The sequence below is a fragment of the Galendromus occidentalis genome, unplaced genomic scaffold (assembly GCF_000255335.2).
Source record: "Galendromus occidentalis unplaced genomic scaffold, Mocc_1.1 scf7180000077495, whole genome shotgun sequence".
NCBI lineage: Eukaryota > Metazoa > Arthropoda > Arachnida > Mesostigmata > Phytoseiidae > Galendromus > Galendromus occidentalis.
In genome coordinates, this window is record NW_003805483.1 from 159,535 (window position 1) to 224,468 (window position 64,934).

Sequence of the window (64,934 nt, forward strand, 5' to 3'; positions counted from 1 at the left end):
GTGAATCGTATATACAGTATATATCGTAATGATTGATAATGGTCCGGGAATAAGGTAGAACTCGGACCGTGAAATGATTTGTTGTCGATGTGCCTGCCGTTTCAGGCACGACGACTGCCGAACAAAATAATTCCTTTGGTGGCACCTTTGTCAGAGGAGAACGGCACGCTCGGGTGCTTCCTCATCACATTGTGTCTCCTTGCGTCTTCACCGTTTTCCCAGCGCGTCCGGAATTCTTTGACACCGCTATTTACAAGAAATGTGAAGAAACTATGTCGCGTCACTGAACAATTTCCTATCGTCGATAGTTATCAGCCTTGACTTCTGCCCACAGGCCCGGAAAGTTTAACAACTGTAACTTGAAAGATTTCTTCTGGGAAACACGGCATGGCGTTTTTTCCTCCTTTGAAAAAATAATTTGCCACCCAACGACCAGCTCTTTCTCACGGAAGGCGTTAAGAGCTCCGAGCGGACTGAGGAACTGATATGTTGCGGTTCGCCGAAAGGGCCGTATCCTCAGTATCAGAGAGACTTCCAGAGGAGGGGGGAGAAGGTTTTCCAGGCCGAACGATCCGAATGACTCTATGTTCGGTGGTGATTCTGTCGTTGGCTGTCGAAACGGGGGTCGAATGCAATCTTCGACCTCACTCCGACCGAGCCGGCTTCAACCTGAGAGGTTCGATTGTTTATGCGTTCGTTTCTTCTTTTCGTCAGTCGAGCAACGTCAAGCGGCGAACAGCGTATCTCCGCTGGAAGCCGCTTTCAGATTAACCTGGCTGCCAAGCAAGTTGCCCGTTTGCCGTCGCTTCAAGTTAACGTTCTGTAGTTGGTGCCGCCATTGCTGCATGTAGAAGTGCGACCGAAGTGACTGCAACGGCAGGGCTTGCGTCGGCCCATATCGGTGCCGATCGATGGTGTTGGCAGAGCGCAAACGAAAGAACGTAGGGACGGACGAAATAGCAAACAAATGATGGAGCGTCGACTGGGTCATCACCTCCCCCAACGTAGCGACCCTCGACCTCGGGTGGCGTTCATTCGGAAAGAAAAACTAGCGTCTCCCATTCCGACTTCGTCGTCGCTGTCGTCGTCAGTCAGCCAAGCGGTCAGTCAGTCCGTCCCCCGTCAGACAAACTGACAGACAGCCATTCGGACGTCGATTCGCGTATTCATGCACTGTCAGCACTCCAGATACTGCGAATGCGGCTGCCGCCGGTCGTTATCATGAATGGTGTCTTCGGACAACAGCAGAAGCAAACCGTATGGAAAACGGTCATGTGTTCAAATTTTCCACGATGATCACCGTTAAAATGCTTAGCATGATGTTCAATGGTTCCCTCGCCGGCGACGGGACGATAAGCTCATCGCTTGCCGATATCATCGCAGCCAATACATGGAAAGCTAGCGATGGCCAGTGGCAGCTCCCGCAAGCATTTGTCACAGAGCGGGGGCTTATTGTACAATAATTTCACCGAGGTTGAATCCGAAGGGGTCGCCGGTTGAATCTAAAACAAATCGACCCGGCGGCCGACCGGCCGGCTTGCCAAGCCACTGAAAGCGAAAGCTTGGCCACGCGACCGCTACCGTGATCATTGTTGCGGTTGTTCTTTTCTTTATATCGTTATTGTTGTATCATGTGGCGTTGATGGTTTTGGGATGATGAAGACAATGATGATCATGATGATAGCAATAATGACAGCGCAACGTTCACAGAAAACAAACCTTGACATTTCGGACACTCGTGCTTGATCAACAGAAACCGGCATAGAGACGACTGCTGATCGAAGTCGACGAATGAAACTACCGATCGAGTAATCGTGAGCTTCGTCAAGACCGATTGATTGACCGACCGACTGACTGACCGGTGAATTGACAGTTTTCTGGAGCTTTTCCCGAGTCACTCCTAGAAACAGTTCTAGATGAGGTACTCGTCGTCGTCGAACAAGCGACGTCGACGAGTACCTCATATAACGAACTGTGCGTCGACGAGGCGGTCAGACAACAGGAACGCGCGCTTGAACGAAAACTGGGAAGCCTTGACATCAGCCAGACTGGATGTCTGCTCGACCGCCCTGCTCTGCGGCGGATCGGATAAATGTTACCGACAGATTACGTAATTCGACCCGTCGGCTGTCAACTTTTCAGTTTGCCACCTCCGACTCCGCGCAGGCCAATGGATTGAAGCTAAAAAAAATCAACAAACAACAAACGAGCCGGCCGACCGAGAAGCTTGAGTCAAGCGACCACAGAAGTCGACCGGGTCGATTCGGACCGCACAGTAGCTAAAGAATACTGACAGCTCGAATGGACCAGGACGACTTCGCGCTGCGGCTCCGGACGCGGTTTGGTACCCGCTGCATACGATATGAATCTGTCGTCGGAATCGTCCTGAGACCCCTCTTATGCACGATGGAAGCCGGTAGGATCAGGACAGAACTGATTTCGAACGAAAAGTCGCCCACGTGAGCATGCGGAAAAGCACGACGTCGGCTGATTCTCCAGTCCTGACACTCGACCCTCAGCGATTATCTCGGAGTCGGAGCCCGCGCTTGGCGGAAGACTCGATGGGACTGGATCGGCCCGCACGTGATACGATAGAATCGAGAGAGAAAAATCGAAGCGTATTCGCTTTCTCTACGAGCTGATGATTTCTGAGGAACGACTGGGCGACTAGGAAACTGCAACCGTGCACTACCGCCTCGGGGTAGACCCGCTGAAAGCATGTTCCAGCCTGGTGAAAGCTATCTGCCACATTGTACGTTATATGGCTTCCTCTTAATATATAATGTTTTCTTCCTATTTTTCTCTTCGCTTACTGGCGGCGGTGGTGTTGGCGGATACCTACCGATAAGCAGCAAGCGGATAAACCGCGGTTGAAGGCTTTAAATGCGACCTATTGCAACATTCGTCTTTCGGTGCTCCATCCGCAGTCTGCAATTTTACGTATGAATGATAAATCTCAGTCAGATCAAAGCTATGATTCAAGTGAGCACCCGAAACGGTTATCGAGCGATTGTCGTCGCCGAAGATGGCACTCGAATGACGATGATTCGAGCGAAAGCCTTCACGGACGAGGTATTTTCTCCCCTCTATGCATAAAAGTTCGTCTTTGTGATTGAGTGAGTGAGAGTGTGTGTGTGAGTGTGTGTGTTTTCTTCGGATGGAAAGGTCGACGCGTTTGTAAGCGGTTCTGTAAGAGTTGCGTTACAGCAATGTCGTGGGTGTGTGGGTTCATTTTACCACTCAATTAGCGGCAGAGTCTTCTTGTAATCTTCGATGGTGTCGAACGTCGTACGCGAGCCGTCGTAACGGACCGTTTCGACTTTGCCATCTCCTTCTCGCTCGGGACCGCTTTCGATGAGCGTTATTAGCGCCTTTGACGAGGTCGGGTTGAGCATGTATCTTCGATGGAGCGTGATGAGGTCGGCTTTCGTCAGAACTTCGGCGCTGATAGCTTCGATCTCCGTTCGGTTGAAGAGCAGATTTCCGTCGATGATTTCTGCGGTGAACCTGGAAACAACAAACGACTTTGTTGTACCGCTGAGTATTCAAGTCGCTCCCGTGCGTCCCACGGCATCCGTCAAGTAGCAACTGTCAGATGGTGAAATATTTCAAGTGATTCCTAACACATATTAAAATTGACGCATCCTGTGTCGTTCGCGTCAATGGGCGAGCGGGCGGATCACCCGCGACTCCATGAATTGGTTGGGAAACTCACTACCGATGTGGTGGTGGCATATGATGATGAGCGTCAAGCCACCCAGATTGGAAAAGAATCGCTCAGAAACTTGCGCAACGAGCTTTGGGGAATCTGCATTCATGTTTTTCATTTGTCGCTCGCTCAGAAACCTTTTCTCCCTCGCTTTGCTGTTTGCAGAAACGAGACCGCGTCAACATTTTTTTTTCTGATATTCTACATTTTCGCTCATCATGCGGGTAGTCTCTTCGACGAGATCAGGTGCCAACTCTGAGTGAACGCCGCTGACTATTCGCGGATCGTTTCTCACGGTGCCGTCGTGGGTGTACTTTGATGCATGAGATGATGCGCGAACGTTCCTCCGCGGGCGCATTTCACGTCTCCATCAGCCAAAAACGACGTGCCTTCATTCTATGCGAGCCAGAAAATAAGATACCCAATCAGGATATACTATCGGCGAAAGTGAATTCCCAATTTGGAGTGTGTTCGCTTTCGATTGTGGGAGACATGTTTACGCAAAATGCATTAGCATTGGAAGCAACAAAACCCGCATGATATGGTACCCGAGATCGAAATGATTACTCCACGTGTGGACGGGTCCGAGAGAGCGGGAACCGGGGATCCTGCCGGGGAACGGAGAATTTTTCAAACCGCTCCGGATAACATGTCGTCTGAAGACGTCGAACTGAGCTCCTGGAACGTTCCCTCGCTCCAGGGCCCGGAGAGCGACGGATCAAATTCAGAATCCGTATCTGTCAGGCCGCGTGCTCCATTTCCCCGCTCGCTTCCGAACCAAATACGAATCAGAAATTCCCGCAGGGGACGCAACATCAGACGGAGCTCTATTCGGGTCTGGCGGTGCAGCAGCTCCCACATTTCTGGTTTTCCCCCTTCTCCCAGTGATTGGAGTCGTGAACTTGCAGCAGCACTCTGTCTGTCCGTCTGTCAGGCGCCTATATCTCGACCCAGATTTAGCATCCCACAACAACCGTGAAGCTGGGCGCGCGTCCGGATATGGAAAAACTTCTTTTGCGGTCGAATTTTCACTTTTTGTGAATAGTGCGTGATAAGGAGCACGATGTGGCGCATCGACCGACTCCTGGCTCGGAGCCCCCCAATGGTCAGGAGACGGACGGAGAGTCCAACGATTGGAGAGGTATGCGCGTCACCTGCAGATCCGCAGTGATCCCTTTTCCTGTGTTAGAGAACTTCAAATCGTGCGTGAAGTCGCTCTTCGGAATCTGACAGCGAGCCGTCCCTTCTGTACAGAAGCCGAGGATTGATTCCGTTCTCGTCGCCTGAGTGATGGGGAGGTTCTCTCCGCTGAGATCGATTGAAGCTCCGGTATTCAAGCTTCCCGCGGCAGGCTCCCTCTGGACGTTCTGCCTCTCACGGGGGAAGGGGGAAGGAAATTCTTGCCTCTCAAGATGCCACATTCAGGGTAGGGATCCGGTTCCCCAGAGTCAAGGGGGAGAAAAACTTTGCAGCGTCAGTTTTCCATCCGACAACGACTTGGCGTGTCATCTGGAAAATTTTGATGCAGAGCCCCAATCTCCGGTAAGGACCCTGCGAGCCACGGTAGGAGCGAAATGGCCCAAGACTGTACTTCAGCGTCCCGAAAGGCCATCATTGGTATCCCCTGTGGTTCTCACTCTTGAGATCCCTCGATCATTGGCATCGAGCACGGGGCTTAGTGAAGGACTTCGTCGTGAGCAGAAAACTCGACCCCACGGTTTCGCAAAAGCTAACAACTTCTATGCAGGCCACATTGTGAATAGACACTCAAATGACTGGTATTCGACCCCACATCATCGCTGGCGAGTCAAAGAGCACCGCATGACAATTTTTGACGATTTAAGCTGAGCGGGTTGTTGGCAGGAGTTGCGGGGAAGCATCGACAACGGGCGAACGGGGGAAAAAATCGACGTTTGTCTTTCAGGTCATCATTCTAGACCGCGACGCGGCTGTCGGCGTCATTCGGGTGTGATCCACACGAGAAAAAAATGGAAGAAAGAGAAGAATGAAATGAACGGAGAAATCTACAGGAGGGAGTCAGCGACAGCCCGCAAACAAACAGACGGGTTCTGCGGAACGAGCGAGCCGCTTCGAACTCCTCCCATGCATTACAACTGAATCGGGAATGCTACGGGAGCGAGCGAGCGAGACGGAGAGAGATTCGTCTCAAATGAGACAAGTATGCGATTATCTCGGCAAACGACGATGACGACAGACTCTCACAAAGCATCCGTGTCATTTGATGCGTCGCCACCTACTCTTTTTCTCCATGCTGATCGACAGCGCAAATTCCACACTGGCGAAATGTGCGTCGAGATGTGAGCTGTTAAATCGGCGAATCATGGGATAAGTGAGTTTTTTTCTCACTCAAGAAGGATGGATTTACTCACCGGTCGCCAGACTCGTAGACATTTTTTGGCTTGGTTCTCTTCTTTGTCACAAGAGCGGTGAGATGTTGCTGGAAGGTCTCTTCACTCATGTCTGTGAGGAAAGTCGTAACGTGTCGTTTTACGAAATCCTGAATCCGACTTTCCACGAAACTCGTGTTGGAACCCGACTCGACGTAAACCGCGACACCTGAAACGGAAGCGAGCGAACGCTTGATCGGAGTGAGCTGCGTCCGGATACGGAATACGGAAACCTTCGGCGTCTGTCAAGGTGCAAGGTTTTGCGATATTTGAGCGTATGCGTACGGAACGATTGTTCTGTGTACGGAAGAGATGTGGCAGTACCGCAGTACTGGTACAAGAATTGGCTGACAGTGAGGTGTCGCCACAGTGTCTTTTGTGTTTCCGCCTCGATGACTTCGGCAGCGGATACTTTATCGGGCGTTGTTGACATTGCTGCGTGACGAGAACGCGGGCTCGCTGTAGACACTATTATGACACGGCGTCAGTGTGTGTGTATGTGTGCGAATCCATGTGATTGTGTATGTTCGCTTGTACAATGTCTTCTTTTGACACTCGTTCATTGCGAAAAATTTTCCTGCACGATCCGTTTCCGTGAGGACAGACACTCCCTCATATCCCAGGCGGGGTCACCAACGATGCTCAGGGAAACAATCGAATGGATCACATGTCTGTGTGGAAGTTCCCTCAATCCGCCGCTTCTTTCGCCAACGGCAGCTGGAGTGCTTTCGAGCACACCGTATGAAATCGAGATCGACATCTCATCTTGTCACGAGCTGCCGGCCGATCGCAGCCGGTATCTTTGGAAGTGTGATCGAAGAAAATTGTTGTAAAATCAATCCGACCCGCTTACCGTGAGTTTTGCTGCGCCGCTCGTGAACGACGCCAACCGAGTATCCCAACTGTTGGCGTCCTCTCAGAACGTTCGAGGTTTCTGCAGCGATGGCGTTGACGAATAGTTCTGTCAGAACTAAATTTCTTGTCTGTTCGCGACGTCCAATCTCGTAGTAGACGTAGACTGAATTTAATGTTTGCTCATCGAAGTGCTCCCTCAGACGATTAATGGTGCCTCGCTTCATGGAGTGCTCTGCTAGGGATTTGAGATCGTCCAGACGGGCTTCGCTCACTGGAAGGAATAGTCGTTCAGGTGAAAACCTTCCCTGAATATACGTCATTATGATGATGACGATGATGATATGACGAAGTGAAAAGCCCGTGGGCGCTTCTCCTCCGTACCGAATCTTGTTTGTAAACAAAGTAACAGGTTGATACGAGAGATATCGAGATAACGGGTCGCGATCGAAAGTTACATCTGCGGCCTTGATTAGGCTGATTATGCGCTACATGGGAGGGCGTTCGAATCACGAGCGTCGATTCTGGAGCAGAGCCGAGTAATCGCAAGAGGTTGAATTAGAGCGACCCCATGAAACTAGGTCTCTATTGGCATCGCTTGACTTCGGCTGAATAAACACCTAATGAGACGCGGTTTGTCCCCTTGTAGGCTTTGCTTCGTACGACCTTTTACGGTGGCGCCGAGTGCTTGCGTCCGCCAGAGATTCTAAATACCGGCAACGTTTTTTTTTCGTGCGCCAAATCTGACGATGATGAGACAGCCGATTAGATTACTTCGGATGAAAATGAGATTTCCATGCCAGCGCCGGTAGTGAGGCATGACGGTTCAGTAGAAGAAAGCCTGCGTGTCTTGGAACACGCCGCCGCTGCTGCTGCCTGCTTGTGACAAACAACTTATCGAGTTGTATGGCCTCGCAAAGCGAAAATCACTAATTTCCCCGCTGACGTTGACTCAGCCGTTTCGAATTAGATGGATCGAGTTTGAGAATCGATGGTTACCGTCGGACCCTTCGGCCATGAGAACACGTACCCACCATCACCGGAAACGAAAAAAATCCAAAATACTCACCGCTTAGAAGCTCTTTGGTTGCATTGAGGACACTGTAAGCATCGCTTTGGACAATGTTGCCATACACGTAAACTTCGGCTGCCAGTTTCCGCCGGATCCGATTCAAAAGGTCCCGAGCCTCGGGCAGAGTACATCGGATCATGGCGGTTTCACGCTCGCGCCACCGACGGCTCAACTCGTGGTAGATCAGACGACCCCGGATGAAACTGTGGAGGCTCGAGCTAGAACGCTCCGACTCCTTGAGGTTCTTTAGCCAGGATTTCTTCGATAGCGTGAAACACTCTTCGGTCAGTTGGAAAGTCATGAAATTCTTGAGCACGAGGTTCGCCAACTCAGGGAGTCTCTCGTTGTACCCCTGAACTGTGATTCGGAATCCTCCGATGTCGCTCTGGAAGTAGGCTGTCAGACCACCGATAGCGGGTCCGTAGGCCTCTTCCTCGATACTTCTCTTGAAACAGTCCTCAACCAAGGACACACCCATGCGGCTTCGATCTTCACGGATAGCATTCGTTCGGAGATAGATTTCGGCTTTCGATCGCGGCGAGTTGAACGACGTGTCCTGGAAATACCACAAGCGCACCCGGTCGTCGTCAACGAGCAGCTTCGGCACCGCGTGCCAGTCTTCGTCTTTTTCGTGGATGCTGAAGTTGTGAGGGATCCAATTGTTTTTCGGCGGGTAGAAATAGCCGTTCTGGCCCTCAGTCGACGTTTTCCAATCGTCCAAGCTGCTCTGGGACAGGTCTTCGATCGAGAACTCAGTGCTGTACAGTGGTTCCAACCTATCAGTCGAGCCGTTGAAGCGCGCCGACGAAATCATCAGACGCATATTATTGGGATTCAGCTTGTGTAGGATTTCGTCGATCCAGTGGGGTTCGTAATCCAATAGGAGGTACGGGGCGGAGGCCAGATCCGAAAGATTGTATTTCTCCATAACTTGCACTTGCGTGATGAGAGAGAAGGACGACGTGAACCGGTAATCGATCTTGAGGATCTCGTCCAACTCTTGCAGGTAGTGATCGGGTAGGGGGTGAGTTTTGAGGAAATTAATGTACGAGAAAAAATGACTCACAACATCCTGCCAGTGATTGAAACCGCTATCCGTGAGATCGAACGACGTGGTGAAAATGCAGAAACCTCGGATGCACTTCGTCTGTGAAGAACTGCTGCGCATCCATCCTTTGGTGATTAGGTACCGGTGAAGACCGCCCTTGTCCTTGTGCTCGAGGAGTGTTTTAAGAGGGTAAAGCTGTTTACTTATGTCATGCATGGGGAACGAGAGACTCAGCGAATGGCCTTCGGTGTCGGACATTCTCTTGATGAGTTTACGGTTGCTCCGCTTGAACGGATGGTAGTCCCAGTTGGCAGGAGGTATGCCCTTGTCCTGAACGTCGGCGAAGTTGCTGACAGCCATCCGTTTGAGTTCACTCAGAGGCTGTTTACCGTGCAAGCCGAGATTCATGATTCCGGCCGAATAGTACTTGTGGAAGAATTTGGTCGCCTCCCGTGCCAGGGTCGAGTTCATTTTCGTTGCTCCTTCGTCGAGCGTTTTCTGATTTCCTACACTGAACTTATGGTAGTCATGGGTCTGATCCGAAGTCAACTTATCGATTTGGAGATTTCTCCAATAGTCGGTTTTCAATCCTCGGCGGTACTCCGTGTCCACTGCATGAACTTCACGTTTCGACGAGGACTGTTGAATCAACGGTTGCTTGAACATATCACTGAGGATCTCAACGGCTCCCTCGAGGTAATCCGCCTCCACGGAGAAATAATAGCACGTCGAGTCGTCTTTGGTAAAGCCGTTGTAGTTTCCACCGTGTCCGTACACGAACGTTTTCAGCGCGCCTTCCGAGGGGTATTTCTTGCTGCCCATGAAGAGCATGTGCTCGGTGAAGTGCGCGAGCCCCTGGATCTCTTCGGGATCGGTCATCGACCCGACCATCACACAGATCATCGCGACTCCGGTCGGAGTCTCGGGATTCGACGAGAGCAGAACTTTCATGCCGTTCCGTAGATGCAATCCCATGTAGTCACTACGGTCAGCGATCGATTTCCTCGTAATCGGAACCGTGAGAACGACGTCGTCGCTGTGGAGAGCACTCAGCGCGGCATAGATGATTAACGGGAGGAGGGCGCCCGCCGCCAGGAGAACGGCCCAGTGCAGGGGTCGAATCGAGCGACTCCCCGTGGCGCTCATGGCCTTGTGGGCCAATCGGGTGGCTGTCTCGGTTTCAGCCACAACATGGGAACCTCGTGAAGTTCCTCGTCTTGGCCCGCCGTCGTCCATCGCGACGGTTACTCAGCTGATGCCGGTCTAGCTGTTGCGGTGCGAACGCCACAGCGCGCTGAACCAAGGCTGAGGCAAGAGTAGTAGGATTCACGCTTTCTTCCAGAGAGCGGGGGAGGAGAGGAACTCACAGGAAGGAAGCGCACAACTAAACATTACCACCACGCGCCGTGTCGCCAACAACAACGACTTGGAGTTCGCAACGCTATTTCGATGTCCGAATGAAGCGATTCGTCATTGGAGATGCTGACACAGAATATTATTTAGAACGGCCCTTTCTGGGGATCCGTGCTAGAGGACGCATCCGAGGGCTGGCTCGGCGCCGGGTCGCTCGACACTCACCAGACGTACCGTGGAATCGATGGTTTGTAATTTGCCCTCAATCGATCCGCCCCATGTCTCGTGAACGGCCGACTAGACGGACGCTCTGCCGACTGGCCCCTCCGGCGACGAAGAAACTGGGTTAAGTGAACTCCGACGGATTGCCACTGCCCCGTACGTACAGTAGACCCTCCGGGGGCGGGGAGGTACGGCCCACGTTGAGTTTACACAACGCTCTCTCCCGGAAGCTCTAGAACCCAATCCGCGAGCCTAGGATGAACTTCGCCCGTAAAACCCGATTGGGAGACGGCTGGCTCACTTTCCGAACTTGGGAGATTCGATTACGGGCGATTGTTCGAGCATGTTTCGAGCACCTTCTCTTCTGAACGTGCATTTAACGGTGCCGTGAACGGCAGCCGCACATAGCGACCTGGGAAGATGCCGCTCAGACGGCCGTTGGAGTCAGCGAAGATTAGCGTCCGTAGAGGCTCCGGCTCGAACTCTCGGCTCTCTCAGAGGAGCATGAGTGCGTCTCGATCTCACCTGGAGGCATCGGCTCGCGGAATCAACGTACGCTTTTTCCGCCATGGTCTGGGGGATTGAGGCTTTGGAAAAAGTCGAATGAAGCCTGTGCCCAGAAAAAACATCGTCGGTGCGCTTTCAGGCTGGACTAAAGTACGGACTGATAGAGGATGATCGAATATATACTCGCCGCTACCGTTCTGTTTTTCACCCTTCCACGGAACGCAGTCGATATCCTACGCATATAGAAGATGACGCAGGAGCAGATTCGCATCTTCTGCTCCGCGACGCTCTCGCTATCGCTGGCGCTGCGCGAGTTATCGCGGATCAGGATCAATGAAACTCCGATGCGGGAGGAAAAAGAGCGAAGAGGATCGTAGTCCAAATCGAGAAAAACAAGCGACCGATAGTTCTTATCTATGGGCAAACCGTCCAACATGAATCCTCAGGATCAGGACAAATGCCTTCGATCGGTCCCGGACGGACCCCAGCCGGAGCCGAGGGATTTTCTTGAACCCGACCGGAGTCCAGATCTGAGGAGTGATCGTGGCTAATGTAGTTTGGCATTTAACATTTGATTCTACATTAAGTGGCTGGTCGTTGAGCATTGTGCGTGTGCGTTTCTTTGCGTGCATGTGTGTAAGTGTATATATACTTTTTGTTATTTCATTGATTTCAGCTTTTCTCTATTTATTCCTGATAGCTCTGGCAATTTCGGTGCGACCATTAGTCAGGTCATAAGATCAACTGTTTATGTAATATGCCTGCTTGTCCGAACGCCCGTCCGCCCGCCTGTCCGTCGTCCGTCTGCCACTTTGTTGTTGGTCATACCTGATTGTATATTTTGGTCCAATAGTTCCGCGGGCTGGCCGGCCGGCCGGAGGGACGCTCGACGGGCAGGCAGGCAGGCGGACAGTAGACTGGCGAAAAGCAAAAGATCCCCACGCATGGCGGAGGGAGGCAGTAACGGCCGATGAATGGAGTCAAATGGCATGGCATTTTTTCCAAGGGGGCAGCCAAGTATCGTTCAGGGAGATGACGAAAACAATCCCGATTCTAATTCACTGCAATTTATTCTTTTTCCTCCATACCGTATCCCATGCATGGCGCGGCGCGTGCCCGATTCGGATAACGGGGACCCGAGTCGAGAAAAGATTAACTTCCACGTTTTCGTCCTACCGAAGGATCTCGGGTCCCAGTGATGGCGAACACGATACTTTCACTCAATGGGAACAATCCGAAAAGAAGGTTTCCTATTGTCTGTCGAAATTCCCAGAAATTAGCAGTTTTCCCAGATCCCGCCATTTCACGATCCGATGGCTTCCATATCGGAACTTTCCCCTTCATCGTTTCTCTAAGGGCCACGCAGGATAATGCCGCAGCTCACGTGTCATATTTTTTTTCTACGACGAACTCACTCATGAAGCCGCTCGTTAATGTAGTTTCTTTTCTGTTTGCGGAAAGCAGTTGCAACCCATAGTTCTGTAGCGCGTAATTTACGGCTTGCGCAACACCTTTCACTTCAGCTGGATATGGTCTTCAAAGGGTCATAACCAGTCATTGTCGCCGCCGCCGCTGGTTAGCGGTTGTATCACGAACGGTAAAATGAACGGCTGGACGGATGGATGGACGAGTGAATTGAAAGTGACTGTCGTCGTCGACAGCACAGCTTCTTACGACCGTTACGAATTCTGGCTGTATCCGATCCCGAAAGCAGCTCTCGGAAGCAAGCGGTCGCCCGGAACGTCATCGAGTTCGGGGTAAATGCCAAACCAAGCGCCTCATATGCCGCGAAGACGAGCCCCCAGCGCACACCATGGATTCGGTCTGGGACGAGGGTGAAATACGGCACGCAAAGCGCACGCAAGCGCAATCTCCGTTCGAGGCACGGACTTGGGGACGGATCTATCGTGAACAAGAATTCGTATCCACTATCTCTCTGATACACACGAGGAGTGAGCGTGACGGTGTGCGAGTTCCGTAATGAGCGAGAGTTTGTTGAGAAAGCTTTAGAATAACAGTTTATTGTCGTCAATCACTCGCGAGCAATGTCTGTTCCCAATGATTATCCTCGGGAGATCGTCCTCGACACCGTATCTCATTGAACTCTCCATCGAAAAATCTTCGGTCGACATCTTTCTTTTCGTGACACCGTAAGGCTAATCGTTTCGGTCTTCAAATCACAGATTTCCTCGGCCGGAAAGACCGGCTGCCAGTGCCGGTGGCCGGTTGTTGTCTCAGATCTGCGATAGTGCAACCACAGCATGGCGAGAATAAGTGGTATTAAAACCTTTTTTTTCTGCAAGTCTTCAGCGAGCCACGGACCTTGCAGGAGTACAAAGCTCGCTAACGAAACGATGATGTCTAACCCATGGCGTAATTCCAAATGAGCTTTGGGAAGGCCTAACGTATGACTTTCTCTTTCATCCGGGTGCCATTCCGTTTTCTGGTGAACTGGGACTGTCCACGAATCGTTGACAGGGTGAATTATATCCACGGTTCGGGAAACCGCAGATCGGTTCTTTGGCTGACTGAGAGACACTTGCACATGGTACGCCAGAAGCTCGCGCTGAGAATATATTCACAGATGATTCCAGAAAGTACAGGGAGGAACGAGTGCGCTAAATCACGACTACGTGCGAGAGATTCGACTTGCTGATGCCGGCAGATCTTGTTCCGGAATCTCTTTCCAAGCAGATCTCGCTCGATAAATCTCGTGAACTCGAATTAAGAACGTATAAAATGAGATTTGAATCGTTACGTAGAGGAGAGCGAGCAACGGAGGCCGGCTGAGATCATTGGGTCTGATGATCGCCGTTCGTTCTTTCGTTCGTTCGTTCCTCAGTCAACACACTTTCGGGAGATGTTGGCGAAAATTATAAGTCATCAAAAAATCACCGCCGAACTCCGAGCCGCTAGAATGCTACAAGACAGACAGCTTAATTCGACTTGGATTCGGTACCTGGCACATGTGTGTTTGGTGTGTTTGTGAGAGACTCGGTGAAGTTGCCTCAGCCAAACTATGTATCTCGTGTTTGCTGTGTTTGCGTTCTGAGACCTTTGTGACCTACCGTCTTCGTTGTCGCTGGCGTCGCGTGGTCTTTTCGTTTATTGCAAGAACGAGCTTTTCCAACACATCATTTCACTTAGCCATCTTCGGTTTTCCAATTCATCTCTCAGTGTTCCGGGAAAAGATTTGTGCAATGATAACTTCACGTTAGTCATAAACTTTCCGTCCGCCGACTTCGATGCAGCGGTGCAGAGTTGTAGGTAGGAGGAGAAATCGCTTGTCGCCGTCGTCCGATGCAATTTTATTGGAAACCATCACCGGGATGAAGCTCTCGGATCCTGCACCAACGGGCTAAAGGAAAACATCCGCGAGCATGTAGACGTTCTGTGGGACAGCCCGATTCTAGGAGATCACTCTCCCGGAAGATTTTCATCGCAGCGGAAAATGGTCCCCATCGGTCCGTCGGATTCCGTGCGTTTAAGGGGGTTACGGGGCGGGGGTAGCGCAGATTCGAGCTCATGGTCCTCCTCTGATCTCCGATTGATCGATACGATTTCAGGTAACGGTTCCGGACCGCTCGAGTTGGAATGCACCGTAAAGCGGGTCTCTTTTACCGTGCTTAATATCGACAACCTCAGCTATGTATGCGAATTCGGGGACTCTACATCTGCTCCGCTCCTGGAAACTGTGACCTTCCGGATCGAGCTTGCAGTTCACAGAACAATTGATCATAATTATTATCTGACGTGGACCCTGTCCTCTGGTCCGAGCCGAAGCGATTTGTTGGAACTTTCATTAGCTGCTCTGGACGGAGTTCAAAATATTTTAGACCTCGAGAGAGCTTCGTTTGAGCAGCCGTTCATTTCGACATTCAGTCTGCGACCACTTTGCACGATTGATGGTCATTACGTCACTGTGAACGAACCGCCTCGTTTATCCCATTCTTAGTTCTTCTGCGCTATTCCGAATGTAGACACCTACTCTCATAATTTGGATCCTTGAGCAAAAAGCCTGATTATCATTGCGACTTCAGTAAAATCCCGGATTGTCCATGAGATGGGCCCGTCGAATACTGCTCGCATCAGCGCCCATCAGCTGCCGATTTAATCTGTTAGCTGTATCTTCTGAGAACTTCGTTCGCCTGATTCTGACCATCGTTCGGCGATTTTGTTTCTTTCCTCCATTTTGCATGATCCGACCAGACGAGTCGAGCGCCTGAGTATGCATGAGCACCAATTGAAATTCACACCCTATCCTAGCTCGATGAGCGCGTCGGGACTCCTCAATGAATCGTCTGATGAATCGATCACTGTTCCGGATAAATTGGCTTTTCTGGATGGATGTTCACAGGGCAGGATTCGACGAATGAATATCCAAATCCACTTTTTGCGGAAGTTCCGCGCAATGATGTGAGCGAGCGAGGGAGCAGTAATTCTGTTCCTATTCCGTAGCTCACCCCTTTTCTCCTGCCTCGCTTTCTCTGATTCTCTCAGGAAGTGAAAACAGCCGTGACCTCCTTTCCCACGTCGGAACCAAGACTCAGAATTCATAGTTTGCTCTTAGTTCATTTTCTGGCTCTTCCCAAACGAACAATGGGAACGACATGCAATAAATTCGATTGCGATCTTGGTCTGGAGAGATCAACCGCTCAGTAGCGGTAGACCATCTGAGAAACGACCAGGTCGCTCGGGAATTCTGTTCTTAACGGCTGTAAATCCGATCACGTTCCCAGTAGGGAGTAATATGAATGGTGCAATTCTTTGCTTGCATGGCTTACTTACTTAGTGGCGTCAAGTCACACATCGTGACTCTTGTAATTACGTCTCCGAGGCGGAAAGACGTCTATCCAAATCTGCTCCGTCTGCGCAAGCATCACCAACTCGTACGCGAGCATGCTGAGTTCGATTCTGCGACGTCGAGGTCTTGATTTCGAATATATGTATATCCCTGAAGAACTTCGAATAATTGCGATGTGCATCTGAACACATACTTTCTGATCTGCACCACCGCAGATGAGGAACCATGAGAGTCAGCCGATGGCGGTCTATGGAATAAGTTTTCGGAGCCCCGGAAGCTGATTGAGATTCAGACCGTAGCCCACACTCCGAGAGCAGGACCGAGATCCCGGTCGAACACAATCGATCGATTCCGTCGAATACTTCCGCGTGCTGGTTGAGAGCCTGCTCCTTTTTCGTTGTCCTAGCCCATGCATGAACCTACTTCCACGCTCGAACCTCCTCTCTCCCGTTTCGACGTTGCAGCACTGCTTGCTCGTTCTCTTCAATCAGCGAAAGGAACAAGCACGTATGTCCGGTCGTATGTCGATTCTGTGTGCTTTCGAAAGACTCTTCTGCCATGCCGATGATGCCTTCTTCTGACCGACCATGTGCTCGTTGTTGGAACAACATAGGGCTGGATATGTTTCAATGCAAATGTCTTGGTACACTCATTCTCGGGATGAGAAAAATTGGTCAAGGCTCCTTCTTAAGCAGAGGAGACACCAGAAACCTTGCAGTCAAACATGGCAGACCCTCGCTGCTCGCCGTCGGTCATACTTGGCCGCCGTTGGTAGACATCCAGTCGCTGTTGTGGACGTCGCTCGTCTTGCGGTCGGCAACGTAGTTCAACTCGCCAACAATGGTGTGACCTGACTGATTTCGCAACCGTAATTATTTTGACAGATGGCGTCCAAACCCTTCCTTCAGGCACAACCGAAAACGCCTATAAGAAACGTCCTCTTTTTCTGTAAACCCTCGATCGGGATAGCGAGCTCAACACTTGGGCTTAAATTGAAAGGATCTGTGGGAAGCTATTGTGTCCCCGATGTGTTTCGCAGTATCGGTATTGTTTGTATCGGTCGAGCTGTTCACACACCTCATGGAAGAATTTTCACCGATCCGAATGCGACAAATGATCCTATTCACCACACCTGGTCAAAGAATTCATCTGGAACTTTTATTCCAATGAGAAGCGGAGTTCGCTCACGGAGGAAGATCAATGTTGATACATGCCATGTGTTGATACATGCATTCTCGACGACCCGCCCCGGAATTTGATTTTTTCCCATAGCAGGCAAGGAATGAACGCTGGGAAAGCTCTCGAACAATTAGTTTCTGTGATTGCTGCCGTGTCTTCCGGTCGTCCCGGGAATTCCTCGCTGCTCATTTTCTAGTGAACATTGATTCCCTAAATTCTCTGGATTCATTCTTCATTCGGTTTTGGTCTGAAAGAGTAGCTGTGCGCTGTGCTGATCTGGAGGATCTCAAACGATCCTTCGGAAGTGATTTCTGATGAAATGGCATAGCCGGTGAGAGTCCCCTCAAAACTTCGAACCTCATCCAGAAGTGGAGTGATGTCAGGAACGTGCGTTGTGTCTCCCGGGGAAAAAACGCTGGTTCCATGCTTCACTGCGAGTCTCTGTCTCATGCCGGTCCGATGCGCATACAGCATCAATGGCGTCGAGTATAATGTTTCCGGGAAATCACATATTGAGGAATGAGCCGAGGACTAAGTCATGATGAGCAATACGACTGACCAGAAAGAGCAAAAACTTGCGGCGATTCTGATGAATTCGCACCCGTCCCGGAGCAGCGGTCAGCTCGGGGTCCGAACCCGCAAAAGGTCGACCTTCACGAAACTTTTTACATCCATTTAACAATGGCAAAGTGTCTTCGATATGCGGAGACTGAAATTCGAATGACCACTTACCAGAGCCGACAAAAACAAAATAATGAAAGGTTGCTTCCAGATAAATAAAAAACGCTGCTGAGCATTTTCAGAGTTTCTAAAACCACGGAGCTTTTCTTCAGGAATGAAATGCCGCCGTCCTCATCTGAATGTTATGAGCCGAATGCGTCGATGGCGCTCACAATCGAACGTCCTTAAACCCCAGGGTCCTCGCTGTCATAAAAATCACCTAAGTAGGCTTTACAAAGATGGCAGCAGCCAATCATCGTAACATCGTTCATTGAGCGTACTTTGAGTCGAAGGGAAACAAACTTCCACCGGGGGCAGACTATTTTCTTCATAAGGGAGAGGAACTCTGTCCAGCCATCAAACTCCCCGAAGACCAGGACCTGTTTCACCGTTGCCTGAGAGGAAAATCACAAGTCTGACCTTGGTCATCGCAAACTGAAGAATGAAATCTCGGTTGGAGAGTTGAGTTTCCGAGGCAGTTCTTGATACACCCGTCCTCCGTTTGCATGATGCGTGTTCTGAGAGAGCTTTCTATACTGGAGCGCATATATTATAGCTCTCGAATCGATTTTATATAGCTCTCGGAAATCTAGTCCCGCTTCCTCGTCACAGTCGATAGTCTACATTGATTCGATTCTCGATACAAATGGTCATAGACTTGTCTGATACAATATCGAATAAGAGAGTCCAAGCTAGTCTGAAAGAGCTAGACAGAGGTCCTGAAGCCCTCAGGAGAGGTGGAATGGTATGGATCGCAGCCACCGATCCTCCGGTGGACGAATACCATCGATCCTTAGAATCGGCACTGCATGCGATGGGCCGCAAGCTCCCTGATGAGAGGCAGATCCGCGTGTTCTACTGCCTTCTATGCTCCTCTGCAGTTTAGATGCGGATTCCTCATTCAGTGAATTCTCGGGGCGGCACGCTGCGCTCCTTGCTAAACACAATTGAAGATTGCTTTCTTCGGTAACAAGTATCCTGGGAGCACCTGGGCGATTATATAATATTTTTTAAGCGGTATGGAGGTCTTCCAGCGTTCTGGGGGTCTGATAGAACTCCCGGACGCGGCTTTCAATAAGCAAGGATCGGAGGCAGAGCTCCCAGTCGTGGGTACCTCTTTCTGTCACCACTCATCCGAACACTTTCCACGACACGGATTTGAAAGTCTTCGAGAGAATTCTAAAGTGTGCATGACTTCCGACTCACGTAACAATCGACAATCTGGGGTGCGATCCGTATCGCTTCTCGGGCCACGACCGTGGCATTCGATGGTGCAGCTGAAGTCTACGAGTCCGTATTACCGCTGCAGAGGGACGGATCATTCGATCGACCCTATGTTCGCAATACCTATCTTTCCCCACGGAGATCTGTATCAAGCCTTGCCTTATCGGACTCGATAATTAGCGGAAAGCCCTCTTATGGATGAATTCCGCGCATTCTCCAGTGACGTGGTCCCTGAACGTCAGCAGTGTTCATATCGAGTTTGTATTCATAGAGCGCAGAGCACGAATTCACGCGGAATTCATGCCGACCGAGTCCCCGGGCGGGAAACTGCTGTCTACGTCTCAATTCGCAGGCACAGTCTCCAGAGAAGACCACGTTCTGGATTTACTGGAGGCATAGTCAGGGGTCAGATCCGGACTCAGCGACTTCTCGTGTGAGGAGCCGTCGGTTTCCGATGTCTGGACCGGGCGGCAAGCTCGAATCCAACATGACAGGTATAGCGGAAGGCCGAGGTTTCACGCATCTGAGGAACTCGAAGAGGATCGTCGGGGAAGGTCAGGGAGTCGCTCCCAGTTGGTGGCCACGAATGGAAAACACAGCGTGAGTCCCGAAAAACCATCATTTATGATTTGACGCTCGCAGTTTATGACCGTATAAATAGTCTTTATATATTGATTCCAGTCACATTCAATTCTCTTGATGTATCCCGATATCTCGTCGGCTCAATCATACGATTCCATAACCGTTCTCACCAACCATGCTCGCCTTTTCCATTCGTATATCTTGCGGATCTCTCACATTCACTGGGTCTGCTTGGCTCGAAAAATCCTCGAATATCAATCGAGGAACGACGACTGTCATTTATACATTATTAACCGTCCTGCCATTGTCCTAAAGATGATTTACGCATAACACCGCCTCTGGGTTTCGTAGTCCTGCTTGCTCTCGGAGGCTGTAGGCGTTTCATAGTCGTTTCAGGGCGCGCTTCTTCTCTTTCAAGACTTTCATTTGCTTTTTACTGACGTCGGCGTTCGAGTTCGAAGCTACCAAGGGGGTAACCGTGCTGTGGAACCTCTTCGAAGTCGTGGCCTGAGAAGTGTCACAGGCCGTGGGTTCTGTAACGGAGAGGAATCACGAATTAGACATAATTCCGTTCCCGAGGGAGACCGATCTTGATAGGAACAAATCAATCATTATTGAGTGGGTTCCAGAAGGATGACTCTCTCACCTGGATGTTCAGATTTCTGGGTTGGCTGCGCATGTATGGCTGTCATCATCTTCGCTCGTTTCTCGTATTCCGTGTAGTGGTCGAGCAGGAGTCGACCAGCCTCCTCGTTCAGGGCGGATTCGGCGTTTGGTACGATGAGAAGGCATTTTATGGTGAGGAAAATCCTCAACAACCCCGTGTCCGGAGTCCAATCTTTTTTGAGCGTGTTCACACAAATCTGACCCGAGTCTGGGGCGACGTTCGGGTGGAATATTCTAGTGAGGAAATATCCCTTGGGAGGGGTGCATGGGTGATCCTTCGACAGCACCAACCGTAGCCTGAATTCCTAGAAGCGAAACGTCGGTACCTTAGACTAGACAATCGCTCGATGGAGGCTCGAATTATACGGAAATTATGATGAAATGATATATCTCGGTCGATGGTGTGAGACTATTCGCTCGCTTCTTCGGCGAAGCTGAGCGTGACTTAGGAACATACTCCTCCGGAAAAAGGTGTGCCCTGCGGTCCCTCGAGTGTCGCTTGTATGTCGGTGACGTCGGCGTCATTCAAGTGCAGCTTCAACCCTTCCGGTGGAGATCTGGTGAGATCCATGAGTTCTTTACGAACGGCCCGGATAACTTGAGGGGCGAGATTTTCGACATTCGATGTCTGAAAAATAAACGATCAGTCAATCCAGAACTTCCTCGGCTCGGACGAGGGAACGAAACATTCCGACTGTATTCGATAGTTTGAGAATTTCACGCGATCCTTCGCACAGACGTAGCGCTCCGACGGGAAGCGTCGTAACAACCGCAGAGATCAGACCCCTATCGAATATTTTCTGTGTCTAACACCCGCGTCTATGAGATATCCGTTTCGTGGTGTGGTAATACCGACGGAAATGCGCATGATGGTCCTCGCTCAGTCGCCGCGCGCCCTCGAGATTCTCTGAGCTCCGGGGAGTGTCCGGATTGCCGGGAACGCGATCCCCCGGCGGCGACCCGTCGTGGATAAATAAAGCACGATTCAAAACACAACAGCGTCAAAGCCAGCTGACAGAAAATTCGGGATTCTCGGGAAACCGTCCAATGCCGATCGGGAGATCATCTTGCTTGCTCGACATCCAATTCATGCGCGATAAGAGTTGCGGAGCAGAAATTGGATGCGGAGAAAAATTCTCCGCGGCTCGCAACGGTCTCTCGTAGCTCTCAAACCTAGCCGAGAAATGTCGGTTGGATCTTTCTCGGTGAAAGGCGTTCCGGGAGGCCGTCGAACAAATCGCCTCCGAGCCGATCTAACTGAATGTTTCGGATCCCTATTCTGGACCTACCTGAGCCATTTCTCCCCGGAAACCCTCCGAACAGGAGTCCAAATCGGGCCTCACTTCTCCGATGGTGGGGCCTAAAGAAGACACTCACTTCCGTCGCTTGAGGAAAGAGGCGCCAAAATTCAAACCGTGAGCGATCAGCTGGTCGTTCTCTCGCCAGCCCGCATGAGTCGATGCACAGCTTCCAGAGCCAAGGGATTCTCTGGATCTCACTCGGCGCGATTCAGACGCTCTCCGGAATAACCACCAGGGCCCTCGGGAAGATCCCGCGAGAAGATACCGGTGATTGATCCGAGCAATCGCCCGAAAATCACAGATTTCCGTATCAGAGGATGAGAGCCCCCACCGCGCAGCCGAGCCTCAAGCCCAAGAATCTGCCCTCGAGCCCCAAATCTAATCCGCATCAACTTCCGTCCCGGTAAAGCGTTTCAGCTACTTGCTCTGGGTCTCAGATCCCGATCCCGTGGAGAGCTCCGAGCTATTTTAGTGATGTTCCTGAGCCCGCGCGCGGCCTTCTAGATCTCGTTGCTATCTCGGTGATACGGCCGGTGATCAAAGCCGGAGAGAGATCGGCGCAACTCAAATACGTAATCAGCTGCGGAGAGACCGAAAGAGCCGGCAGCAGCCGAGAGGAAGACCAACTGCTCCCTAAGATCCCTTTTCAGGAAGCCTCCCGGAGCTGGCATCTGCCGAACTCACGTCGAACTTGGCGAAGGTAAGTTTCTCGGTTTGCGGAAAAGACGGCAGAATAAAAACTTGGATAGCGAGCGCAATGCCGACTGACATTGGCGCGGGGAACTTGTCAGTAAGAAGATAAATAAACAGTGACCTCTTCAACGGTGCTCTTCCCGACGATGGAACCATTCGCCACAGTTTATCTGTGCAAGTCATGCTCTGATATTGAGTGGCGTGCCAGGAAGAAGACGGTCGCAGCAGTATTCGAACTGATTCTCGGTCCCAAATTTGATTCTAGAGTTCCGAAATTTTGGGTAGATGATTTCTCGTTGTCGAGGATCCGGAGACGATAGGTGAGGTTCGAATCCGCTCCGGGAGTGAAGGGACATTAGTTTTGGGCGCAGTGACTACATGTCGACTGCGATGTCGTGACATGATGGCTCGAAACGTCCTATTAAAACTCGAGGGAAACTTTCCCAGTCGGTGCTCTCGTCGTCGGAATAGAACTCTAACTTCTTCCTTTTCTCCACAGATGTTTTGTCTGTTACGTTTGAAGCCCTCATCAGTGATCAGTCGAGCAATGTCCACAGGATCGTCGGAGGACGTCCTCCTCCAACTCCGGAATGGTAAAGGAATCATTACCATGAACAGACCGAAAGCTTTGAATGCTCTCTCGTTGCCGATGATCCGTGTGATTGAGCCTGTGGTTCGGAAATGGCATAAGGAGGACCTGGCCAAACTCGTCTTGCTCAAAGCCTGTGATGGCAAAGCTTTCTGTGCTGGTGGTGACGTGAAGGCAATCGCGGCTGTGAAGGGGAACAACGATGCGTTCTTCCGTGAGGAATACGTTCTCGACTATCTATTGGCTAAGATGAAACCTCCGTTGGTCCCTCTGATCGACGGTATCGTCATGGGTGGAGGATGTGGAATATCGTTCCATAGCCCGTTCCAGGTCGTGAGCGAAAAAGCTCTCTTCGCGATGCCAGAGACGGCGATTGGACTTTTCCCGGACGTCGGCGGATGTCACTTCTTGAGCCGTCTCGAACACAATCTCGGAGTTTTCCTGGGATTGACTGGAAACCGTCTACGTGGAGAGGATCTTGTCCACGCTGGACTGGTCAGCCACTTCGCTCCATCGACCAAATTCCCCGAACTCGAAGAAGAAATTCTAGCCCTCGAAGACTGCTCGCAAGAATCGATCGAGAAGATTCTGGACAAATATCAACCGACCCTGGGCAAGTTCTCCCTAGAGCCCCATCTGAGAGAAATCGAGGAATGCTTCTCGCCGGACACCGTGGAGGCGATTTTCGAGAAGTTAAAATCTCGCGGTGGCGAGTTTTGTGGGAAACAGCTAGAGCTGCTGAATAAGATGTCCCCACTCTCCCTGAAAGTGACTTTGAAAGCCATACGAGAAGCTAAATCCATGGATCTGAAACAAGTTCTCGAGATGGATATGCGTCTAGGCAAAAGATTCCTAGATGATCATGATTTCTACGAGGGCGTGAATGCACTGCTGGTGAGGAAGTCGAACGACCCGAAATGGAGGCCTGCCTCATTGGAAGAATGCACCCCGGAGCTTGTCGACAAGTACTTCCTGAAGCTTCCAGCATCCGAAGAGCTCCAGCTCGTCGTTTAGTTGCGTCTGATCTTTAAGGGGATCTCTGTGATCCTCGTGCTGTTACTCGTTGTGAAAGAGGAAATCTTCACCTTATGTACAATGGAAAATGCATCGTCGGAGAACGGAAGTGTTAATTAAAGTGACTCGAAAGTGACACCTATGGATTTTCAAAGCGACGCTTGAATTCATTGCCTCCCGCCGCTGGAATGGGCCGAAGTTGTTCGGCTGATTCGGACTCTCCGACTGGGTCTCGGAACGCATGAATTTCGATTTCGGATCTCAATTCGCTCCTCCTGTACTTGTAGCGAACGATGAACTACTATCCGCGCTACCGAGGTAGGATTCGTGTTTTGGCGCCTCTCCGTCTCGTCTAAAGGCTTCCGCGTGGCTTCGACGTCTCGAGTTTGCGTGTCTGTGTCTCGGAGCTTGCTCAAGAAATTTTTAATTCCTCGGCTTCTTTTGAAGTGCAACGATTGCCCACCGTGAGACAGGTTCGTGCGACGACAGAGAGGATCACCAATGACTTTGAGCGTCACAGAGCTTCAGACAGCCCTATAAGGGCTGCCGGCGTACTTGATAGAGGTTCGGAAATGGCTGACAACTCGCCGAGCGACTGGTTCGGCTTTCAAGCACCATTGCTCCGGGTTCCTTGAAATGAATCCTTCTGGCGGTAAAAGCAGCTCGCCTAGCGGAGGATCGTTCTGATCTGATCAGGAGTCGATGCCGAGGCGCTAGGGGATTCCTTAAAATTCGTCACGCGAATACGATACAGCAACTTCGGAACGTGTCGGTCGATCAACGACGGAGCGCAGACATTACGACGAGTCGCGTCGACGACCAACCCATAACAGAGGATATTCGATATTTCAGTCGGAATTCGGAATGGATCTGGACTCGTCGACTCCGTTGCACGATGAGGAAATTTTGAATGAATTGAAATCCGAGATAATTGACGAATCTCTCCTGGATGACACGCAAGACACGCAGGAAACAGAAGTCTCTCTTAACGAAACGAACGAGGATCAAGTCGACGACGATTCCACAGTATTCTGTATCCTCTGCGACGCCGAGGTGCGCGGCAAGTGGGCCTACAAGAAGCACATAACCAAACACCAATGGGATGCGCAGCGGGGTCAGGATCCCACCGACGAAATTTTCACGCCCTACAGAGACACCACCGAAGACGTTCCAGTGAATTTCAAGCTAAGCTGCGCGGTGTGCACCTTCACGAGCAACGTACCTCGAGAGCTCGAAAGACACTATCACACACACGTAATCGGGTACAAGTGTCTATTATGTGATTTCACAACGTTGCATAGAACTCGGCTCGCGGCCCACTACCCAACCCACAAGCGGGAGAAGGCTCGGTTGGAGTGCCATATCTGCAATGCGACTCTATCGTCGACCAGTGCGTTGAAAAAACACATAGCGCGTCATTCGGAGGGGACGATCTGCTGCAAACTATGCGACTATAAGACTTATGACCGTTTCCTGCTGCGGGAACACATGGCCACGAAACACAACGAAGTCATGAAGAAGTTCAAGTGCGAGCACTGCGACGAAGAGTTCGGGACCTTCCGAAGATTTTTCCAGCATCGCCAGGAGGCTCATAAGGGCTTCATCTACAAACGGCAAGTCGATCCGAAGTATTGCGACAAGTGCGACTTCCAAACGACGAAAGTCAAGGAAATGAACGTGCACAAACTCATGCACCAAGGCCTAGTAGAGATCTTCAACAACGGGAGGTACCACTGTAAAATTCAAGGCTGTACCGAAGCGTTCAATAGCGCCACTAAATATGAATTGCATTTCACCAAAGTGCATGACAAAGTCAACCTATACGGGTTGGCGACAGAGCGCGTGCACAGCTGTCCCATTGAGGGGTGTACGTTCAGCACGGTCAAAGAATCCCATCTCAAACTACATATGCATGTCCACCGGACGGCTCCGAAGACTCCGACGGAGACACAGGAGAAGAAGAAACGCGCTCAGGGAAATTGTCCGATATGTCTTGCAAAGTTTAGCGATAAATACAAAGTTCGGAGTCATATGGAAACTGTACATAGCAACGAGAAGCCCTTCGTCTGTCAGTTCTGTTGCTATAAGACAGCGTATAAGTACAACATGCGCATCCATATGAAGAAACTACACAAGATGATCTACAATGTAAAAACCGACACCTGCGAGCCCATCGAAACCGAGGCTTTCCAGGTCGCTGGTCCGTCTTTCCAGGAATATCATCAACATCAAGAATATGAGTCGGGCTCTGAATACGAACCCGAGTGGGAATGAGAGAAGCACCGCGTCTTGTTCACGAGTAGTTTCGTGAACGAGTCGAGAGATGTAATATAATCTGTTTCCTATCGAATCACTCCCGAATCGTGTACACTCATCATTAATTAAAGTCGAATCATCGTTGAAGTTTGCTCGAAATGCGGTGTCTTTCCTTAACCAGGGACCTCATGGGCTCATGGGCGTCCAAGTGTGTGAGACGTCACGCCGAGAAGGTTCTTCGAGCAGGAACAGAGCCTCGCGCCAATGCCGCTGGGATGAAGTCAACAGCTTTGAGTCGAGACGAGGAAGTGTTCCACGATTCGCCGAGAACTTCCTGGGATCAATGTTTTCGCTCCTCGGTCCAGACTCTCGTCGGTGAGCCGGACTGGCTGGAACGCGTTGCTTTGTTTATGCGAGGAAGTATTATAGAAAATTTGAGATGCGGGGCTCATCTGTTCTCTCCCTGTTTCCTTGACGCTCGGCGATTTCATCAAAACAGCAGGGAGTGAATCATCAGGACCTTACCGCAGATGCTGCTCCACCGATCGGAATCGTCCCCGATCAAATATTGATCGATACGAAACTTCCCCGAGCAGCCAAATCTTGAGTCTGAAGTAGTCGGAAGAGAGTATGTATATTCGGCCTATGAGCTGTGAAGGAGACCCTCAGACACATAGCTTTCTCTAGACGGATCCGGGAGTGTCAATCTTTCAGACGCGAGATGAGCCTTGGAGAAAAACGAACGGATAGACATTCTCGCATGCCGTCAATTCATTCAATAGAGACAGTCGAGTTCCAGCGTCGAGACAGAGGCTCTTTATTCGACTTCCTCCTCCGATGTATGTGACGCGCCCGCGGTTAGCAAACAGGCCTCGTATACATAACAGAAATCAGGGTCATTTTTGACGTGTCGATTATTATTATTCAATAAATATCCCGCTCCATGAGGAAGAGGGGCGTGAAAAAAATCAAAGGATACCGCAATGAAGATACCAGTGATCGTCGCGATATCACAATCAAAGCTCAACTTTCTTCGGTTGATATTTGCTGGTTTTTCTGACAACACCCGCATCGATGAGACTGTACGCTGTATCGACTATTGAAGTTTCAATCGGTCGGGGTTGAATTTTCAGGATAGTTTTCATTTTCTCATTCGAGTACTTGAAAACTTTATCCAGCCGTGGCATCAGCATCGCCACTGTGGCGTCTATCCAGGAAATGAACCACAGTCCAAAGTTCGGTGCTTTCCTCTGTGGGCATCTGTATCCCATCGAGCCGAATTCCTTGTGGAGAATTTTGGAAACTTCCTGCATCCACAGAGTCTCTGTACAGACGCAGATGCGCTCACCAGCCGCTTCCTTGACTGTGAGCGATTTTACGTGAGCTTCAGCCACATCCCGGACATCGCAGAACGCAAAGGTAACCCCGGGCACCATTGGGCTACTTCCGTCGATGAGCCGCTTCAGAGACATAACGGAAGTACCGAAATCGGTACCTACGATCGGTCCGATTACGAGCGCGGGAAGAATGGTCACCAATTCCATCTTCGAGGCGTTTTCGGGGGATTTTATGAATTCCCATGCAGCTTTTTCCGCGAGCGTCTTGCTGCGCTCGTATGGTCCGAGCGTCGGCGATTCCAGATCGGCCCATTCTGTCTCGTTATAAACCGTGACGTTATCCGTTTCCAGATGTCCATGAATAGAGGCTATGGAGCTCGTTAGCGCCACACGAGCCACTCCGGCCCGGGCCGCAGCTTTCAGGACCCGAAGAGTACCATCCACAGCTGGTCTGACCAAAGAATCGGGGTCCTTCGGAACGAAGTTGGGGAACGGAGACGCGACGTGAATCACGTACTTAACTCCGCGGACGGCCTCCTCCCATCCTTCGTCTTTCGTCAGATCCGCTTCGACGAGTTGCAACTTGGTCTTGGCATCGGGGTGACACTCGAGGATGGGTTTACACTTGGTGTCGTTTTTGAGTGAGCGCACCGTCCCTCGGACGCGGTAACCTTCCTTCAGGAGAACTCTCACTACGTGGATGCCGATGAATCCCGAGGCCCCAGTTACGAGCACAGTCGTTGAGGCTGACATCTTCGTCGCAGATCAAATCAAAGTGACTGAGACCCGGTGCTTTTGACCGAATTCATGCGATGCCATCGCCACACCGCGTCCCTTTCCACTGGCAGAGCCGTGAGCGCGTAGCTGCCGTGGTTTGTGTGCCATCGCCTGCAAAATGGAGAAAAAAAAACTGCCACGGTCAGGACTTTTCTGAACATTTCCTTGATCAAACTTTCGCTTCGACTTGCGCGTTTCCGGGCTGCCATGACGGTGTGGGCCCGACCGTAGACTCGTGAAGCCGGTGAACAATATCAGGGGAGTCGACGGAGAGAAAATCGGAGCCGCGATTGCGGGAGTTCCGATTCCGGAAGCCGCGTCCTCCAACGCGGACTTCCTCACCCACATTGGAGGCGAACTGTTTCTCGGACGGAATTCGGAGTTTTCGGACAGGAGGATGCGGCATACGCTTGTCCCCTTGCGCGAGGAGCTGCAAGAAATCGCGATGAGCATCGTCCGTGGGCCTCTAACCGTTCTCATTACCGCTTTCCATCGTACGCAGGAATTGCCTGGACGGAGGAGTTCTCAATGGGACAATTTGACATCAAGAGATGCGATCGACTTATTATCTTGCTGGAAGGACTTGAATGCTGAACCACTTGAGGAATAGAGTGTATCTAATTGTAAGAGAGGCTCTTCGCATTCAGAGCCTTCCGACAACATCACGGAATTTCTCTTGATGCTTGGACGTTCCTGCGGATAGCGAGTGAATCGGGCGAACGGCCGAGCGCGAGAGGTAAGCGCTAGAGGCAAGGGGCAATAACCGTTGCGTGACAGCTGTCAAAGTTTTCGCGCCGTTAGAAAGCCCAGACACACACCATCAACACATTGAGTGTCGTCGCGGGTTTCTGCCATCAACCGGAGGCGCTCAACGACGAGCATCAGCTGAAACTCCACTGCAGTAAAAACGAAGAGCTCGCTCCATTCCTGCGATCTACCACGATCTTAGACGATTCATCGGATCGCCGTCCAGAACAGCTCATCGGCCGGAGCGTAGGGATTCCGTCGCTTGGAGGAGGACGAGGTGCTCCATCTTGTGTCGTCGACTGGTTCACTTTTGCACACCCTATCCTAGACTGAGACCCTCGGTGGGGTACGCAAGAGAACCAGCAAAAATGCAGACCTCCCTCATAGACTATTACATGAAGGTACTCTGCCAGTGTTATTCCGAAGACGGTCGCCTACTAGTGTGTGGGAACAATTACGGCGAACTGCTGCTGTTCGATATCGACAAGGTCCTGAAGGATGAAGATCTTCAGGAAGAAGCCCTAAAATCATCCACCAGACAACAGGTCTCCACCGGAGCCATATATTGTTTGACTTCTGTAGGAGACTTCCTCCTGGCGGGAGGGGTCGGCGAAGTTCTTGCTTTCCACTGGAGCGCTATCCGAGAAGGGAAGCTCGAAGTTGACTGGGCGGTGCGCCTCCCCATTCACGGAGGGCTCAATAAGCCGGAAGTGAACGCGATCGCGCTCAGCGACTCCGAACGCAAGATGCACTTGGCTGCCGGCGACAACAAGATCTACGTGTACGAGCTCGAAACTCGGCATTTCCTGGGAGCTCTCGAAGAGCATCAGGATTACGTGCACGACCTCGCCATAAACAGGCACGGTACCGAGCTGTACTCGGCCGGCGAAGATGGCGCCGTGAAACTTTGGGATCTGAGGTCGAAGAAGACTGTCTGTTCGGTGGACATCAAGAAACACGACAGATTGAGGTAGAGGAAGGAGCCCTGCTGTCGAGTTCGTCTCCTCGAACGAACATGAAATAGCCGATTACATGCCCCGTAATATCGCTGAATATTATCCCTTATCAACCGAAAATTGATTTCCAGATCGGCCAGCGGAGCGACTTGGGTCGGTGCCGTTTCCCTCGACGAATCAGAGGAATGGCTCGTGGTCGCTGGAGGACACAGACCAACCGTATTGCACACGAAATCGATGACCCCAGCCATTGTCTTCGCTGAAGTCGAGCAGGACTGTTTCGTGGCCAAATTCTGTAACGATATGGTAGGTGCAACGCCGGACGGCTCGGCGATAGTTGTCGGAAAGAGAATGACAAGCTAATGAGAACCTTGTCGTTTAATTGCGAATCCCCGATTTACAGATCACTCTGGCGGGAGAGGGAGGCAAGGTGTATCACTTCACAATGGCCGGTGAGCTCAGAGCGGCGGTCCCATCATCGTCTACGGCTATCTACGCGGTCGCTCTACATCCCGCGAAGAAATGTTGCACCACTTCCGGAGCGAGTAATCGACTCGATCTTAGCAGGAATCTACTTTACAACGATCTTGTACTCACAGTATGATCCGACCCTGGAGACGGGAGCTCCATTATGTTTTTTTTTCTATAGTTCCAATAAAAACCGGCATCAAACGCTCAAATAAGGAGGCCAGGTGTCAATTCTGAAGAACGATATAGGAACGAAGCTGGATGAACTTTCATTCGATTCTTTGTCGCTGTCGACGTACTCGTGAATCCGACTGGATCGCTCCTCGTAGATCGATTGTTGTGAGGAAGACTTCCACCGGCATAGGTTGCGGCATTTCTGACTCGATCAAGCATCGAAGGAATTTATGTGCTGAAAACGGCAGCGGACGTTTCACACGAGCTGAATCGTCGGGATACGATGAGGAAAGTTTCCTTAGCGACGATGTGATTCGTATATATTTGGTCCTGGAGCTCACTCACTTAGTCTTCTGGTCTTGCGAAGTCTTCGAGGGAATAGGGAAGTGAAAACGGACCGTTACCGCCAGACGAAGCTTATAAAATCCATCCCACGGAATCCCTGAGACTCCACTTCCGTGTCAGCCCTGCAAACCCGACGGCAACTCTCTGATTGCTGTCGATCGACGAGACCGGCATGAGAAGAACAGGAATACTGTGATCATCCGGACGTCTCGTCGGATTTCATTAAATTGAACTTTCCGAGTTTTTCGATAAGGAGTTCGACTCTTCTTAACGAGCTCCCTCTACGTATTCGATGCGTGAGAAGAGAGCGACCCACTCCCAGTTGAAAAAGAGCTGGGCCCGTTCTCGAGTAAAACCGGCGAGATCGATCGCCGTTTTCTAATAGCAAATCTGGTCGGGATCGATTATTTCCTCGACTCCGTACTTCGCCGGAGAGCCTGCGGAAAACTTGACGGGAAGTCCTCGTTCCCTCCCGCTCCGAGGAAGAGCTCCATCGCAGCTCGAGTCTTCTGGATTAGGTGAACTTCCCCAAATCTCGGTTAATTTCGAATTGCTCATCCGGACAACTTTGTCGGACGGAGCTCGGGGGAGCAAGAATCGCGCGCAGGCCCCGCACAATTTTCCAGCAGAAATCATCGTCAGACATGTGGACCAGCTCTCGCCTCAGGTGAGAAGAGTTTCGAAAGTCGTCTGCTTAAAGCTCTGTGAACCAACCGTGTATGTCAAGTCACTTTTGGGAATTCTGATTGCGGTGTTGTGCTGTGAAAATGGTAAGTCATTGCTGGTCCGGGAGAAAAAGTTCGCTTTTTTGAAGGCCTCGACGCTCCATGGTGAGAGAATGACCCCGCGAAACTCCGAACGTTGTCCACCTCTCGGTTGCTTTCTCGGGCCTTTCAAATACCCTACTCGGAGAAGCTCGGGTATCGGCTCACCCGATCCAATCAGAAGTCCATCGACAACTCAGATGCTGGATCTCCGATTCGGTCCTAAAAATTAAACTAACGTGTGGGTCACAATGGCCAAGCGATACCTAGGACAGCGAGCAGATTACATGATCCGTCGGATGCTCATGACTGCCCTAACTCTTGGGAATGAGGAGCATCCCGGCACCGCGAATCTCTCCCGATTCCTCCATTTCGGAGTGACCGGTGATACAATACTCCCTCGAGTCTCTGATTTCCACTGATTCCGACCGACTCCCGACGGGAACATCCGTGGAGGACGCTTCCTCAAACTCATGGTCACTTCGCTGGCACCTTTCCGGAGCCAGGCGGCCAACTTATGTGAGCTCTATCAATTTCTCAAAGTCATTTCCTCTTCACAGGGACAAAACCAAAGCGGATCCGGTGGCGGTGGGAAAGACGGGGCAGACAAGGAGAAGAAGAAATATGAACCCCCAGTGCCGACCCGAGTGGGGAAAAAGAAGAAACGCGCAAAGGGACCGGTTGCTGCCTCGAAACTGCCATTGGTCACTCCACATGCCCGGTGTCGGCTCAAGCTCCTGAAACTCGAGCGAATAAAGGACTACCTCTTGATGGAGGAAGAATTCCTAAGGAATCAGGAGCGGCTCAAGCCCCAGGAGGAGAAACATGAAGAGGAAAGATCAAAGGTCGATGACCACCGTGGCTCGCCCATGTCGGTGGGAACCCTGGAAGAGATCATCGATGACAATCATGCCATCGTATCCACGTCGGTCGGATCGGAACACTACGTCTCGATACTGTCTTTCGTGGACAAGGATCAACTCGAGCCCGGCTGCTCCGTGCTCCTGAACCATAAGGTCCACGCGGTCGTGGGTGTTTTGTCGGACGACACCGACCCGATGGTGACTGTTATGAAGCTCGAGAAGGCTCCGCAGGAGACATACGCGGACATCGGAGGACTTGATCAGCAGATCCAGGAAATCAAAGAATCCGTCGAGTTACCGTTGACCCACCCAGAGTACTACGAGGAAATGGGCATCCGACCCCCGAAAGGCGTCATCCTCTACGGGCCGCCAGGGACCGGGAAAACTCTTCTCGCTAAGGCCGTGGCCAACCAGACGTCGGCAACTTTCCTGAGAGTCGTGGGCTCGGAGCTAATTCAAAAGTATCTCGGAGACGGTCCGAAACTGGTCCGTGAACTCTTCAGGGTTGCGGAGGAGCACGCGCCGAGCATTGTATTCATCGACGAAATCGATGCTGTAGGGACGAAGCGGTACGATTCCAACTCGGGTGGCGAGCGAGAAATCCAAAGAACGATGTTGGAGCTTCTGAATCAGTTGGATGGGTTCGATTCGCGAGGCGATGTCAAAGTGGTTATGGCAACGAATCGCATCGAAACTCTCGACCCAGCCCTAATCCGGCCGGGTAGAATCGACAGGAAAATCGAATTCCCCCTCCCAGATGAGAAGACCAAGAGGAGAATTTTCACCATCCACACCGCTAGGATGACTCTGGCCGGAGACGTGGCTGTAGACGAGCTCGTCATGGCGAAAGACGACCTATCGGGTAAGTTCCATCTCGCGAGCGACTCGATCGCCGGATCTGATCTTCGAAGCGATTCTTTCCGGATCGATCCGATTTGTGCTCCTTGAAAGTAATCGCTTCTTCCCTCCCCAGGTGCCGACATCAAGGCCATCTGCACCGAGGCCGGGCTGATGGCGCTACGTGAAAGGAGAATGAAGGTGACCAACGAAGATTTCAAGAAGTCCAAGGAAAATGTACTCTATAGGAAGAAGGAGGGCATGCCGGAGGGCTTGTATCTCTAAATGGGTTTCGATGCCGAGTCTGGCGTGTCGCTCTCCTGTACTAGACATTTGAATGAAAAGTCCTGTGCATATTAAAGAATCGAAGGAATACAAGCGTGCGTCTTTCTTTGACATGACGTGACTCATTTATTGATCAACACGGGTATTTCGGATTTGAAAACATCCCGGAAACTCTACCGAGCACCTCAGGACCCCTTCTCAGACGCTGGACAGGAGTCTTATCCGTCTATTCGGAACTTCCTTCCGAGATCGGATGCTCCTAGACGGTTGGGAGAGGTTCATATGTACAACGTGCTACCAGCCTATCTCGTGATAATCGATAACACTCCTACACGAGTTGCAGCCCCAAACATGCGAACGAGCGTACGAAATATAGAGGCTATTGTACAGGGATAGATAGCATTTCGAGCTACCTACGTCGTGATAGATCTATGAACAGAAGAGATCGAGTTGCGGATCCCGGTCGATCAGGGATCGGATCGATGCCGGACAATGAATGAATGAATGACGGTATGATCAATCTCTTGGCCCCCGCGAACAGACACGGCCATGTCACTATCCGATATATACAGCGGGGGTTTTCCACTCTAAGTTAGAAGATTGAAGATTGTCCGCGAATTCGGCGAGGAGGAAATCCGTTTGACGCCTGACAGGAAAACTTAATCCGAGATCTTCCTCCGACGCCTCTCAGAGCAGCTTGAGATCTCCGGTTATCTTGTTGACATCTTCCACTTTTCCGATGATGGATAGCACAGTGAGCGATCCGGCTGGGATTTGAGTGCGTCCAGCATCCTCGACCAAGTAGCACGGTAGTTCCAACTGTTGGGCGTTCTTCTCGAGCTCCAGCAGCTCGGCGGCGTTCTTGCCTTTCAAACAGATTTTCGTCTCTCTGGAAGCAGGAGTTCGGAATTTTACTCAATTGTAAAGCACTTCACTCGCCTGGCATTCGAAGCTGATCAATCTCGTCTGATATATCATCAGTCATAATAAAAGCCTGACTCACCCTGAATCTTCCCAAGCACAGAGCATCCTCCCATATTTGAACTCGTCACTCATAAGAATGCGGAACAGACCGATGGAGGCATGGCCCACTTGCGCACCAACTTTCCCGATGCCCATTCCCAACTCCGAGTTCACAACGAAAACCATTTTGTGCAGTTCATCACAGAAATCATCGTTCTCATCTCCAGAAGACGAAGCTGAAGAACCATCCGGCGAAGAGAGAGCGTCGTACGCGCTCAGCTGTGGCAATTGAATTTTTATGGTAGAATATCTCGGTGCTGATGTAGATCTCCTCCACTAAAGAAAATGTTTGACTCTTACCCCGGGTGGCATTTCCACCGTTGCGACGTCGTTCTCGAAAACCCAGCTGGCTGCCTGGTCCGCCGACGAATTATTCGTGTGGTAAAGAGCCTTGATCGCGTCTCGTTTACTTATACCCATGGACTTGAGCGCGCGAAGGTAGTTCTTGTTCGGAATCCATCTGGATCGGCTGCAACGGAGACAGCGTCATTCGAACTATCACAGCTTGGACGAATGTTTGAGTAATGTCGATGCGAAAGCGAGCACTCAGATTTGAACGAAATTTTTTTCATCGACGTGCTCACCTGTCTGAGTCGGTCGACGGGGGTTGAGCCGTGGTGCTCGCGGCGTATGATCCGCTCTCCCCACTGTCGGTCAGAGGCACAACGTCAGGCACTGCCGATGCCGAATTCCCGCTTTCGGCTCCGTCACCGGCAATACGCTCTTGATTCATAGCTTTCTGGCGGGGACAGAAGAAGGTTTCTGTTATCTCATGAGAATTCTTCGGTCGACGATGCGAGGATGGGCACTGTCATCCCGGAATGGTCGCTCTGAAAACTGACTCGAGGCTGAGAAATTTCAGAGCAACTCGAACAGCCGGAGCAGCCTGGGGGAAAATTTCATAAGAGGGAGTACATGAATCATGATGCTGGGGAGCCAGGACATGACAGAGCGAATTGTCGTAGGGCACGGTTTTCATTCACGATCGATTCACTCATGGTGGCGCGGCGCGGAAAATCCGGTGAAAAGTTATCGGATAATTGACAGCGTCTCGAAATTCGCCCAGCCCATGCACCAAATTCATAACTCACATCTGAACGCCGCTCGAATAACTCACTTTGGAAGATTGGAGAATAGGCGGACTTGAGCCTGAGCTGAAAATAAAAGGGGCGGAAACTATTTTCCACAACAATAGCCGCAGCAGCAGCTCTCCACACTCACTACCAGACGACCACGTTCGAAAAACCTAAAGCTCGGAACTCGGAAAGTGTGGATTGCGTTGCGTCGAATCCGATGTTCGCTGTGAGATAGGACCGGCAGGGCTATCTCCTGGGAAACTTCGACCGTTCGACCGAGGAACGACCCGAGTATCGATCGTGATCCGATTGCATAAGAACCAAGATCCGAAGTCCGCTCCGGGGAATTTACGTCGCGCCGCGGATACCTCTTCGAAGTGTACAAACGCACGGATTGCGGTGTAGCACACGGCGCTTGTTTTTAGCGGAACGACGCCGCTCGTAAGACCATCGCAAATTCGTGGACAGGCAAACTCGAGTTCCAGAACGTAGTTCGAATGTCTCCCGTGACTTTCGAGAGGGGATCATTCGTTGCGAAAGTCGAATGAGATGTGTTCTACTACAGGTTCAATCCCAAAAAGCAAGATTCAGAAGCTTCTCGTGTGATGTTGTCTTGTTTGTTCGATTCGCCTCGTCGTTTCACCTCAAAAGGGAGGTGGTTCTGAGCTCAATCCTCGTTTCTCGAACTCATTCCGGATACCGAGACGCGTCGAATCTAAAATGACGTCGATGTCGGCAAATGCCGTCAATGTGGCCGTGTCGGTGGAGGTTGGTCAGGAATATGCCGTGCAGGAAATCCACTATGATGGCCAAGAAGTCTACACGCATCCCCCCACCATGAGTGAGAAGCTCACCAAACTCGCCCACAAAATAGACTTCACAGTCGAAGACGACGACGCGAAAACCGTGAGTCCGTCAAGCCGGCAGAGATATAGAGCCCGTGATTGTTTGCATAAAGATGCCCGGGAAACAGAAATGACCCCCGTCGGCTCTTTTGCTCAGAACTCGAAATCTAACTGCTTCTATTTTCAGGAGGAGACGGCGGCTCGAGCCACTTTCCAACCTTCTCTGTGGCCATGGGACGGTGTTCGGAATAAACTCAAGTCTGCTCTTACTGAGGTGTCCGTGCTGGCTGACGTTTTGGCGATCGCTAAAGAGAAGAAATACCTCGTCCTCGATCCTGTGAGCCAAGAGCCAGTAGAACACAAGCCCAGCGCCATTCTCTTGGCGAAGAAGAAAGCCCTCAATACAGCCGGCGACATTCTGATCAAAGGAGCTACCAATCTGCGCGGAGCAACTCAGCAAGAACAGATGGGTCGTCGAGTTTGTCCAGACTTCCACTCCGAATTGCTTTCGATGCGTCAAGCCTGGAGGCTAAGGAAAGCCGGCAATTCTATTCTTGGTGATATTAGTTACAAGAGCGCTGGCTCCCGCTTCTGGCAGTCGGGGACGTTCGAAGTCGCTAAAAGTGCCCACGCGATGGCCATGTACCAAGGCGATCACTCCCAAGGACCGGAACCGCAGCGACCCCCGAGCTCTGTGAAAATCACCCTCCCTAGTGAACTGGAAGGCATCAGCTACATCCAAGTCACCATTCAGAAAGGTCGATATTCCGACGAAATATGATTTTCTTGCCATGCGAACTCTAACTACATCGAGGCCTCTATTCGTTCGCCCACGATATCGAAAGGGAATAGAACTCGTTGACACCTATTGCTGAATTTCCAGACACGGAAACCATCGCCAGCGGTCAGCTTTCGATAAATCTCCCTCAGGACGCCTTCTCAAACGCGGACACTCCGTGGCAACAAAGATTAGAAGCTGCGCAGAACGTACTTTTTTGCAATGAACTCTTCGCTCAGCTGGCTCGCGAAGCCGTGCAATTACAGCCGTCGATTCCTAATCTCGTCGTAGGGAACCAAATAACTAGTTCGGTGAGTATAATGCGTCCACATAGTTAACTCTGATCATCGAGTACTCTTCCTCGCAGTTTTAGACGCCACGGAACGAGCTTCCCCCTCCAGTCCCCGTTACTGAAATTTTCATTCGATTTCAGCTGTTCCCGGGAGTGCAACTGTCCATCGGACTGTGCCACCGGACCCTGAACGATCGCAAGGTTCAAGCACCACAATCCCGTCTCGATCACAAGCACGTCTTGGAACATTCCCTGCATCAGCTTCTCCGTGAATACCATTACAACATGCTGCACCATGCGATGCCGCATCCTGCCAGCGCCCCGCTGGGTCTGAACAAAAGGCAGAGGCTCGCTGGTCCAGAAGCTTTCGATCGACACACAATCATGGACATGTCGAAAAAGTGAGCATCCAGGACGTATTGCGCCTACTCCCCTTCTCCGAGTCCCGGTGAACGAGCGGAGTCTCTTGGAACGTTCGATAATGGAGTCCCATTTTTCCAGCGAAACTATCCTCGAGAAAATCATCGCGCAAACCCAACACGTAGTACTCCGGCTCCGCACGATGTACATGATCGATCAATACGCCTGTGAAATCAAAGATCCCCTGATCGTCGCTCATTGGGTTGCGATGTTCTCACCCACCCACAACTCCGTGAAAGTGAAACTTGTTTCTCATGGTTACGAAACAATGTGTAGAACACCCCTCGTGATCCACGTAGGCGAGAAGAGCCTCAAGGCTGTTTTGAGGTGAGACGCTACTCGATATTCGGATTCGATCTCAATTCACTCCGAATAATCAATCGACACCTGGGCTCGTGACGCCTGTTTTCAGCGGCAAAGTCACGCCTGGAATTCCTTTTGGTAATCTCGGTTCATCTGCAGGGACGGAAGAGTCATCAAGCTTAGTTATGAGCCTCCAGAACTGCGTTTCTTGCTGATGTCCCAAGTCGCTCAACATCAAGTAAATGCCGTTCAGACTCTGGCTAAGTACGTTGGCTGGAAAGTTCTCTCCACTTGTGGTTCCGTGGGCGTTGGGGGAGTAGAGCCTCTCGGCAACGCTAGCTCGGTGGTCATGGCATCTCCCAATGGTGAAAAGTGAGTTTCCCGTTCTCCACATCCATGACCCTAGGCCAGCATGAGGATTTACGGCGACGTCAGCTTATGGTCGAGTCCTGTCGATAACGGCTATTCTTCCCTCAACAGAATTCTAGCCGTTCGAGTGAGTCCTGGGGCCGGCGTGAAAGTGTCTCTATCATCCTGCCCGCAGCAGCAGGACTTCTATCCATCGTCTCTCGTGAAAGATCGCAAGTGGCATCTGCTGAACGGTCCTTTCAAAGAGGTGTCCCTCGAGCGAATGCAGGGCAAGACTTTCCTGAACAAAATGGAACATCTCATGGCGGCGTTGACCACGTCGTAGTCTCCCAGGAGAATTTGTCGTGTAGAGCACTACATTGTATGTAAAATGTGAATATACCGTCTCGGTGCTTCGGTAAATGTACAGGCAGCGCTAGAAGGTGTAAAATTTATCATTTTCGAATCGCAGAAATGTCTCTCTGTGAATAAAAAATGTTTAGGTCACTTTGAGCTACCGTTATTCTATTTCCGGCGAGTCGAGTAGAGTTCATTCCCCGATGCAATAGCCGATATCGGCGTCGAAGTGCGTGACAAACGTATCCCCAATATTTGTGTTGCGGTCGCTCTCTCTAATAGGAGTTCTCCCTTAGGATAGTCTTTCGAACCCATGGCTTTTCCGCTGCCGAGGCCGATCATTTTCGTCAGAAACAACACCTCGATCTGACGGAACTGCTCACTTTATTCATTGAAAATGTTCTATAGCACATTCAGCCTTCTTGCCCTCCTGGACTCCCCACAGAGAAACCTCATTTTTCAGGGATCTGTGAGCGCGTACATGGATGTAATCGTCCTCCCCGACTTTCACCTGCAATCCGGGAAATATTGTCAGAGTGAGCTTTCGAGTTTTGAACTCGAGTTTCAGCCTAACTATAAAGATGGAAAGCTCCGTATGAGAGCGATGTTCGAAAAAGCAGAATGGGAGAGATTCTCGTCAAGTTGAACATCAACCACGCCGCGCCGTTCTCCGCACCGAACCATGCTCAGAACGAATATGACGCATCGTCGAAGTGACCTTGGGATTGACAGTCAACCAGCCTATCCTCTAGGCAACCAACTGTTAGAGATATGAGTCATGGATGCCCTGGGAAAATATAGCGCAACACCACGTTCTCACAGACCTACCTTGATAAAGTAGTTGGTTCCGGCCACAACTTGGGTCTTGTACTTCACTGGCTCGAATACTTCGAACTTCTTGCCGGCTTTTTCCTCGGCTTCAGCTCGCACCTGCACGACGAGGTCACGCTTATTAAAATTAGGTGACATCTCGCAGATGGCAAAAATCTGAATCGGCGCATAACAGCTTCCATTTTCGGAAAAGAAACGACTTGAAGGCTCCCATCTCCTCGCCAGACGTAGGAGCTCGTCGACGGATTGGGCTCCGTTTGTTTTTCTACTAGTTCGAATGGTGAGGTGCAGGGGTTTCACGGGAACCGGCTTTCGTGTCTATGGAGCGCAGACTTACCTTTTCGGTGAGATCTCGCACATCATCAGATACTTCTTTGGTTTCTCCTAAACCACCGAGAACGGGAACGTCTTCCATCTTCGACAAATGCTCAGTGTTCAGCACGGTGCTCGCTGCAAACTGTCAGAGAGGCCATTCGTTCGTTGCCGACCGTCACACGGGGCTGAGCTGTGCGGGAGGCGTTCTCAGGAACGTCAGCGCCTCTGGCGGTCATCAAACATACTACGGCAGCGTGTCAGTCGCTTGATTTTTCTCACGGATCGCCTTGTACAGAAGTTTGAGACTGAAAATATTACCTTACCGCAGTGCATTTCCCGACACGATTTGCAGACATTCGGGAATCGCGCTGCGAGGCATTCATTCGAGGCCGAGATCGACAACCACTCCGGTGACTCCAGGAGCGGCGGCAAGACTCATGCGATAATCACACCAGCCTCCGAACAGCATATTCCCCGATAATTATCCATCTGAATCACGTATCTACTAGCTGAGGCTTCCGTCAGGCTTTCGTACGAGGAGGGACGGCAGGAAGAACCATGCATTTATAAACTTCACACAGGATGAAGTAATGAGTCATGGACATACATCTACTTGATACGAGTCTGTCTTGAGAACAGATGTCCACACGGTTTTTTAAAAGAGGAATTAGGAGCCTTTATTGATCATATACATCGTCCGCACCGACTGGGGACCATAAGATGGGACAATGAAACGATTCATTGAAAATATTCGACCTCCTCCTCAAGAGCTTTCCCTTCCTGGATACCCCACAGGGTGATCTCGCCGGCGAAGGCTTTGTGTGCGCGGACGTGAATGAAATCGCTTTCCCCGACTTTCGCCTGAAATGAAGAAGGATTAACCTTTGGGTCCGAGGCGTGAGTTCCCCACAGAATACCGACAGATCTCGACGGCTTGCTCTTCGTTCGAACTCTCGGAGAAAATGCGAATTCCGGAATCCCGTGGAAAATCCCGGACCCGGAGGCCCAATAATCCCTATCCAAGAGATTACGATGATCCCGGAGATTCTAGAGGAACTTTCCGTTCACACTTGCAGCTCGGGATGGAGCATCCGTCAGAGACGACATTGTTCGAATGTTCCAGTTCCAAATGATGGATTGACATGTTATGAGTCAGCTACGATCATCTCATTGTAATACAGGGCGAGGATACGGGGCAACGGTTTCCCCTGAAATCTGCCTCAAGTCGAACTTGTTCAATGATTTGGGAGATCGCATGACTGAATTAAACGGGTCCGCATAAATTTTCCCGGTCGAAGTCAGCCAGACCGTAATCGAAATGAGGCTCCGCATAGGAATCAGCAGTCGGATCGACGCCGATGGTCAATTAGGAAAAAGCGAAGCGTGAGTCAATATCAATATGTGTCACATGCGACTCGAAATAACAGTATAAGACCTCCCGCAGCCGTGAGTACGACTGAAACGCCGGGAATCTCGATTTTTGCGCTCACCTTAATGAAGAAATTTATTCCATTGACTAGCTGAGTTTTGAAATGAACAGGCTCGAAGTGCGAGAACTGTCTTCCGGCTTTACCTTCGCATTCGGCGCGGACCTGAAAATAAGTTAGGAATTTCTATTGACACGCACTCGAGCATCGCGGAAGCGAACTACTACTTGTCGAAGCGGCATTCAAACTCACATGCGCCAACACTTCTCGGCACTCGTCGTCGACTTCCTTCAAGGCTCCAATTCCACCACAAAGCACCATGTTTGGAGTTTTGATTCGATGGGAGTCTCACAGTATCAATGACAGCCTGCGTATGACAGCCGGACTCGGCCGATATCAGATCGGTCTCAACAACATCGAATGTTATGAATTCTCGCCTTTTCCCTCTCCCCGGAATTAAGGAAGGAGAGTCGCTGGCGAGAGGGTCCGAAGCGCGGTTTGCGGCTCTGTGGACTACGCTGTAGAGCCTCGTTTCCGGCACGGAATGCACGAAACTACGTGTTTATGAAAAGATGAAGCGATAGCCGACTCCCTGTCGATCCCGATTAAGAGTCTTCCCTGTCCATCAACGGATAAGGATGACTCAGTGATTCCGGGCTCGTTAGTATAAATCAAACGACTGTCATACCAACTCAGGATACCAGATTAGCGGATTACAGATTTTTTTTATAGAGCTAGATTCCTTCATATTGGTTGTCATGTCGAAGGTGCACCCACCCGGGGGCGGCTTGGTTGATCTCCATGTGAAATCGATGACATCGATCCCTTCCATGCGTCAAACATCCTACTATTCCGGCTCTTCCCCCTCGCTCGTTTCTACGGTGAGCGAGAGCACCAGACCGAACAGAACCGAATGCATCACCGTGAACCAGAAGACCGTCGCTTTGTACAATCCCTTCATTTGCTGCTGAATGCGAGCCATAGCCTTGGGACTTCCAATATCATCGTCATTCGGGAAGCAATTCGTTCGCTTGGCATCGAGTTCCTCTGCGATAGAGCTCGGGCTGAGTCTCTAACAATCCGATCAGGGGATCATCATCACTGCCCCATCATCACCGATCATCATCCCAACATAATTGTCGGAATTTAAGTCCCCAAATGAGCGAACCTTTCAAGAGTCTGAGCCTCAGACGCGACTTCTTGCTGAGTTCTCTCTTTTCCAACGACGTCATCATCGAATGCAACCGCATCTCGTGGTAATTGATCGATGATTTGAGTCTCCGCAATGTATTTTGTAATTCCGCAGATCTCGCCATCTCTCGAATGACAGATACTCTCATCTGCGTCGGGATAATCGCGTAATCGCCGACCCCAGTGAGACGCCTCTCAGGTCCATTGCTCTCTCGATTATCAGCGGCCGCAGATCTGCCTGACCCTGCGTTTGCACTCCCACGAATAATTAAATCGAATCGGATTGTCGTCAGAGAGGAGGGGAGGCTCGGGAGACTCTTCCGAGGAATCGTTGTCATCGAGCTGCGGCTCGAAGCTGGAGTGGGAGTGCTGAGTAAGTCGGTCTGACAGTCCGCCTCCGTTTGACTTCTCCCTCTATGCGTGGAAACGTCACAACTGGCGAGGTGATCCTCTTCGTAACGAACGTCGTCCCTCAGCAGAAGTCGCGACTCCTTTGCAACTGCGGCAATAGTCCGGCTCGCAAGGCGCCACCCAGTCGGGCAATGTCCCTGCGCGATCACGGTCTCGAGCCGATCTTCACTCAGGTACAGTCTCCGAGTGAACAGCCCGTGTGTTTGAAGCGTACGATCCGGTCAGAAGGTCCAACTGAGGAGGAGGCATCGATTCCCGAGCATGAATCCAACGAGTCGACTGACTCTACCTATGACTGGGTATCGAGTCCGAGGTATACGGCCAGCTAGAGCACCCCATCCGGTCGAATGCATCACGGGTCACGGGAGACAGCTCAGAGAGTTTATTTACAAATGCAATTTACAGCCACCACGATATTTCGAATGATACAAAGCTTCATTTCTCCAACGGAGCGTAGTTAAGAAGTTTCTCGATCATGTCGACATGACCGAGCAGCATACGACGGCAGCAGTACCTGAGAATTTTGTGAATTCGTTACTCAATAAGATCCCTGGATCGGGCAATTTAATGGTGCCAATAGAGGAAACTCGCCCCCAGTCAGACTGGGTCCTTATCGATCCAAAAGGAAGAGAGACTACAGTGTCCACAAGGGAGTCCGCCTCTCACCTCTTCAAGCCGAGAGCATCCATGGCGTCTCCCTCGGTGTATTCCGACTGCAGAAGACCGAGATACGCCTCCCACTTATTGCCAATGATTTTCCCGCAGGTGAAACAGCGTACTGGGATGATCATTTTGAGTTCCGGCGCAAACTCCGCGAGGATAGCTGGGAACAACACAGGTAGTCGCGTGTTTTTCTTCGATATCGAGTGGTTTCGTTTTCAGTGTTGGACATCCCGGTCCGTCGTTTATCTCTAAGCGACGGGATCTGTACCAACAAAGCCACGTAGCTGGTCATCATTGTGCCGGGTGTCAGCTTCGATAGATCTGTCAGAGAATTCTTCGCCTTCCGACAGCATAGTCGATTGAGATGGCCCCGACGAAGAACACTAACCTGATCGCTGTCCTCCAGCGCTTCTATTCGGAGTACCAGCAGTCCACGAGCAGTCGGTTGAAGCTGATTGACGCCTACTTGTTTTATGTTTTGCTGACGGGGATCGTGCAGTTCGTCTATTGCTGCCTGGTTGGAACGTTTCCGTTCAACAGCTTCCTGGCTGGATTCATTAGCTGTGTCGCCTCCTTCGTTCTTGCTGGTGAGTGTTGGAGAAGTCTCAGGTAGTCGTATCGACTGGGAGCCTCATTGCGCCCAGCTCCTGGTACATTATTCGGAGCTCGGTCTCCAAATGCCTATGCGAATCGAGATCGAACTCCCGAAACCTCCTAATGAATTCCTTCTCCCATTTCAGTTTGTCTGCGACTTCAATCCAATCCAGCGAACAAGGCCGAGTTCTTCGGATTGTCAACGCAAAGAGCTTTCGGTGACTTCATCTTCGCGCATGTGGTCCTCCATCTAGTCGTCATGAACTTCATCGGCTAGTCATATCGTCAGAACAGCTGAGCGCATGACAATTTTGATGCGTGTATTTATCTATGTACATTCAGGACGATGCACCAATACGGGAGGCTAATCCGATGCTCTCCTATTAAATACCGGATATCCTATTTCGCTTGTCTTCCCTATGCAGCAGATCTGGCATATAGGGAGGGATCGGTTGTACCCCCTCCTTTCGGGGCATCTACTTATCCCAGCTGGATGCATGAACGTATCGTTGCGCTTGGAATATTGCTGGCTGTGAGGAAGCGTCGCGGGATGTATCCCGGGCCGTCCAGCCTAATTTAATCCATATTCGGTGGACATTTTTTACGGGAGTGTCTTACAGCGACATATATTATCCGAAAAGAAGAGAGCTCGGTATTTTTTCCTTTATTGTTTTCTCCATTTCCATTGATGATAACCAGTCTGGCGATCAGGCTCCACTAATGTGACATAACAGAATGTGCAGCGATTGATTCTCGGTGAGGCTGAGTGTGGTTCGCGCGAAGGCGCCGCGAGGTGTGGGAGGGGATTCGGAAAGTGCTCCTAGCCTACTCAAGATAATAATGAGGCCGCATTCCGTCTCACCGCCTGCGTGTAAGCTTGAATGAATTTTCAGAGATTGTTCCTCTCCTCGATGCAGGTTCCGCTTATTCTTGAGGTCAACCCTGCCTGGAAAAGTATTCCGGGAATGTCGTATTGAGGAGCGACCGGATGCAGCATCGCGGCTACGGGGAATGATCTTAGATGAAATGAATGGAAGAATCAGGCGCTTTTCAACATACCCATACTTGATGGACTTGAGGATCGGAACCATATCGTGGCTCCGATCGTAGTTTCGGCTCATGGCTTCCTCGTCGCGTTTATCTAGAGAATGAATGAACCTTCAATCTATTTCCCCGTCAGTGGCGGATCCGGGGGGGGGAGCAGGGGGCCATGCCCCCCCAAGAATCTTCGATCCCTATACAAAAGCATGGGCCGCGAGGTGGCGCGCCATCATTCTCGGCTCTTTCCCCCCTGAAAATATGACTTGCCCCTGTCCCAAGAAAAAAGACTGGATCCACCCTTGTTCCCCGTATACGAGTAGCAGCGTTCACGGAGGTTTTCATGAGGGAGAGCAACTCACAAATTTTACGATCGTTCTTGTCTCGAGGATCGTCGTAGGCAGCATCGGTGCCGAGTTCCTCTCCATAGTCGCGTTTTTGCAGGAAGAATTCCCCGTCGTCCTCGAAAATGACGTCTTCCTCAAAACGTTTCGTGACTGGAATTTGGTTGTCACGCGCCATGGCAGCGATGTTGCGCTTCGTCGCAGCGCTAGGACGTTCCCTGTCGGATTGAAGAGCTTTGAAACCGATGGAATCAAGACGCCGTTCATCTCGGTTCTGAAGGTGACTATTCAGATGGCCAGATGTGTCAGAACATCATCGGCACTTCATAACATACTTTTCGGCGTTGCGGTCCGGCATCGTTAAGTGGGCTAGATGGCTCCGAACGCCTGTCCTCGGGAAGCTCAACATGAATATTCGTCTCGGCGAGCAGTGATGAGCTCCCCACAGGAACTGCAAAGAAATCTCTCCTGAGTAGCTGCTGTCGAGAACCCTCAGCGGTTATCGATGAAGACGCCGAACGCCGAATCAGAGGGGATAAACTCACGGAAAATAGAATCACTGAAAGGACGAGCTTCATGATGGCGACAGTCGAATCCAATGTTTCAGCTGAGAGGCTGTTGTTCGAGGGAGACCCTTTTTGAAGGATGCAGAGGGGTCGGAGGACCGCCTATTCAGCTTGAGGTCTCGACTTCCACATATGTCGTCAGCCAATGCGACCAAACGCCACACCCCCCGTTCCATCGTTTACCGAAAGCATTTGCCCAAATGTCATCTCGTCATCGCTAAGCTCATTGTCGACCAGGGAAGCACGCCGCCTTTGCTGGCACGTTCCCCGCGGATTAGTATCGCACAAGGGTTGAGTTTCAGCAGAGGCCGAAATCATCTTGGAATGGGCCCACTGCATTCCGTATCCTTGACGAGGATGCCCGTATTTGTACTTCTAGTTTCTCCTGACCCCGCTATTCGATGATTTCGCCGTTCATCCTCACAATCAGATCAGGTTGTGATCACCAAACCTCCAACCGAGCAGCGGGAGGGACGATGCGCCGGACACATGCCGGAATGAATCGTTGGACTACGGAATTACACGGGCCCGAGCCATGTAGAATGCAATGTCGGGGATTGACGGTGTCGGGAGGGATTGACCGGTTCGGAGGGTCTGTGATAAGCGATTCAATGGAAAGGCATACCTATATCCGACCACTGACTGAGTGAGAGCAATTCCAAAACTCAGGAAGGACCATTTCTCACGGACTTGTTGACTTTGTCACGGACAACCGCTCGATGCTCTCCGAGAGCTTCCCTACGGCTACGGATCCTGGGACCGCAAGCTTTATCCGATGGCGTTTCCAGGCGGTCCATGCCATCGTCTCGAGACAGACTCGGGAATCCAAGCGACTTCGAAGGGGGATTCTGATGTCCCAGTCCCGGATCTCGTGAAGTCAGCTCCGATCCGTCCTGGCGAAGTCCTGAAAAGCCTTTCCGGCACATCGTTTTCATCCAATGTCGCAACAATCGAGGTATTTGTATAGAGCAGAGATCGATTACATGGTTATTCAATTCAGTGAATACTCGGTCCCTGGTTTTCGTGTCTTGCTGGAGTTCTTTTATAATCAAGCAGTATGAATGTGTGAGAGACAACGCTGACTGGGAAGCGCAGTAGCGATCTCTCACGTGCACCGCATATTATCCAAGGCACGTCACATCACTTCTGTCAGCTATCGAGGCAGCGGCTCCTCGAATCCCCTCCAGTGCGAATAGGTTCTTCGGAAAACTACTTCAAAACCGGATCAGAAAAGAGGTCGAAATGCCGGTCAGACGAGGAGACAGAGTAGCGGTCATCACGCGCTCCCTGTGCCGCTACGAGGGAAATTATCTAACGATGAACAACGAGAAGCAAACTTTCACTCTCAGTGATGGTGAGTGGCCAGTTTTTCCCGAAGAGGGAATCCGAGTTGGTTGCCGATAGCATTGCTGTGTGAAACATGTGCACGGAAAGGAAGATTTCTCGGGGCCGTCATCCTTGGAATTGAAGCGAGAAGCAGGATAGCCCCTATCGCGAAGCAGGGGTGCTCTCTTGCAGACGAACTCTTGAGTTCCCGGATCTAAATCTCCAGCGTATGGCATTTCAGTGAAAGCTTTCGGTACTGAGAATCGTCGAGCGGAAGACTTCTTCCCGGCTGTGCAAGACACATATGAATGCGTCGAATTCGACGCTGGCGACGTGAATAGTTTGAGCGTCGTTGGTGAGTGACCTCGTCCCAGAGATCATTGAGCCGCCCGAAATCACTCAGTTGAGGCCCTCGATTACGTTCTGATAACTTTGGCTTGCAGATTTCCGTGATCTCAGAGACCCTGCTATCGTCAATGTCCATGGGAATCGCCGGAACGACCGCCACGACGTGAGCTCTCCATCTTTCGATCACCGGTCCAACAGAACGAAATATTCATTCAGCCCAGGGGTCTCCGTGGGTTAATCGGTTCTCCAACAAATTTCCAGTGGAACGAGCAAGAATTCCATCGGGGCCCGCTGCGAGACTTGAACTCGCGAGGGAGGACCTTCACCCGCGGTCCACGAGTCTTCGGAAATTCGAACAGATCTTTTCGAAATGATTGGATCGGTCTAGGAGCCAAGAGCGAGGGCAGCTTCCCTCAAAGAAACCCCGGAGCTTCCGGCAATTCTCTGGAGGAGTTCGATTTCGAGAAGGGAATCGAAGAATTCACCCAACTTAAGTTGAATGAGTCCGTCGAAGATTTCGATCCTGAGAAGCAATCACCGGAGACAAGCCCCGAAAAGCAGATACCTCAAGATGATGATCTCGTTTCGAGTCCCTACGATAAGCAGAAATCTTTCTTCGACAACTTGAGTAACTCCGCTGGCATGGGTCCTCGAAAGCCGTGGTTCCCTCAACGAACCAGGAATCCAAACATCGAGACCTTCGGCTTGGATACGGTGCAACAGCTTTACGACTACCATCGAGTCTCGAACGATCAACGTTATGGCTTCCGTAGCCGAGGCAACTTCCGAAGGAACGCTGGAGGAGGCTTCAATGAAAATGTGCTGTCGCATGGCTCCAGGAATCGTCAGGTACGTGGAAGAGAGTTCTGTACCTTGTGCGACAGGGCTCATCAGTGAAGATCTGTACGCCGGACAACCCTACCCAGCTATTAAAAAAATATTTTTTCTTCGCAGAACGCCGGGCCATTCCACAACGCCGTCAGCTTTCACTAGTAGCGGTCGGCATCGACCCAACCCTCCGGGTCTGGTCCGCTCTCCAATATTATCGAATTTACCAGATGCTGATGGCTTTAATTATTTACTCGAATAAATTAAAATCAGACTCATTCTGCATCCCGACAGCTCTTGCAAGATTAGAAATCCCGCCATTCCATCTTCTGTATGAGACTTCAACCATTCCCGATGTTCAGTATGAGGCTAACTACCGAGACTCATTTCTTCCTTATTTGATATATCTTCGACACCATGGGGTCTCGGAATTCCTGATTGATTACTCGCTCAGATCCGAGGAAACAGGAAATCACGAGCCGAGATCGGTCAGGGATAACGATCCGTGCAACATTCCTCGCGACAAGAGGCGACGCGCGACGTTTTCTGAGCGACTGCCCAGAAAGCCTCCACTCCTTATCACGAATCCCAGCCAAGATGAGACTTTCTAGCGTTTAGAGAAAGCAGAAAACTCGAAAAATGACAGAATGACAACTCGAATATCCCGGATCATCCAGGGATGCGCTTTGTGGAGCAGAGCAAGAAGCTATCCCAAATGAGGGATGACAGTCTCGTAGGAATTTGTTGACGAAGATGAGGTCCGAGAATCCTCAACTCTTGTCACTTTTTTCTGTCTTTCTGCTTACTACGGCTAAGCGTAGACATCCCAACCCCAGCCTGGCTGACCGAAGCTCAGCATATTCTATCCATTCCGGGGTGTTCTCATCGGGGAGAGCACAGCAAGCATTACCACCGGAAGAAAACTCAATACGAGCTCTACTCCGTCTGAGGAACTCGACGCCGGGAACTTCGATCCCCCCGAGCTCTATCCACTTTATCGGGGTCCCTCTATCTTGAATTCCCTTAGAACTCTGACAACTCTCTCAAGGCAATTCGTGCTCAGTGTACCCATGGGCAATTTCCTTTGAAATCGTTTCTAGGTATCGTTGTTACAGCGAAGCCGCGGCCAACAACGTTATTCAGCTGAAATAGTCGAGAATTCTGACCTTACGACACGTTCATCCGACGATTCGTCGTTCGCCATATACCATAACATAGTCTGCTCGGTGGTGGAACTAGTAGACCTCCGAATCGGAAAATGCTCCGCGGTGGATGTGGACTCATGCGGGACATCGACGATGAAGGCCGGGAAAGGTTGTCGCAGGTGAGTGAAAATTTCCGTCGCTCGATACGTAGAGTGAGGAGGAATCATGTCCTCACCTCGAGGCCGAGCATTATGGATGAAAATGAGCATTGTACCCGACTTGAACTATTGTCAAATCGAGACTTTGAGCTCGAATCCGCCCGCTGAAATATCGAAGGAAAGAGCAAACACGTTGGAAGCAAAGAGCGCGGGTTTGACTCTCACCGCGACCGGCTCTCGAGCGCCGGATTCAAAGTGAGCCCACCGCTAGTGAAAACAGAATTCGATGAGCTGCGTATCGGGAGCGTTCAATCAGTTTAACGAACTATTCCCTCGCAAGGCTCGTCTTCCACCGGAGAGAGGACTCGGACACTCGGACCAAGGATTTATCGTCGAGCTCAAAACCGAAATACAAAGAACCTGCGGTCATCAAGCTGGCTGACTTTAGACACCCTGACTTCCCGACGGATGATAAACTTGAGGTGAATCTCCGACAGAGCTGATCTGACGCGGATTGTGAGCAACGTGGTTGATACCCAGGAGTTCTGCTCTCTTCCCCCGATGGAATACTATTCTCGAAATCCACAGGAACCCATTGCATTTCGCCTCCAGAGCCTATGTCCCGCGCTTCACATCGGCATTACTTTAATTGTAACGCTGGTTGTGATTTACTCGACTATAACATCAGAGAGCATTTTTGAGCTGGATCCGAGTTTCATGGCATTTACGAAGCCACCGATTCGACCTGCGGTCCTCATGGCGAGAAAACCAGTACCAAACAACGAAACCCCCGAGATCGGTTGAAAGGACGAGAATGAGCTCATCGTCTCCTCGAAGTTTCAAGTAAAGACGCTCGGGTGTCGGACTATACATATACCCATGGTTGTCTCCTATAATTCATTCCCATAACTCATAAACTCACATTCCACCTACGAACATGCGGCAACCGGTTCCACCACTCAAAGTTCGATGAATCCAGTGAGATCTCTACTTCGAAGACCGATTTGGCGAGGGCTTGTGCATCGCGCTTGTGCCCCGGATGTTGCGATTATGCGCTATATTATGTCTTGCCCCTTACGAACGATCGAGATTCCTCGCTCTCATCGAGTCGCGTCGTCTCCCTCTGCCCGGTGTCTCTCCCGCTCATAGACTCCGATTCGACTTTGTGGAGACGATCACATCCGGCAGCAGTAGCGTAATTGTATTCTTTTCAGATAATAACTCTTGAGTAATAGCCGACCGACGACGGGTGGTGAGGACTACCCCTCTGGATGGGAACTGGAACCCTAGATTGAGGGATCCTTCGGTTAATCGACTTTAACTGATCACAATTGACGCATCATTAAGAGCGCACGGGAGTTGGCGGCTTCGTCTCTCAATGCCCTCGGGAGCTCCTGTTTCGGATTCCCAAGGTGGAGCACGGAGCAGCCTGGGCGGGGGAAGACCCCCACCGGTCCGAGGTTCACTGCAGCGTTATTCCCGGGAGATCGGTCGGGTTCGGACGAACTCTCACATCTGCTTATCAGCTCTGGCTCAATGTCAAGAATGAATGAAGAAAGCCTCCCTCGCCGCGTAGAAACTCGTGCGAAGGCTGGAATGGCATGGATCCGAATGCATTTGTGTGAAATTCCCCGTGAATCCGAAAATGTGCGCTCCATAATTTCGATAACCTTGAACAGAAGAACTATCGTCGATCAAATGCTTAAAACGTCATGGTCTGCTCAACGATAATATCGACAGAATCAAAGGGCGCGCCAACGCAATCGCAGCGCATTTGGGAGTACAGAAGGTAGAACGCCGGCCAGCAAATCCCACCAGTCCCGCGGCGGTTCTATTGTTCAACGCTCCTCAATGTTCGCTTTCCGGTTCCAATCACTCGGTACAACGCTCGCAATCATGAATCCCGCCGAGTATTGCTGCCACAAGTTGGACTGTTCCGTGCTAAAGTATTTCTCTTCTCCCAAGTATTCGCGGTGGCCGTGGGTCTCGGTGTCAGTGCTCCTCGAAATGCAGATCTGTACATTATCAATGGCGATCCAGCGCCACCCAACTCCTTCCCATGGCAAGTCAGCCTCCAGGTATGGATACCGCCATCAGCTCCTCGAAAGAGTGAGAACCGACCAAGGGTCTGTCCGATTCATTCAGAGGATCTCTGCGGGGAGCTCCGGCGAGAATGCTCTCAGCTGTCGCATGCTAGAGCTCGTGACGTCGTTCTCGACGAAGATGTTTCGATCATTGAACCGGGAGGAAATGAATTGCCGAGGGATCTTCCCAAGAGGATTCGCCTTCCTGCTCGGTCCTCTGTTTGATCGTCAATGAAGCTTTCCTTCTTCTCCGCAGAAAGTGGTCTCGAATTTTTGGACGGAAAAACACGTACACGTCTGCGGTGGGACCCTAATCAGTCCCTCCCTTGTCGTCACCGCCGCTCACTGCATACAGGTTGGAAGCATCGAGAGCCTGGCGGATTAAACATCGACGATGAGCGCTCTCAAAGCTCTTCTTTCAAGAAAGTGGAAATCTTCCGCTCGTTACAGGAGAACGCCGAATACCGAATTGTGGCTGGCTCAAATGATTTGCAGAGTTTCCGACACAAGATAGGCTATCCCCGAAACATCACAGTACATCCCGAGTACGACTCTACGATTATCAGGGTTGGTTCATTCAGACTTCGCTGGGAGTCTCGAGCGAGTTCTCGTATAAGCTATAGCCGATAATGACTCCAATGCATCCGAAGAATTCGCTGAATTAATCCTGGGAGACTCGTTCCATCGATTCGATCCCTTCTCAAAGTGATCACGGATTTTTCAGAACGACATCGCTGTGATAAAATTGCACAGAAATTTCACACTATCCCCGTCTCTGATGCCGATCCAAATGGCGGAGAATGGTAGTCTATCGAATTGTGTTACGTCAGGATGGGGAACGACGTCCGCGAACGAAGATGAATACCCTCTGATACTCCGGAAAGTGAAATTGGACCTGGTCAATCAGTGAGTGCTCGCAATTATTTCCCATCCTCGATTCGAGAATTTCTCAAGATGGCTCGCGAGCACCGGAGGACATTCCCTCTTATTCGTGCGCCCAACGAGTAGCCTAATACGATGATTCGCTCATTGGCTTCATTCTGTAGAATTCCATGACCCGTGGAATTAAGATACTCTGGAACTTGCTCGAGTTTCCCGATTTCCTCGTTCTCTTTCTTTTCCCCGTTTCGGGGAACAAGTCCTCCTCCTACTCTCTCCGGCTTCCCATCCCCCTCAGAGTCGAGCAGATTTGATCTGGAATGGATGAGTGGAAGGCAAGGCGAGTGAAATGGGGAATCCTGTGGGGCATTCGGACATCAGAACGGCGAGATCCGTTCTCTTGCAGAACTGACATAAATCTGAGCCTGTACACGGATTTTCAGGGAGAAATGCCGTCGACTCTACATGGACGTGAGGGACGTTGTCATTGACGAAAAGCACATATGCGCAGGCGGGAACGGCAAAGCAGCCTGCAACGGAGACTCTGGGGGTCCTTTGGTGTGCCTGAACGGGGTTGGAGTACCGGTATGTCATTTGATCGGAAGAGGTCCGCAGGCTGAATATCGTGTAAGATTCGAAGAACCCCACTCAGACTCCCCTATACCCTCAAGGTACTGACGGGAATTACAAGCTTCGGCGTTGCGAACTGCGGTGATAGCCACCCGACGGTTTTCACTCGAGTCTCAACTTACCACGATTGGGTTCTTGACAACTCAGGCACCATTTTGTCTCCTGACTTGAAGTTTATGACGATCCTGCTCTTGTGCTGTCTATACCTAACTCATCGAGGCTGCCACCTTTCTCAATGATTAGATGAAGTGTTGGAGGAATCCATACGATGTGCTTTGTGGCGGCTCCGCGATTCTCGGAGATACTCCAAAACTCAGGAATTAAAAACAGTGGCTCAGCGATGAGGGCGACATGAAAGTCGATCGTCTAAAGTTCCACACGGTGACTGCCGTCCTACTCATGCTTCATGCTCTAGGTCTCATCATGTCCGATATAGAAGAGCTCGATAGCGCGGCCGACAAGATGGTGATAGTGTCGCCACAATTCTCGAGAACCGAATATAGGAATAAACTAGCGTCGTACCCTCGACGTCACGTCGAGCTCGTCTGGCTGTAGATCTCGCGAAATAGAACGTCCCAATGCCCAAGATCTGGAGCTCTTTTTTAAATGGGAAGAAGAATGGCTGGATGGAGAATTTCGGAATCCGAGCTTCCTGTTTCTCACTGATCGTCCTCGCAATCGTTCCGTGGCACGTCGATACGTTTGCTTGATCTCTCCACCAAAGACATATTTGCTTTTGTTCAACCTCTGACGCGGCCTTGTTGTTATGGACAAGGCATCAATCAAATTTTGATGTCGCTTGACGAGCCTTGTGTGAACTCATCCGGAATATCCAATGACGTAGGGTCCGTGACAGTTCTCGTATATTCAGACGGAAGCCGTTTCGAGGCGGTTCACGCGGTGGAGCTGGGAGGCAGACAAGACTGTGGTAACGAGGCTTGTAGGAAGAAAGACGTGATCCTTCCACAGGAAGCTCGCTTCCAGCTCATAGATCCAGAGTATTGCCAGAGTAATGGAGTAATAACTATGGATATAATCGCGAAAGTACTCCTAATAGAAGCGTAAACGTGAAAGGATCGCATGGAGATCCTAAATATCGATCTGCCGGTAGAGATCGCGCTGATCAAATCGGAATATACGGAAGTCGACTGCATTCATGCGTCGCGCGCTGTCGGACTCATGCTGCTGAGAGGAGGTTGAATCACCGCGGGGGATGAGCAGGGATCCACGGGCCTGTCATTGTCAACTCGAACATGAGCCTCGGTGAAATGACCATATGCAGCGACCGAAATTGCTCGATGATCCTTTTTCATTTGTCAGATTCGTTTTAGTGTTTTCGCTCTATTTTCATTCGATAGGTGAGTCACGAATCCCTCATGAAACTTACGGTCCCCCACCGGTGCTCCGAGTCACGCGGGGAGTCTGACGGACTATCCGGCCATGTTAACCCCGCTAACTCGATCCCTTTGCCGAATTCGAATCGACGCCGATAAATATAAAATGCATCGATGCTTGAGGGGGAGCCATCCGAGTACATCCTGAGCGAGTACGCCATGATGATGATATTTCACGACGTGCGACGTGAAAATTGATTGTATTTTAGTGGCGCGATAGTATCAAGAGATACTCGAACAGTAAATTGGCACACCCTTGTGAAATCTCTCTGGATATTTCGGAGGCTTGTTAATGGTGGCTCAGAAGGTGGAAGAGGTCGTCACCACGTTGATTCGAAATGGGCATTCATTCTGGGTGCCCAACTGCACCCATGATAAGATTTCTGCGCAGACACGTCGCATTATACTCTCGAGCCACAGATGAACGGGGAGGCGTCGCGTCGCTCTCGGCGTGCGGAGATAGGGTGCGCAGGTGATCAGCGATCTCATCCGCGCTTGTTCCGAGAGAGAGTCGGAGAGCTCTCCAGAGAGCGGCGACTTGAGTGGTCAGAGGTGATGTCAGCATTTTTAGGCCGTGACATGGATCATCGGAATGAGAATGTGCTGCTTCGAATTTTCCAGCGATAACCTACGCGTGGGGTTATGGATGTCCAACGAACCCCCTCCAGTGCCTGAGTTACTGCCAGTCCATGTTGAAGTCGGGAGCCTCCTGTACGGGATACTTCAATTCGCAATGTACATGCTACTAATGATGGATGATGGATCGTAGAATTTCGACTTCTGAATCTATAGGATCTCCACGATTCGCTTTGAGTGCAATAAAATTTGTATGAATCGGATGAGCATCCACCCTTGTGACTCCAGGTATGAGTTCCCGGACCATCCTCACAATCGGAGCTCGAGTACGAACAGAGTGCTACCCGGGTCGACGCGGCGGAGGCGCAGTGAACACGTGAAACCATACGACTTTGGAAACTTGAGTTCCATGCTCCTCTTTGGCAGCTCGATCAAAGCTAGAAGCAACACCTATCGAAATTCTCGAGGAAGCTTATTCGGATATCTTGCGGCGACCCTTTGGGAATTCAGGGGTGTATCGGACCATCAAGGCGAGCCGCGCTCCGCACCGCGGCGCCTGCAGGGGCTCCTAATTCGATCGATAATTCGACGGTGAGAACATGGATCGTAGCTAGATGAGCTTCGCTCTGCCCCACAAGTGAGACCGCCCAGCTCCATAAGGTGATTTCTTCATTCTGATTCTCTTTCGTGCCGAGAGCGGCCCCATCATATCCTCGGTCTGCAGATGCCTCGTTCTCCATTCGAGCTGCGCTGCGTCCCACGGCGCTCAACTATTCTAGTCTATGGAACTTGCAATGTTCGGAGCGGCGCACAGCTCTCTTCTCGATCGATTCGACTGACTCCAGAATCGAGGGAGCGTTCCTCATCCTGAGCAGAAGTTATCTCGTCAACTCTGATTGGGATTTCCTGGTAATCTTTTGGCCCCGCGAAAGCCGAAAATCCCGGAGTCTCCCCACCGATTGGTCGTTAGAAAAACCGGTATAGGCACTTGGAATACTGTGAAGTTGGAAAAAATGCGGGTTGGATGAAACTTCCGGCGACGCACAGGACATGGTGACAATCGAGCGATAAACGCGAACTTGATGCGGAGCACCTGAAGCGAAGTATGTTACAGTCCTCGCATCAGAGCTTTCCCTGAATCCCAGTCAGTGGGGGCATGGCTCAATCTACCTACTTCAGAAAAATGAAGGCGAAATATATCCTGCGGAGCTCGCCATATCGAAATAGCGCTGGATGCCAGTTCGGCCCATCCTCGAAGATCACAGACGGCTCCGGAGTCGATGGTGATCCACCGTTTGAAGTTTGTTCGAGAAAGAGTCCCCCGCATCCCTCGGGCCGTGAAGGTTCGTGAACGAACGATGAGACAATTTCCAGCCGCCGCTTCGTACCTTTCAATATTCTCGTCGCAGGAGAGTTGTCATGCGTATTGGTCCATTGATTAGATGCATTTCGATTGGATGGTCGCTCCGTCATCAGCCATGTGAGCCAGCCAAGCCCCCTCTCTCATCGAAGACTTACGGCAATGTCTGAGGAAAGACTTAAGATTTAGGATCCCTGACTTCTGACCGAGAGGGAAACTGTTTATTGTCTCGGACTCTTCCGTGAAGGATTGGGAGCGATGGGCGGTGAGGAAATCATTGTCGGAGACCACCGCGGAGGAGGTCGTTCTCAGAAAATTCCTCTCCGTCAATAGCATTCTTCAAATCTTCCAAGAACCGCTTGCTTTCTTCTATGAATCCCTCTCGGCGACGCTTTTCCTCGTCATGTTCATGAGCGAACTCCAAGTATTCACTCCACAGACTCAGGAGCCGCGGGGTCAGTCGCATCAGTACAGACTTGAGCTCCTCGCGGAAATACCGGCTATCCGTAGCCGATACAGCAGGGCCGGCGTTATTCATCTCTGACTGCAACAGCTCCGAACGCTCTTCTTCAAGTTTCAGGCATTCTTCCCGCAGTAGGAGCCATTCTTCGGCTCTAACTCGCTCACAGTCCACGGACGGAGAACTGGGCCCTCTGGAGTTCATTCAAGCGTCTGTGAAGAAAAATTGAAATTTTCCAATCGCCAGTCCAATCAACATCTCAGGAGGTCATTTCTTCGTGGCAGATGACAAGCAATCCATTTCGCATTGAGAGCATCCTTCCGAAATTTCGACGATATATCTACCGACTTTTGCGTGCTAGACTTCAGCTATCCTTGGTCGAATGGAATAGGTGGAAGCGTGCTAGTCGTAAGCACAGAGCTTTTCCTTGGGTTGGGGGGGCAGACGACACTTGGACTCCGTTGAGACAATCAACTTGGGCCAGGACAGCTCCTATGGAGCGACTTACATGTTCATATATATGTACGGGTCAACCCAAAGGATGAGAGCGATCTGAAGAGAGGACGACCATGTACCTCTGAGAGCTCATTCAGAATTGTGCTTTGCAATAATCGCGCTTCCTGGAGACACAATATTTCGCCCTCCCGGCTCGAAATTAGACGGCGATGGGGTACTGCAGGAACCCGCGGTCATGAACCGCTTTTGAAAAGACTCGCGGTTACTCCGCACCAATTTCCATTCAATATGGTCACCGAGGGTGAAAGGAACCTTGATTCGATCGTTAGCATTTCTGCTCGTGCATTGTTTCTCACTCGCCTGGCTGAGAAAGAAGAGGGGCCGCATCGATGTAATCTCGTTCGCCCCTACCCCTCCGGACGCACGAAGAGGCAGCCAATCACTCCTTCCCCCCGGTATAAAGTCCTTCGGAAAGGCTTGGGATAAGGCGTCGGCCATCAGCTTGACCGTGAATTGATTCAGCCTTACTGCGCTGCAAGATCTATTCCCGTCTATTTTCCCTACGTAATGTTGCAACGCAATATATCGCGTGTAAAATACATATTATCGAATATTGTACCGCGCCAGCCATAGTCTAGGGTCTAGGCGAGGAGCGCGAGAAGACTGTGATCGACCTCAGAAGGGTATCCTCCGCGACGACCGCCAAATCGGGGGCTTTGATGTCCCGACCGAGAATATCGTAAGGAAACCCTAGCCTTCGGCCTTATAAGTGCATGAATTCCGCAAATGTCAGGACCTTTTGCTTAGCCATGGAGAGATTTAGTTCCGGCTATCTCGATTGAGCTGTTATATGTATCCGAAGCGATTACTGTTGGTTATCGCTTAGGTCCACGGAGATCGGAACTATCTTCTCAGATGTGAACCGCGAAGTTTCCACCTCCGGAGGGGGACGGATTGAGGGTCTCCTGGACTCCTGTTGCTCAAAGAACCAAAATGGATCGCGAACGATCACACGTTGACCGAGTCCCTTTCTCTACCAGTCTCGGTCGGCGAAGGTCGAGTCATGCAGCCATTATTCAATGGACCGAGCCGGCGCGGGGGGTGCGAATTGTTGAGAGCGGAAACGCTCTTACTTAGCTCACCCCGAAGCAGACGATGATGCATTTGCTTCTCTAAGCTCAGAGAAATAACCCTGAAGAAGCGGAAGAGTCTCGACCTAATCATCATCGGATCATGATCCTCATTCCATCACCTGATCGGAATGATCTCTCTTATTTAGTAGTCGAGCTCACCTGCAGACATCGTACCTGTTCGAGACTCCATACGCTCACCCATGCCTGGTAGAATCTTTGATCGATGCTCCTCTTCACCCTGCACCGAATCAGACTCGTGAACATGGTACTCCACAATCACCGGAGACTATCGATACCTCCCCATGGAAGCTGCCCTCCCCCCGGCTTCTTCCGGTATAGTCAATGTGGGGATCGGTTTTAAGTCTTCGGCTCATGGAAACAATTTTGAGTATATTCTCTCCACGTGGGCCTTGGAGTCTGGTTTGATCACAATTGCTCTCAATTTTCTTCTTCGGAAGTCGGAATATCCAGTTTCCTGTGCATAAAAGAGTCTGGAGACTTTATCCATTCGATACGTTCAGAATTCATGCGATTTCTCCATCTTCCGAGACTTCGGCTCTGCGTCGACCCAGGAATAGTCACGTCCTCCGAAGTGATACGAGCTCATGAGAAGAGAAATTGCAGCAAAAGTCCGCCGGCAGAGAGCGAAGGAAGGAGAGGAAGCGGTTTTAAATTGCGTTCAAAAAGTGATATGGGAAACCCCGGTTGTCAAGCGCTGAAGCGGCGTCCCTTGTCGACGCGGAGAAAGGAAAAGCCACCAAAAAGCAAAAGGTGACAGGCTGCCATCTCTGTGACCCCAAGGCTCAGCCTGGTGGAGCCGACGGACTGTTGGTCGGTCTGGTAAATGGTCGGCTGGGAGAGAAGGCATCGACGACGACACTTATATTGAATGCGTCTCACGGCTTCAGAGGCAGTGCACGTGACACGTGTACCGTATACGGAGCGAACGTATAACTTGTGCTTTGCTTGACATTCAGCGACCAGTTTCTCTGGTATAGATGTTTCCTTCGACCTTTGCGGGGCCTGGCTAGTTCGATTAGCCACAAGGCATCCAACCGGCCTTGACCCGTCGAGTAGAACCATCGAGATATTGGATAACACTCATGTCGAGTTATCTCACTTGATGAGCCGTCCGAATAGGCCGAGTAGCCGATACTTGCAACATACGTTATGTTCACTTCGGTCACTGAGGAAGGCGAGCGAGCACGACGGCAGTCGAGAAGATAAGCGGACATATAGTTGAGTAGGCGGACAGGCAAAGCAGGTGGCCGAGTAGTTTGACTCGGTGCAACTTCGCTGCTGAGATGAACGACTACAGTAGGCTCCGTCGGTATTGCCCACACTTACTTAGTACGCGAGCGAGTAAGACATCGATGAATCAGACCGTCTGACAGACAGGCAGACGGAGGGCCAAGTAAAGGAGCGTATGAAAGCACGGTCCGCTCTGCGTCCGCCTTCGGCTGCTCTCTTTCTATCGCTGAGGAATCCTCCCGGAACTAGAGTCAGGGCATTCCATGGAAGTCTGTATCCGATGTACTCCGATACTCCTTCTTGCATCAAAGACAATCCCCAAAGCGCATGATGCGAGGGACTCAGGCGAGCACCTTGAGAGCAATGATGTCGATGAGCAATACGACAAGCTTTGACCGACGAGAACATCAAGGGGATGCTTTCATCTGTCGTCTCCGAGCACTCAGCTGAACCAAACAGTTGGAATATTTGTGTTCTAGTCGCGCTATGGAATCGGGGGATCTCGATACACGAGCGATGGGAAACCATACTAATAATCGAAGTGCTTCTTCAAAAAGATGGCGAACGCATCGGGAATGTGTCTCCAGAGCTGGTATCTCCGACAAAAATATCCTCGTTAGGAATCTGGGCCGGGGAGATATCTCCGGCTGTTTAGCGGTTGCCTCGTCGTTGCCTTCAACGATGGGTCGGTTGGGCGGGCGGCCTCCGATGCTTGCTCGGTTTCTCGGTCGGCCGGTCGGTGTGGTAAAGAGAAGGCTCATTCCCGTATCCCCACCACCACCGGCCGCCGGCTCTGCCGCAAAGAACCCCGAACCGAACGAACAGCGTATCGCTTCCTGCAAAGGCCAACGAGCGAAAAATTGCCACGCCGCTGCTTCGGGAAAAACGCTTCTCATAGTCTTGACAAATGGAGCCGATAGAGCCGTTGTTACCCAAAGGATAGATGCCCGAATGAATCACGTCGGGGAGCTGACTGCCGACGAATGCCAAACAAACTACCGATAGTCGTCGCGCCCTGAGTTCCGGAGGCGACACGAATGCACGAAAAAGCTGACAGGGATGCTATCGACCTTTGCTACAGCCGCGAAAATTCGACGACTCTCGCGTACATAAACTGCTCCGCCCCGCCTCTACGACGAGGACTTTCACCGAGGAACCGACGGGGATGCAACCTGTTAATGCGAAAGCCGGCAGGATTACTTTAGGTGATGCTGATCGCGGCAACGTACTTCTGTGCGTGACTGATGCAGCTCGCTGGGCTATCAGACACGATTCCATCTTATCCCGTCATTTTATCAGAGGTCACTATAATTAATCTCCGCTTATCGCGAGCTCATGAACGAAACTCTCATTTAGCACCCGAGCCCACCACGGCAGGTAGAGTATTGAATTTATCTTTTTTCCTGATAACGAGCATTCCTTGCAGGCTCTGGCCTAATAGACATGCATACGGATATATGCATGCATGTACGCGAATGTGTGATGGCATATAAGCGGGCGTTCTCCTTGTCCTACGTGTGATTCTATTCACCTGGGGCCCCGTCCATCCTCTTCTCTTCGTTCCGAAGATGAAGTTATCCGGATCGCACGGGGGAGACGGGTATCGTCCCCTTCGTTCAATGCCACATTTCATATCCGACGGTGAAGTTCCTCGTTCCGGAGCTCCGGTCGAGAGCCCGCATATGTGTACCAGTCCACATGATAATCTGATATCTCGGTGGTCGACTCCGGGTCTGGAATGTTTCTTTTTCGTAAACAGTGAAATCTCGTCACAACGAAGCTCGCGGGACCAGAAATATATGTTCGTTGTAATGAATGTTCGCTGTAACGTCTGTTCTTCATAAATATCTCTATGGCGAGTCAGCAGAGAGTAGGGGAGGAAAGTGTTCGTTCTACTGAGAATTCGTTGTAACGGCGTTCGTTGTAACGAGATTCCACTGTATACCAAGGAGCAGTGGAATCAGAGCGCGACCGCAGCGTTGGGGAACCGTTGCCTCTTTGCGGATCCACAATCGATCCTAATCGGGATGGAAGCCTCGGGACTTCAACCCGAATACCTCCATCGTACTTTTGTCGTGAGCAGGGAGAAGCGTTCACGTCTCGGCAAAGCACAGAAGGAGGAAGGGGATTTGCACTCTGCGCGGATAAAGTTTAATTCTGAATCTAATCAGCTACGAGGCGAGGAGCCTCGCCCTCCCATTGCTGGGCAGCTGATTAACCAAGGGGAACATACGAAGAAGGCGACTGTTGCCAGGGAACAGCATACGAGCATACTCTGGAGCGTCAAACGGCGACAGATCAAGGACTGCAGCAGAGACTCCTCGCGAAAAAAAGAGCTGTCGTGTCTTTCCTCTGATCAGATTCATTTCGTTGGGAGATGACGACTTAATCCGACAGTGCGCAGGCTAATGCAGCCGCAGCAGAGTGGGGGCTCGGGAGACTATGGCTACATCAATGAGACTTTAGTTAGAGCGTATTTCCACGGACCCGACTTATAATCTCGTCGGGGACGCCCCAAGGTGAGCTTGGGACTTCGGACCTTTCGCTCCTCAGTCGCTGGGGTTTCAAGATGCGATATATCGAGAAGTGATCCAAGGAAGGCGGGATGAGGACCTTCCCTGATCGAGCACTCGATCCGAGTCCCGAGCTCATGCGCGTCGCCATGAGCACTAGGCCTACAACATGTCAGCGAGCTCTTATCGAATTTCTCGAGAAATTCTCGAAAGGCGTCCGTGTCTTTCGTCCTCATTGCCGCTCACCTGTAGCACAATTTGGCTTATCAGGGCGGAAATTCCCGATAAGGCCATCTCATCTCAAAGGTATACTGGGCGACATTTCAATTCTATCGTCATCGGAACCCTCTGGTCTCGGTGGAATGGGTTATTCTCTCGTACTGTGAAGCCATTCGCAGCGTGAGGAGAGAGCCGAGCGAAAAAGGGAGAATGCTCGTCGCTGAAACGAATACCCTGACATCTACGCGTGGGGCGAATATCGAAGAACAACATCGATCGCTTTCCGGAGACCCGCGAGGATCGCGAGTCTTCTCCGTCCGGGAACCGTGCGAGCGCTCGACGAATGCCTTCCTCTCGACATTGAAAGATCCTCCGACATTACGCTGGGAGTAGCAATCGCCTGGATCCCAGCGGACTATTACGCGAAGAGTATTCGGAATCTTTCAGGAGATTCTTCGCGGGCCAGTGCAATAGGCTTCAGATTCGAAGCTTGGACTAGAGTCACCTCAATTTCGAGGTGATTTCACTGCCTAGTGGACCTAAAGTCCTAAAGTACGTACATCGGATCCTACGTCGACGTTGAGGGAACCGGGTGGGGAAGAGTGGGTGTTCATGAGCATTTTCTATTCCCATATTTCTTCCGTCAGGCTTGGCAGGTGTCGTTTCCTTCCCTTGTCTTCTAGACGCGTCGAATGCTCTCAACGATGAGTCATCCGGATACTCGATAGAGGTCGAAAATTCCATCTTCGTCCGAACTAGAATTCATTCCTTTTGGCTGTAGGATCTCCGAGTCCGGAAGCGAGAGTTCGGATGGGCAATCGAAAGTCGACGGGCAACATGTGTCCGAAGAGAAGCGTGTTTCCCGGATGATGATCTCGCTGAGGAAATTCAAGTCAGGATCGCTTCATGAATCCTGGGATCGATTCGGGACTGTCCACGTCAGGTACGTCATGATTCATGATTCTCGGGGACACGTCTCAAGCAGGAAAAGCATTTTGAAGCCGAGCTGTTTTTTTTTTATGAATGCCCGGCCCCTCCCGAAGGCAGATATTTGCGGAGCCCGCATGAAGGCGCGCTTTGAAGTGAGCTGGCTTGATTGAAGAGTCTGTTTGACGTAGAGTGGAGAAGAGAAAAATCCCGTCTCACAGCTCGGGCAGGCGCACACAGGGAAGATCAATCCGGAGAAGACATGAATGAACGAGCGAGTGAAAGACTCGGATGAGATGGTTCCAGCAGCACCCGTTCAGTTGGACGGATAAGCAGCAAAAGCTCGGATGTCTGCTCTAATTAGTTGTCGAGTATTCGATGTTAATCACTTGTAAACCCCCAATCTGATCCTCGCATCCCCGGGCTCCTGAGCTCCGACTCCCGACGCCGACGATGCAAAATTCTAGTATCGCATTTCATTGAAATTCGGAACTCGCTCTTGGCGGATGCAGATTGTTCGAGATCGATTCCCGAGGGCTCACTGCTCTGCGGAGTTCGTCTTTCTCAACAGCCACTCCCGATGACCCGAAGTACAAGTACGAAATCTCCGCCGAATGCTGCTCCGAAGCGGACCGAGGATCCGGGACTTGAGGATCGGGACCTCAGTCATCTG

General features: G+C 51.0%; 14 protein-coding genes across 16 annotated transcripts; 7 read left to right on the top strand and 7 right to left on the bottom strand.

Annotated features, from left to right (window-relative positions):
* Window positions 1-3,233: 3,233 nt before the first annotated feature.
* On the bottom strand, window positions 3,234-10,325 carry LOC100904719 (insulin-degrading enzyme). The gene is made up of 4 exons (XM_003746334.1): window positions 8,039-10,325; window positions 6,971-7,243; window positions 6,100-6,286; window positions 3,234-3,507 (listed from the first exon to the last, which is right to left on the bottom strand). The coding sequence occupies exons 1-4, from the start codon at window positions 10,323-10,325 to the stop codon at window positions 3,234-3,236; spliced, it is 3,021 nt and encodes a 1,006-aa protein (XP_003746382.1).
* Window positions 10,326-19,709: 9,384 nt separating this feature from the next.
* Window positions 19,710-21,265, bottom strand: LOC100897934 (ubiquitin-conjugating enzyme E2 S). Its single transcript, XM_003746288.2, has 4 exons — window positions 21,203-21,265; window positions 20,804-20,974; window positions 20,327-20,651; window positions 19,710-20,213 (listed from the first exon to the last, which is right to left on the bottom strand). Exons 1-4 carry the CDS (start codon window positions 21,212-21,214, stop codon window positions 20,062-20,064), a joined length of 660 nt encoding a protein of 219 aa, XP_003746336.1. The 5' UTR covers window positions 21,215-21,265; the 3' UTR covers window positions 19,710-20,061.
* Window positions 21,266-22,219: 954 nt separating this feature from the next.
* On the top strand, window positions 22,220-24,069 carry Hibch (3-hydroxyisobutyryl-CoA hydrolase). Of its 2 annotated transcripts, none has more exons than XM_003746289.2 (2): window positions 22,220-22,347; window positions 22,840-24,069. In XM_003746289.2, the coding sequence occupies exon 2, from the start codon at window positions 22,840-22,842 to the stop codon at window positions 23,941-23,943; it is 1,104 nt and encodes a 367-aa protein (XP_003746337.1). In that variant the 5' UTR covers window positions 22,220-22,347; the 3' UTR covers window positions 23,944-24,069. The 2 variants fall into 2 exon arrangements, with proteins under 2 accessions (XP_003746337.1, XP_003746338.1); XM_003746290.2 differs by lacking the exon at window positions 22,220-22,347 and adding an exon at window positions 22,524-22,660.
* A 574-nt stretch (window positions 24,070-24,643) lies between these two features.
* Window positions 24,644-26,217, top strand: LOC100904865 (zinc finger protein 710). Its single transcript, XM_003746335.3, has one exon. The coding sequence runs from the start codon at window positions 24,808-24,810 to the stop codon at window positions 26,215-26,217; it is 1,410 nt and encodes a 469-aa protein (XP_003746383.1). The 5' UTR covers window positions 24,644-24,807.
* Window positions 26,218-27,004: 787 nt separating this feature from the next.
* Window positions 27,005-28,311, bottom strand: LOC100898328 (dihydroflavonol 4-reductase-like). The gene has a single exon (XM_003746291.2). It carries the CDS (start codon window positions 28,287-28,289, stop codon window positions 27,216-27,218), a length of 1,074 nt encoding a protein of 357 aa, XP_003746339.1. The 5' UTR covers window positions 28,290-28,311; the 3' UTR covers window positions 27,005-27,215.
* Window positions 28,312-29,172: 861 nt separating this feature from the next.
* thoc6 (THO complex subunit 6) lies at window positions 29,173-30,671 on the top strand. The gene is made up of 3 exons (XM_003746292.2): window positions 29,173-30,030; window positions 30,148-30,322; window positions 30,420-30,671. Exons 1-3 carry the CDS (start codon window positions 29,429-29,431, stop codon window positions 30,618-30,620), a joined length of 978 nt encoding a protein of 325 aa, XP_003746340.2. The 5' UTR covers window positions 29,173-29,428; the 3' UTR covers window positions 30,621-30,671.
* A 1,059-nt stretch (window positions 30,672-31,730) lies between these two features.
* LOC100899005 (mediator of RNA polymerase II transcription subunit 17) lies at window positions 31,731-39,345 on the top strand. Its single transcript, XM_029112341.1, has 9 exons — window positions 31,731-31,773; window positions 32,328-33,492; window positions 33,604-33,691; window positions 37,066-37,454; window positions 37,580-37,785; window positions 37,908-38,167; window positions 38,268-38,513; window positions 38,649-38,861; window positions 38,970-39,345. Exons 1-9 carry the CDS (start codon window positions 31,771-31,773, stop codon window positions 39,181-39,183), a joined length of 2,784 nt encoding a protein of 927 aa, XP_028968174.1. The 5' UTR covers window positions 31,731-31,770; the 3' UTR covers window positions 39,184-39,345.
* LOC100898860 (probable peptidyl-tRNA hydrolase 2) lies at window positions 33,866-35,990 on the bottom strand. Its single transcript, XM_003746294.2, has 5 exons — window positions 35,893-35,990; window positions 35,360-35,514; window positions 35,076-35,244; window positions 34,756-34,994; window positions 33,866-34,641 (listed from the first exon to the last, which is right to left on the bottom strand). The coding sequence occupies exons 2-5, from the start codon at window positions 35,506-35,508 to the stop codon at window positions 34,440-34,442; spliced, it is 759 nt and encodes a 252-aa protein (XP_003746342.1). The 5' UTR covers window positions 35,509-35,514; window positions 35,893-35,990; the 3' UTR covers window positions 33,866-34,439.
* A 214-nt stretch (window positions 39,346-39,559) lies between the features above and the next one.
* Window positions 39,560-40,543, bottom strand: LOC100899149 (stefin-C). Its single transcript, XM_003746296.1, has 3 exons — window positions 40,363-40,543; window positions 40,023-40,124; window positions 39,560-39,705 (listed from the first exon to the last, which is right to left on the bottom strand). Exons 1-3 carry the CDS (start codon window positions 40,438-40,440, stop codon window positions 39,583-39,585), a joined length of 303 nt encoding a protein of 100 aa, XP_003746344.1. The 5' UTR covers window positions 40,441-40,543; the 3' UTR covers window positions 39,560-39,582.
* A 448-nt stretch (window positions 40,544-40,991) lies between these two features.
* Window positions 40,992-42,194, bottom strand: LOC100899574 (cystatin-A2). The gene is made up of 3 exons (XM_003746299.1): window positions 42,020-42,194; window positions 41,831-41,932; window positions 40,992-41,201 (listed from the first exon to the last, which is right to left on the bottom strand). Exons 1-3 carry the CDS (start codon window positions 42,086-42,088, stop codon window positions 41,079-41,081), a joined length of 294 nt encoding a protein of 97 aa, XP_003746347.1. The 5' UTR covers window positions 42,089-42,194; the 3' UTR covers window positions 40,992-41,078.
* Window positions 42,195-44,288: 2,094 nt separating this feature from the next.
* Window positions 44,289-45,028, top strand: Dad1 (dolichyl-diphosphooligosaccharide--protein glycosyltransferase subunit). Its single transcript, XM_003746300.2, has 2 exons — window positions 44,289-44,619; window positions 44,773-45,028. The coding sequence occupies exons 1-2, from the start codon at window positions 44,397-44,399 to the stop codon at window positions 44,901-44,903; spliced, it is 354 nt and encodes a 117-aa protein (XP_003746348.1). The 5' UTR covers window positions 44,289-44,396; the 3' UTR covers window positions 44,904-45,028.
* Window positions 45,029-45,279: 251 nt separating this feature from the next.
* On the bottom strand, window positions 45,280-46,901 carry LOC100899432 (uncharacterized). Of its 2 annotated transcripts, XM_003746298.2 has the most exons (5): window positions 46,554-46,901; window positions 46,344-46,459; window positions 46,027-46,226; window positions 45,686-45,767; window positions 45,280-45,572 (listed from the first exon to the last, which is right to left on the bottom strand). In XM_003746298.2, the coding sequence occupies exons 1-5, from the start codon at window positions 46,584-46,586 to the stop codon at window positions 45,563-45,565; spliced, it is 441 nt and encodes a 146-aa protein (XP_003746346.1). In that variant the 5' UTR covers window positions 46,587-46,901; the 3' UTR covers window positions 45,280-45,562. The 2 variants fall into 2 exon arrangements, with proteins under 2 accessions (XP_003746346.1, XP_018496174.1); XM_018640658.1 differs by lacking the exon at window positions 45,280-45,572 and having other exon boundaries at window positions 45,689-45,784.
* Window positions 46,902-47,711: 810 nt separating this feature from the next.
* Window positions 47,712-49,359, top strand: LOC100899289 (uncharacterized). Its single transcript, XM_003746297.2, has 5 exons — window positions 47,712-47,928; window positions 48,142-48,255; window positions 48,344-48,411; window positions 48,510-49,097; window positions 49,203-49,359. Exons 1-5 carry the CDS (start codon window positions 47,817-47,819, stop codon window positions 49,239-49,241), a joined length of 921 nt encoding a protein of 306 aa, XP_003746345.1. The 5' UTR covers window positions 47,712-47,816; the 3' UTR covers window positions 49,242-49,359.
* A 2,839-nt stretch (window positions 49,360-52,198) lies between these two features.
* LOC100905008 (chymotrypsin B) lies at window positions 52,199-54,263 on the top strand. Its single transcript, XM_018640657.1, has 7 exons — window positions 52,199-52,258; window positions 52,345-52,457; window positions 52,720-52,818; window positions 52,914-53,030; window positions 53,188-53,369; window positions 53,786-53,927; window positions 54,014-54,263. The coding sequence occupies exons 1-7, from the start codon at window positions 52,231-52,233 to the stop codon at window positions 54,209-54,211; spliced, it is 879 nt and encodes a 292-aa protein (XP_018496173.1). The 5' UTR covers window positions 52,199-52,230; the 3' UTR covers window positions 54,212-54,263.
* Window positions 54,264-64,934: the final 10,671 nt, after the last annotated feature.

Excerpts from the sequence above, each read along its gene's own strand:
- LOC100904719 (XM_003746334.1), bottom strand. The coding sequence starts at position 10,325 with ATGGACGACGGCGGGCCAAGACGAGGAACTTCACGAGGTTCCCATGTT. Across the intron at positions 6,287-6,970 it reads GCGGCGCAGCAAAACTCACG|GTGTCGCGGTTTACGTCGAG; the intron begins GTAAGCGGGTCG and ends CTTCCGTTTCAG. Across the intron at positions 3,508-6,099 it reads GTCTACGAGTCTGGCGACCG|GTTCACCGCAGAAATCATCG; the intron begins GTGAGTAAATCC and ends TGTTGTTTCCAG.
- LOC100897934 (XM_003746288.2), bottom strand. Across the intron at positions 20,652-20,803 it reads GCACACCTTTTTCCGGAGGA|GAATTCAGGCTACGGTTGGT; the intron begins GTATGTTCCTAA and ends TTTCGCTTCTAG. Across the intron at positions 20,214-20,326 it reads CCAGAAATCTGAACATCCAG|AACCCACGGCCTGTGACACT; the intron begins GTGAGAGAGTCA and ends TCTCCGTTACAG.
- Hibch (XM_003746289.2), top strand. The coding sequence starts at position 22,840 with ATGTTTTGTCTGTTACGTTTGAAGCCCTCATCAGTGATCAGTCGAGCA.
- LOC100904865 (XM_003746335.3), top strand. The coding sequence starts at position 24,808 with ATGGATCTGGACTCGTCGACTCCGTTGCACGATGAGGAAATTTTGAAT.
- LOC100898328 (XM_003746291.2), bottom strand. The coding sequence starts at position 28,289 with ATGTCAGCCTCAACGACTGTGCTCGTAACTGGGGCCTCGGGATTCATC.
- thoc6 (XM_003746292.2), top strand. The coding sequence starts at position 29,429 with ATGCAGACCTCCCTCATAGACTATTACATGAAGGTACTCTGCCAGTGT. Across the intron at positions 30,031-30,147 it reads AAGAAACACGACAGATTGAG|ATCGGCCAGCGGAGCGACTT; the intron begins GTAGAGGAAGGA and ends ATTGATTTCCAG. Across the intron at positions 30,323-30,419 it reads CCAAATTCTGTAACGATATG|ATCACTCTGGCGGGAGAGGG; the intron begins GTAGGTGCAACG and ends CCCGATTTACAG.
- LOC100899005 (XM_029112341.1), top strand. Across the intron at positions 33,692-37,065 it reads ACCAACGAAGATTTCAAGAA|CGCCATTCTCTTGGCGAAGA; the intron begins GTCCAAGGAAAA and ends ACACAAGCCCAG. Across the intron at positions 38,862-38,969 it reads GCATCTCCCAATGGTGAAAA|AATTCTAGCCGTTCGAGTGA; the intron begins GTGAGTTTCCCG and ends TTCCCTCAACAG.
- LOC100898860 (XM_003746294.2), bottom strand. The coding sequence starts at position 35,508 with ATGAATCAAGAGCGTATTGCCGGTGACGGAGCCGAAAGCGGGAATTCG. Across the intron at positions 34,995-35,075 it reads CGGTGGAAATGCCACCCGGG|CTGAGCGCGTACGACGCTCT; the intron begins GTAAGAGTCAAA and ends CAATTGCCACAG. Across the intron at positions 34,642-34,755 it reads TGTGCTTGGGAAGATTCAGG|AGAGACGAAAATCTGTTTGA; the intron begins GTGAGTCAGGCT and ends TCCTGCTTCCAG.
- LOC100899149 (XM_003746296.1), bottom strand. The coding sequence starts at position 40,440 with ATGGAAGACGTTCCCGTTCTCGGTGGTTTAGGAGAAACCAAAGAAGTA. Across the intron at positions 40,125-40,362 it reads TGCGAGATCTCACCGAAAAG|GTGCGAGCTGAAGCCGAGGA; the intron begins GTAAGTCTGCGC and ends CTCGTCGTGCAG. Across the intron at positions 39,706-40,022 it reads GAACCAACTACTTTATCAAG|GTGAAAGTCGGGGAGGACGA; the intron begins GTAGGTCTGTGA and ends CCCGGATTGCAG.
- LOC100899574 (XM_003746299.1), bottom strand. The coding sequence starts at position 42,088 with ATGGTGCTTTGTGGTGGAATTGGAGCCTTGAAGGAAGTCGACGACGAG. Across the intron at positions 41,933-42,019 it reads GCCGAGAAGTGTTGGCGCAT|GTCCGCGCCGAATGCGAAGG; the intron begins GTGAGTTTGAAT and ends ACTTATTTTCAG. Across the intron at positions 41,202-41,830 it reads GAATAAATTTCTTCATTAAG|GCGAAAGTCGGGGAAAGCGA; the intron begins GTGAGCGCAAAA and ends TCTTCATTTCAG.
- Dad1 (XM_003746300.2), top strand. The coding sequence starts at position 44,397 with ATGGCCCCGACGAAGAACACTAACCTGATCGCTGTCCTCCAGCGCTTC. Across the intron at positions 44,620-44,772 it reads CGCCTCCTTCGTTCTTGCTG|TTTGTCTGCGACTTCAATCC; the intron begins GTGAGTGTTGGA and ends CTCCCATTTCAG.
- LOC100899432 (XM_003746298.2), bottom strand. The coding sequence starts at position 46,586 with ATGAAGCTCGTCCTTTCAGTGATTCTATTTTCC. Across the intron at positions 46,460-46,553 it reads TTTCAGTGATTCTATTTTCC|TTCCTGTGGGGAGCTCATCA; the intron begins GTGAGTTTATCC and ends ATTTCTTTGCAG. Across the intron at positions 46,227-46,343 it reads CCGGACCGCAACGCCGAAAA|GGAACGTCCTAGCGCTGCGA; the intron begins GTATGTTATGAA and ends TCAATCCGACAG.
- LOC100899289 (XM_003746297.2), top strand. The coding sequence starts at position 47,817 with ATGCCGGTCAGACGAGGAGACAGAGTAGCGGTCATCACGCGCTCCCTG. Across the intron at positions 48,412-48,509 it reads GCCGGAACGACCGCCACGAC|TGGAACGAGCAAGAATTCCA; the intron begins GTGAGCTCTCCA and ends ACAAATTTCCAG. Across the intron at positions 49,098-49,202 it reads ATGGCTCCAGGAATCGTCAG|AACGCCGGGCCATTCCACAA; the intron begins GTACGTGGAAGA and ends TTTTCTTCGCAG.
- LOC100905008 (XM_018640657.1), top strand. The coding sequence starts at position 52,231 with ATGTTCGCTTTCCGGTTCCAATCACTCG. Across the intron at positions 52,819-52,913 it reads CCGCCGCTCACTGCATACAG|GAGAACGCCGAATACCGAAT; the intron begins GTTGGAAGCATC and ends CGCTCGTTACAG. Across the intron at positions 53,031-53,187 it reads ACGACTCTACGATTATCAGG|AACGACATCGCTGTGATAAA; the intron begins GTTGGTTCATTC and ends CGGATTTTTCAG.